This window comes from Perognathus longimembris, chromosome 1, assembly GCF_023159225.1.
Source record: "Perognathus longimembris pacificus isolate PPM17 chromosome 1, ASM2315922v1, whole genome shotgun sequence".
Lineage (NCBI taxonomy): Eukaryota > Metazoa > Chordata > Mammalia > Rodentia > Heteromyidae > Perognathus > Perognathus longimembris.
The window spans coordinates 139896968-139968772 of NC_063161.1; the positions used below are offsets into that span (position 1 = coordinate 139896968).

General features: G+C 45.8%; 1 protein-coding gene and 1 pseudogene across 2 annotated transcripts; both read right to left on the minus strand.

The window, feature by feature from the left end:
• Positions 1–16054: 16054 nt before the first annotated feature.
• Positions 16055–35944, minus strand: LOC125352976 (annotated as a pseudogene).
• Positions 35945–49784: 13840 nt separating this feature from the next.
• On the minus strand, positions 49785–54853 carry Klf4 (Kruppel like factor 4). 2 transcript variants are annotated; one of them, XM_048338608.1, is made up of 6 exons: positions 54291–54852; positions 54042–54162; positions 53218–53338; positions 52300–52947; positions 51979–52143; positions 49785–50920 (listed from the first exon to the last, which is right to left on the minus strand). In XM_048338608.1, the coding sequence occupies exons 1-6, from the start codon at positions 54293–54295 to the stop codon at positions 50745–50747; spliced, it is 1236 nt and encodes a 411-aa protein (XP_048194565.1). In that variant the 5' UTR covers positions 54296–54852; the 3' UTR covers positions 49785–50744. The 2 variants fall into 2 exon arrangements, with proteins under 2 accessions (XP_048194565.1, XP_048194554.1); XM_048338597.1 differs by having other exon boundaries at positions 52300–53338; positions 54291–54853.
• Between the last annotated feature and the right edge of the window lie 16952 nt (positions 54854–71805).

A 71805-nucleotide genomic window follows, 5' to 3' on the forward strand; every position in this document is an offset into this window, starting at 1 on the left:
GCCTGAGCACTGTCCCTGGCTTCTTTTTGCTCAAGGCTAGCACTCTGCCACTTGAGCCACAGAGCCACTTCTGGCCGTTTTCTGTATATGTGGTGCTGGGGCATTGAACCCAGGGCCTCATGTATATGAGGCAAGCACTCTTGCCACTAGGCCATATCCCCAGCCCCAGGGCTTAAATTCTTATCAAGTCAGGAAAGATTATACAAAACAAAACTGTAATGAGGTACTCCTCTTCCCTCCCCTTAGGATATTTGTTATAAAAAAAGAACAATAACAGCAACAACAGACAAACTAACAAAAACACAGAAATGTGTAGGAAGGAATATGAAGATATTAGGATTCTAGGACAAACTACTGGGAATGCAAAATTCTGCCATTGCAATGGAAAATAGTATTGTAGGTCCTCAAAATCTTAAACATTGTTGCATTCCAGTGGCTCATGCCTGTAATCCTAGCTACACAGGAGGCTGAGATCTGAGGATCACAGTTCAAAGCCTTCCCTGGGGAAAAAAGTCACTATCACAGTTCAAAGCCTTCCCTGGGGAAAAAGTCTATGCGACTCTTATTTCTAATTTACCAGCCAAATGCCAGAAGTGGAATAGTGGCTCAAGTGGTAGAGTACCAGCCTTGGAGTGAAAAAGCTTAGAGACAGAGCCCAAGCCCTGAGTTCAAGCCCCATTACAGACACAAAAAATAACTGCTTTTATTTTTTATTTTGCCAGTACTGGGGCTTGAATGTAGGGCCTGGGTGCTGTCCCTGAACCTCTTTATGCTTAAGGCTAGCCCTCTACCTCTTGAGCCACAGGGCCACTTCCGGCTTTTTCTGAGTAGTTTATTGGAGATGAGAGTCTCGGGAACTTTCTTGCCTGGGCTAGCTTCCAGCCATGATCCTCAGATATCAGTTTCCTGAGTAGCTAGGCTTACAAGTGTGAGCCACCAGCTTCCAGCTTAATTTTAATTTTTAAAATGTGTATTATAAAGGTGATATTCAGAGGGGTTAGTTACATAAGTTGGATAATTGAGTACATTTCTTTGTGGACAATGTCATACCTTCCTTCACTTTTCCCTCCCTTCCTCATCAACAAGTTGTATAGTTAATTTTCAGCATAGTGTCTAGTTAAATATAGAATTGCATAAGATCCAGCAATTCTACTTCTGTATGTATTTGCAAAAAATTCAAAAGCACACAGCCAAACAGATATTTGTGCACTGATATTCACAGCAATAACCAAGAAGTAGAAGGAATGCAAATGTCCTTTGGCTGATAGATTAAAATATGTAGGATATACACATAATGAGGTATTACTCTGCATTATAAAAGAATAAAGTTAAGATGGGGATTTAGCTTGGTGGTAGAGTATTTGCCTGGCATGTATGAAGCCCTGGGTTCATAGTACCACACACAAGAAAAGGAACTTACACACACCACCACTACATAGATTAATATTTTATTAATATAGGAGAAGGTAAGATTAAAGAAATACAAAAGGGGCTGAGAATGTGGCTTAGTGGTAGAATGCTTGCCTAGCATGCATGAAACCCTGGGTTCGATTCCTCAGTACTACATAAACAGAAAAGGCCAGAGAGGCACTGTGGCTCGATGGTAGAGTGCTAGCCTTGAGCAAAAGCAGCTCAGGGACAGTGCCCAGGCCCTGAGTTCAAGCCCCAGGACTGGCAAAATAAAATGAAATATAAAAATAAATTGCGAGAATGTCAGGACTCTATTAAAAGTCCAACTTATGAATGATGGGCATAGAGGAAAGCAATAAGTGACGACTGAGGTCCTAGGAAGTAGTCAATAATGACACAGCAAAAATGTCCCCAACTCCTGAAAAAGAAGCCTGCCCACAGACAGGAGACTTTCGAACTCCAAACAGACTAGAACGAAACAGAACCTCCTCATGACATAGTATGGTTAAAACAATATAGCGAACAAAGAAAGAATACCGAATGCTGAAAGAAAAGAGGTAAAACTTATCCAAAGAACAACAGATTTCCCAATAGAAACTGTAAAAGCAAGGAGGGCTTGGAATGGTACATTTCAAGCACTCACAGTTAACAAGTGCCAACTCAGCATCCTCTACTCAGCTATCGTTAGCAACTAAAAGACAAATAAAAACATTCCATGATAAAAACCTAACGCAATCTACGTCCCTCACACCAGGACTAGAGAAGATACTCGAAAGAATCTTTCACACATAAGAGAAAGATAAATGAAAACATGAAAATAGAGGCAAAACAAATTTATTTCCATATCTTGTCCATCTTTTTCAGTTATGAGGTTTCTTTCCCCTCTCTTGATGGCTCCTGAAGTTTTACTTGTTGTTTCTCCCTTGAAATTATTATCCAACAGCTAGAGTTTGGCCATGTTTTGGAGCTTGTTGGTCGTGAACTTAGGATGTCATTCTACCCCAAAACTGGTTGCTTGGTAACTTTAGTTCAGAGCTCACATAGAGGAATTGGCTCAACTAAAGAACAGAATGCACAAGGTGGTACATACCTGGAAGCCTAGCCATTTAGGAGGCTAAGATCCAGAGGATTGAGATTCAAAGAAACTCATGGCAGAAAAGTCTCTGAGACTGTATTTCTAATTAACCAGCCAAAAACACCGGGCTGGAGGCATGGCTCAAGTGGTAGAATACAAGCCTAATGAATGTGAAACCATGAATTCAACCCCCAGCACTGGTAAGAAAGAAAAGAAAAGAAAGAAAGATAGATAGACAGGAAGGAAGGAAGGAAGGAAAGAAAGAAGGATGGAAGGAAAGAAGGAAGGAAGGAAGGAAGAAAATAGGCTCACTGCTGCATTAGTGCCATGACCTGACCATGACCTGAAGAGTCATTAAAGTGCTCTTCTAGTCTTCCTTAGTGTGTGGGATACCAGACAGCAGAGGGGCTGGTGAGGAGGTGACGTGTGGGGTAGCATAAACTGAGGAAGAAGCTTTGTAGAGTGCCAAGAGCTGCCAAAGGGGATTTGAACAAGAGCAGAAATAACTCAGCTATTGAAATGACTTTACAGTTCACATATCCTAATTTGACCTTGCATGATCTAGTAATCTGTGTATTATGAGATCCTTTTACACATAAAAAATTTAGAAGTACAGATGTTGCTCAAGTGGTAGAGTGCCAGCCTTGAGAAAAAGAGCCAAAGGAGAGCATGGGGCCCTAAGTTCAAGCTCTAGCCAGCACAAAATATAATTAAAAAAGAAAAGCAACAAGGAAAAGTGGTAGAGCCAGGAATTTCTTATCCTCTAAAGACATTCACATAAAGTGGAGCCTAATGTATTGACAAGTTTACCTAGGGAATCCAGACATCCCCTTTCCTGTTATCCAATACTAGAACTTTCCACTAGTCCAACCATCTATACATGTATCCATCTACCCATCCATCTAATGTATCCATCCATCCATCCATCCACCCATCCATCCATTTATCCACCCACTCATTGATCCATTATATCCACTCACCACCCACCTATCCACCTACCCACCCATCTAACCATCAAGCTATCCTATCCACTCACCACCCATCCATCATCCATTTGTCATTCTTTCCCTTGGCCATCCATCAGCTGTTACATGACTCCAGGCATGCAGTCAAATGCTGAGGACTCAGCCTTGGTCTTCAGGGTATCAGTGCCAGTGAGGAGACTGAAGTGGGGTAAACCATACTGATGTGAGGCTTTCTGCATGGTCTCCTCAAGGATGTGAGCAAAGGGCATTGGATACAGGGGTTCCAACTGGACATCAGAGAGGACATCTCAGAGGAAGTGGCTCCTGAGATGCCAAATGCAGGATTCATAAGCATTGACCAGACAAGGTGAAGTGGGCAAGGGACAAAAGGGAAATGGAAAAACAGAAGCTGAAGAGCCGAGGAACAACAGGTGCAAAATACTGAGATCTGGGGGAAAGTGCAGCCTGTGTAGGAATGTGAAGTGTTACAGGGGAGTGTGAAGGGCAGGAAGATCTCACACCTTGGAGCCCCAGGCACTGTTAGTTTTCTGAAGTGCCACGCCATTATGTTAGGCACATTAATACCAACCCACATTAAATATATGTGTGTGACAATTGCAAAAACAATTGACATAAATATCTTTTGTAGCTATACATTTTGTATATACATTTATGGATTTCAAATTGGCAACTTTGAAAATAGTTTTTGCTTTGTTTTGTTTTTTTGGCCAGTCCTAGGCCGTGAACTCAGGGCCTGAGCACTGTCCCTGGCTTCTTTTTTGCTCAAGGCTAGCACTCTGCCACTTGAGCCACAGCGCCACTTCTGGCCATTTTCTGTATACATGGTGCTGAGGAATCGAACCCAGGGCCTCATGTATACGATACAAGCACTCTTGCCACTAGGCCATATTCCCAGCCCCTGAAAAATAGTTTTTGGAAAATACACATACATATACAAAAAGAGGCTCTGGAATAAATCTTTTTGAAGCTATACGTGCAATGTTTAATAGATAAACTAGCTCAGGAGTGGGGGGGGGGCAGGGCACAGCAGGAAATGAGTCTAGAGTGGTCTATGAGGGACCTCCCAGAGGATCTGAGTATCCCACAGGGAGAGGCTGGAGCAGGTGGCTTATGGAAGCATGGATGGGAGAAATATGGAGGTAGGGAGGCTGGAGAGGAGGCCTATGAAGGCCTTGAGGAAGTACTCATTTGCCTTTGCATGCATTTGCAAGCTCAATGCTTTTCTGGTTCTTTAAGGGTGGCTGGAGTCAGTCCCTAGTGCCCAGGACTACAGCCTGAACATCTGGCCTCCAAGGAAAGAAGCCATGATTCCTCTAGAGGGCGTCGCAGGACAGCTTTTCCCAGGCAGAGGTCCGTCTGCGGAGGCAGCAAAGGGATGCTCTGGTTGGTTGACAACATTTACTGGGCTGGGCCTGAAGCCAGCACCTAGGGAGGTCCCTGGAAGGGGCCAACTGGGCCAGGAGAGAAGGCGGCTCTGGCCTTCCAGAGCCAACTTGAGACCCAAGATCCATAGCGGAAGAGACCCCCCAGACATCTAGACAACCCAGTGGCTCCTAAACTCTGCATGCAAATAAGGACTTCGACAGACCGCGTCACTTTCCCAAGAGGAAGTGGTGGAGTGGGCCTATGGCCTCCACATGTGTTAGAAGCAGGCCGCAACCAGAAACCAGCTCGGTCCCTCCTGTAAGTAGATAAGTGGCTCAGTCATGTTGCTGTGGAGACAGTAGTAATAAATCCAGGGTACTTGTTACATGCCAGGCACAGTGGTAAGCACTTTACACACCTCATTTCTCTTCATCTCACAACTTCCTCAGAATGGAGGGGGGGGGTCTTATCCCCACCCTTACCTCCCAACAAAACATATACACCGTAGGCTAAGGCCATGCCTTGCCTAAAGTCACACAGCTGTGTTTCACAGCTTTGGGAATCCTCAAAGGTCTCTTTGACAGAGCCCCAGGGCTCAGTTTTAATTTGGGGAGGGAAATAACAAAGTCACTTTAGTATCTTTTCTAAGAATGTGTCATTTTGTTCACTCAAGTAGCTTTCTAGAGCTGGAAAAAAATACTGGATTTATTTACTATTTATATTTTCAATAAGGATCCTCTGGTTGGTTGATCCTTAGCCAGGAATTTAAATTAACCAGGACACCTCTTGCCCCAAGCAGACTGGCTGGGTAAGATTAATGGGAGACGTTGAGATGACAATGATGTGAGACTGGAGTGCAGAGAAAGCAGTTGCTCCTAAGAGGGCCCAAGTCCCCAAATGCTCACATTTGGGCAGAAAGAGCCCTTGGAGGTCAATCCTCAGGGGACCCCCGGGCTTTGAGAGGAAGTCACCTAATCAAGATATGGACCAGAACTCTGACTAAAGCCCCTTCTTGCTGAAACTCAGGTGCAAACCAACCAAACGGTGTTACAGCCAATCACTTGCTGCACTTGCTTCTCTATCTCTTCTTATTCCCTACAGCCTCCCCCTCCCCCCACGCATGCACGCACGCATGCACGCAACGCCAAACAAAGCATCCAGAAGAATGTCTACCTGAGGGACATAGGCTAGAATTTTGCCTTTGCCACAAACAAAGGCACATGAAGGAGTCACCCCTATGAGGAGTCTTCCACCATTCATTCAACAAATACTTACTCTGAGCCTTGGGGAATGTCTTGGGAATGTCCAGGACCACAATGCACAAGCACTCATTGCTTGGGGGAGCCCGAGACAAGAAATACAGAATGAGTGCCAAAGGCTAGAAAGAAAGGATGATAAGAGAGATGGAGAGGGACTGTTTAGGAACTAGTCAGGTATGAGAAATTTGAGGGAGCTGGGAATAGGCCTAGTGGTAAAGTGCTTGTTTCACATTCATCAAGCCCTGGGTTTGATTCCTCAGCACCACATAAGTCAGAAGTGGCGCTGTAGCTCAAGCGGCAGAGCCTTGAGCAAAAAGAAGACAGGGGCAGTGCTCACACCGAGTCCTGATGGGGGGGAGGGGGAGGGGGAGGGGGAGAGAGAAGAGGAGAGAGAGAGGGAGAGGGAGAGAGGGGGGAGGGAGGGAGGGAGAGAGAGGGAGAGAGGGAGGGAGAGGGAGAGAGGGAGGGAGAGGGAGAAAGGGAGAGAGGGCGAGAGGGAGAGGGGGAGGGGGGAGAGAGGGAGAGAGGGAGAGGGAGATTTGAGTTGCTTCTGACTGTCAAGGAAGGAGGAAGTCTTGCCAGGAAAAAAATCTAGGCAGAGAAAAGAACAAATACAAAGGTCCTGGGGTATCCTGGAAACTTGGCACATTGGAAAAAATGTAGGGGAAGAGACTTGTCTAATTGAAATACATGAATCATTTGAAGTTTTCAGATAGCATTCGTTAAAAAGCAATAAGTGAAATTAATTTGGTTAATTAATTTGGAAAATAAAACAAGACACTTTTACTCTCGTTCTGATTCTTCATATCATGGTGTGGATGAGGAGGACCTTTTGTTAGTACCGGAGGCCCGTGTAGGTGGTTCATGCCAGAGACTACAACCTGTAGAAACTAAACATTTAGGTTGGGCACTGGCGGCTCATGCCTATAATCCTAGCCTCTTCTGAGGCTGAGATCTGAGGATTGCAGTTCAAAACCAGCCCAGGCAGGAAAAGTCTGGGAGACTCTTATCTCCATGTAACCACAAAGAGCTCAGGAACAGTGCCCAGGCCCTGAGTTCAAGCCCCAGTGTTTGAACAAAACAAAACAAAAGCATAAAGATCCAGAATACAAGGGCTGGCCCTGAGAATCCCAGCTTTTAAAGCCTCAACTTGGGCTCTCTGGGCAGCACAGGTGGATAAACACAGAGAAGCAGGTCCCCCCAGTTATCCTCCCCCCAGAAGAGGCCTTTCCCGGCTTCCCCAGCCTGGTTCCAAGGAAGCCCACACGCGCACACACTTGGGAAAGCAGCGTGCTGGCCCCAAGCCTGCAGCTGCCGCCTCCAGTGCCCACTCTGCCAGGCCCCATTCCACAGGCCGTGGCCGCCCAGGTGAGGTGGGGCCTCTCTGCCTGCCGCCGGGCCCCGCCCCTTGGACCGGGTTTTGGTTTTCGGGTGCAGACAGGTCCACATTCCTCTGAAGAGGCCCCAGCTCGGCCCCATCAAAGCCTGCAATATATGTAGAGATACACACACCACACACACACACACACACACACACACACACACACACACACACACACACACACACACACACACACACACACACACACATCCCGATTTCGTCCTGCAGTTCCGCACAGCGCCACCAGGGGCGCAAGCAAGGCGAGCCAGGCTGGCTGCCACCAGGACCCCAGGATGGAGGTCCCCGGGCCTTGCCACCCCCAGGCTGGCTGGTGCAACTCGGCTCCTCCTCCCATTGCCACGGTCCCGCCACCAGCATCACCCAGCCCGACCCGTGCTCCCAGAGGCTGCCTAGCTAGGCTCCCTGGTTTCCTAGGCCTTGGGCACCCGCCAGGATGGCGAGGAGGATGCCAAGCTGCGGAGAAGCAGGCGGGAGTGAGCGCCCCTCGCGCGCGCGTTGGAGGCCCATCTGTTCCGGGTGCCTGGGGGGTGGAGACAACGGTGTATCCAGAGTCTGCATTCCGAGACGGGAGCCAGGAACAAGGGAAAATACAAAAAAAAAAAAAAAAAAAAAAAGATTCCACTGTTCAGATGTTTTCACCACTGGGCCTGAAATAACAAGCGAGGCCTCACTACCCACGTGCTGTCTGTGGCCTGCCCAGGGCCCACATAATAATGGCTTAGATCGGGGAAGGACTTTTCCCATTCCATGATGCAGTATCGTCCCTAAGAGCAACAACAATGCTGTGGCTGGCTGACGTCGGCATACAATGGGCTCTTGGCCTCGGCCCTCCCTCCCCACACTGCTCTGTCTGGCAAGGACTAGGGGCAGACCTACCCGGACCTGCAGTGGGTTGATCCCCGACGGGAGCAAGAGATAGACCCAGCTGTTTATCATTTCTTCTCGTTGGCCAGAGAGGGCTGTGTGGGTGGGCTCTCTTGTAGCGACATGATCACACTTGGCTTTCTAGAACTTTCCCCGGCTGGTGTGTGACCACGCTTTTGCAAGAAAAACACTCAACTTCAGGAATGGCTTACCTCAAGCAGTCCTAATAAAATGGCCCAGGCCAGGTTACCAAGAAACATAGGGTTACCAGCCAGGACACCCACAATGGGCTCTGACCTCAGTTCTAATGGTAATGCCGCTGTTACTAATAGTAAGTAGGTGATTCAAAGCTACAAGACCAAGTGCAAATGACTGCTTATCTGGAAAGACTCCAGTTATTTGGGAGGGTATGAAGAAATCCAGTCTGGGACTAGGACAAACACAATGAGAAGGTGGATGATAAACAGGAAAGTCAGAGACAATGACCTGGCATGGGCCTAGGAAAAGGGTAGGATTTGGGAAGAGATGGGAGAAGGGAAGATCTACCTCATATTAAGTGCCTATGTGTCTCAAGCAGCCATAGCTTGCACTAGAAGTCCTTGCATGGCCTCGAGTATATTTAATCCTTGCAGGAACCCTGGGAAGCAATGGAAATCCAAAGTCCCTACATGAAGGCCACATACCTGCATGTGAAAAAATTGAAACCACTTTTTACATTTATGTGGTTGTAAAAGCCAATCTGACACAACACGAGAGTGTATTTATCTCACTGAGGGTGAATATTCTAACCTTTGTTGCAAAGAATAGTAGATTTGAGGTGCTGTCCCAGACTCCACTGAGGTGTGTTGGAATTTCTAGTAAGTGAACCTTATCTTACTAAACTCTGAAACGGTGTGAATTCTAACATGGATTTGGCTTGGCAAAGTTTAAGGGATTGTGGACCTGTATGTTCCCACTTGACAGGTGAGAACGCTAAGGCCTAGCAAGGGAAACAGGCATGGTAGGCCATAGAGGGGCCAGACATCTCATTGTGGACTCTACCCTTAGTTCTGTTGGAAATAAGACCCTGTGTTTCCATGTGGCAGGGCACAGGATGACCTTGCTGAGGCCTAATGGGGAGAAGGTAGCGTGGCCCACTGATAACACTCAGAGGCAAAGGCTATCTGTGAACGGAGTCAGAAGACAAAGGAACTGCTGTATTAAGAGATGCAGGTGGGGGCTGGGGATATAGCCTAGTGGCAAGAGTGCCTGCCTCGGATACACGAGGCCCTAGGTTCGATTCCCCAGCACCACATATACAGAAAACGGCCAGAAGCGGCGCTGTGGCTCAAGTGACAGAGTGCTAGCCTTGAGCGGGAAGAAGCCAGGGACAGTGCTCAGGCCCTGAGTCCAAGGCTCAGGACTGGCCAAAAAAAAAAAAAAAGAGATGCAGGTGTCTCCAAGCTCGGAGCCTTCTCAGAAGCTTCAGCACTAAGGCTCTAAGGTCGAATCCAGAGGTGTGTGGCTCAGGAGCGAGGGATTCTATTTCTCTTGGCGTGTCATTTTCTTTCACAATGTGGAGATAGTAATAATATTGATGTCCAAGAGGTGATGTCAGTATTAAATGAGATACATTTGTAAACACTTAGCATAATACATGGGATCTAGTTGGCATTCAGTAAGTATCAGCTGTGACTGTTACACTGGTCCCTCCTCATCAATGGGGGATTGGCTACGATACTCCCTGTGGATGCCTGGACCATGGACAGTGCAGAACCACATCTGGGCAGATTTTCAGAGGTGGACCCTTAGAGAGGTCCAAACCTCAGAATAGATATAATGATTTTTTTTTTTTTTTGCTAGTGCTGGGGCTTGAACTCAGGGCTTGGGCACTGTCCCTGAGCTTTTTGCTCAAGGCTAGCACTCGACCACTTGAGCTTCTGGCTTCTGACCACTTCTGGCTTTGTCTGTGTATGTGGTGCTGAGGAATTGAACCCAGGGCATCATGCATGGTAGGCGAGCACTCTACTGCTAGGCCACATTCCCAGCCCCATGGTGAATATTCTTGCACTGCCAATCTTAGTTGTTTTCCAGTGGTTTTAATCATTATTTTTCCCCTACTAAAACTGGTACAGGAGGAATATGCTTAACACAATTGAGCTTAAAATAGTTAAGATGATAAACTGGGTGTTCTTGGCTCATGCCAACAGAATAGAATGCAAAACGACATGAATGAAATGTATGAGATTCAGGGAATTTCTAGCCTAGAGATTGGGGAGAAAACATGAATTGAATTTGGGGGAAGGACAGAGGCAGAGCTGATGAATAAACTCTTCCAGAGGCTTTGTCTGCCCACATTCCTGTCCTTGCTCCAGGGTTCTAGGATTTGATGAGCTTTGTAAACTCAAAGCTCTACAGTTGTCAGAACGGTAGTGTTGATGGACACATTTGTCACATTTCTAGCTCTGTCCTGGGTATTGGAGCAGAGGTAGACCTAAATGTGGCAGGCTTTCTCTGGCGAAGGGAGAGAGGAATCATAAAAGTAGCAACAAGGGGCTGGGAATGTGACTTAGTGGTGGAGTGCTTGCCTAACACACATCAAGCCCCGGGTTGAATTCCTCAGTACTACATACACAGAAAAGGCCAGAGTGGCACTGTGGCTTGATGGTAGAGTACTAGCCTTGAGCAAAAGAAGCTCAGGCCTTGAGTTCAAGCCCCCGGACTGCCCCCCTGCAAAAATAGTAGCAACAAGATCAATAGGATGTGTTGAGCTTTGTGCACAGTTGTCAGAGTCCTATGAACACTGAGGGCTTCCAACAAAGGGAGCAGCTACAAAGGGCTGTTGGGAGCTGGGATGAACTAGCAACCAAGCCCTTGACCTTGACTGAGAGTGCCCTCACCAGACAGAGGTTCTGCAACTCCAGCATGCACCAGAACCACCTAGATGACCTAAGAAAACACAGATGGTCCCTCCCAGTGCCCAGTGTCTCAGACTCTGGGGATCCTAAGAATTTGCATTCCTTAGCTCCCTGGTGATGCTGGTGCTCAGACCCAGGGACCACACACTGAAGACCACTGAGCCAGATGACCGAGGAGAAGGGGCATCCCAGGAGGCAGGAGGGACAAGAATGCTGAGACACTGAGCAGCGGTCAGAGCAACAAGCCAATGAGTGAGGATTGAGCACGTGGCCCACCAGCTCCCAGGATGAAGGGCTCATGTACCAAGTTGAGGAGTTTGGATTTGATCCTGGAGGAGAAGGGCAGCCAAAGGAGCGTCTTGAGGAGGGAAGACAGAGAGCAGATCGGCAGTTCAGCAAGATCCTTTTGGAGGGCAGAGTGGAGTGGGAGGAGAGAATGTCATGTTTCATTGCCTTCATTTTATTGCTACCCAGAGCCTAGCAGTGGGAGTGACCAGAAATCCCAGCATGCATCGGTTCCTACAAAAATTGACAACCTAGATGGGCGCCGGTGGCTCACACCTATAATCCTAGCTACTCAAGAGGCTGTGATCTGAGGATCGCAGTTCCAAGCCAGCTCAGGCAGAAAAGTACAGGAGACTCTTATCTCTAATAAACTACTGAGAAAAAGCAGGAAGTGGCACTGTGGCTCAAGTGGTAGAGTGCTAGCCCTGAGCACAAACAGGCTCAGGGACAGTGCCTAGGCCCTGAGTTCAAACCCTAGAACTGGAAAAAAAAAATGACAACCTAGACAAGAAGTCATCTACGCAAAACACCTTGATGAATACCACCAACAGCCTTGGTTCAGATGTTGACACTGAAATGCTTATTATAATCATTAGTGCTGATATACATATAATATATATAAACAATATACATAATTACTATTTGTGCTTGAACTTGGGGCTTGTGTTCTGCCTGGGCTGGCTTCAAAACTTTGATCCTGCGATCTCAGCTTCCTGAGTAGCTAGGGTTACAGGTGTGAGATACCAGTGTCGGACTGGCATGGACACAACAGGTGTGAAAACCTGAGCAAGGGCAGGACCGAGGCAGCTCCAAACCCACATTCCATAGCTTGGCTATTCTTTAGGAAGTTGTCTCCTTCTTTCAGGGACTTTGTGGCTCACGCCCATAATCCTAGCTACTCAGGAGGCAGAGTGTGCAGCATGTGTTGATGTGTACACGTTTTCAGGGTGTATATGTGTGTATCGGTGGTGGGTTGTGGGTGCTCTGAGTGTCTGTGTTGGGCACTGAATGCTGTTACAGTTCCCTGCCCCCATTACTCTCCTGTCCCATTATCACTGACTGTATAAGAATCTGCATGGAAATCTTCCTGGGGCCAGGAAGGAGGGAAGTCAGCAGGTCTTTCCCCTCTCGGAACAACAGATCTGCTGTGGGATAGGGATATCACCCAGTCCACCACAGCTCTCTTAACACAAATTTGAATGATGTGCAAACACACAGTTCAGTGAGAGAGGACAAAGGCTGCCTTCTAAGAATCCCAGGGATCTGGAAGCCTTGGCCGACTGTATCTTACTTGCTAGGAAGACAATGGTGTGTGTGTGTGTGTGTGTGTGTGTGTGTGTGTGTGTGTGTGTGTGTGTGTGCGCGCGCGCATGCGCGCACATGCATGCGTGCATGTACACGCGCACCCTTAACTTTTTCACTCAAGGCTGGCACTCTACCACTTGAACCACAGGTCCACTTCTCTTTGGTAGTTAATTGGAGATAAGAGTCTCACAACTTCCCTACTCAGGCTGGCTTCCAAATTCGATCCTCAGATCTCACCCTCCTGAGTAACTAGAATTCTAAGTGTGAGCCACTGGTGCCCAACTAAAACAAGATTTTTCTCAATGAGCTTAGTCAAGTCTCAGGAAGCAGTTACCAAGGTGTGGAGGAATGAAGGAAGGAAGAGAAAAGGAGAGGAGAAAGGAAGGGAAGGAAGAACTCATTGACTGGAGCTCAGAATCACTGGGTCCTGGGTGTCCAGCAGCTACTTGCTAAGGTGTGATTTTGGATAAATTCCTTCCTTTCTCTGACTGTCAATTTCCTCTACTGGTAAAACTGGAAGCTCCCTTCCAGCTTTGCTAGTCTAGGTTTTTCCTTTTACATGTACCTGAGTGTCACTTTTCCAGGAAAATGTCAGGCATTTCAAAGGACCAGCTTCTATGCCAGCCTGCTCTTATTTGCCACTCTTCACTAGTCTTGTCTGCATTCATGTTCAGGGGATTTTCTGTGACATACGCATTTTCTCCTTTCTCCAGCTATATTTCCTTGTTTGCCCTGTTGCAGAAACAGGGCGCTGTTGTTTGAGGCAAATATGCATTCTATGCCAACAGGAATTTTATCCTGTTGTCAGCAGCCTTCTCTTACAAGGTACCAGCTGTTTGATGGCATTTGTAGTATGGTTCCATTAGAATGGTCTCCTGATAAGCAATTACATTTTCTAGTAACTTCATATTCTCAAATGTTATCATATCGAGCTCCTTGACAAGTAAATATCCAGTCATTACCACATGCACCTGGTTCTGCTTTACTTCTTCTTCTTTTTTTTTTCTTTCTTTTTTTTGTTAGTTGTGGGGCTTGAACTCAGTGCCTGGGGCTGTCCCCGAGCCTCTTTGTGCTCAAGGCTAGTGTTCTACCACTTGAGCCACAGCGCCACTTCCAGTTTTCTGGTAGTTCATGGGCAATAAGTGTCTCACAGACTTTCCTGCTCTGGCTGGCTTGGAACCACCATCTCCAGATCTCAGCTTCCTGAATAGCTAGGATTACAAGTGTGAGCTACCAGTGCCTGGCTCTGGTTCTGCTTCCTATAGCCGTGTTCTGGGGTTGCTTTAACAAAATTCTGCAAACAGCACCTTAAACAACAGAAAGGTATTATCACGTAGTTCTGGAGTTTACACATTCTAAAGCAAGGGTCAAGAGTCAGGGTCTAAGGGTTAGTTTCTTCTAAGGGCTGTGAGGAAATCTGTGCTGCACCTTTCTTCAGCTGTAGGAGGTTTGCTGAAGATCCTCCGTCTTCTTAGGTTTCAAGAAGTGTTATCCCAGAAACTCCCTTGTCTTCTCAGGGTTTTCTTCCTGTGTGTCTTACCTAGTTTAACCTTCTTCCTTTTTCCTGGGATTTGAACTAGGGCCTCATGCATGCCAGGCAAAGTAACACTTGAACACCAACCTCAAGCTATTTGTGTTTTGTTTTTGAGACAAGACCTCACTAACTTGGCCCAAGCTGCCTCAAACTTAAACTTATAATCTTCCTTTTAAGTAGCTGGAATTATGGGTGTGCACCACTACGCCTCTCCCCCCCCCCTTTTTTTGGTGCCAGTACTGAGGCTTGAACTCAGGGCCTCACTCTCTCATTTGGCTTTTTTGATCAAGGCTAGAACGCTAACACTTGGGCCATTCTGGCTTTTTTTCTTTCTGGTTAATTGGAGATAAGAATCTCTTGGATTTGTCTGCCTGGGCTGGATTCAGACTGCAATACTTAGATCTCAGCCTCCTGGGAAGCTAGGATTATTGGCATGAGCCACCTATGCCCAGCTCAGTTCTGGCTTTTTGCTGGAGACAAGAGTCTCCTTGATTTGTCCGGATATGCGGATTTTAGCCTCCTGAGTAGCTAGAATTATGATGTGAAATATTTAGCGATTAAAAAAACTTTTATGAATATATGTTAATTATACAAGAGAGTTTCATTATGCTATTTCCACACACAAACATAATCTACATTGACCAAATTCATCCCATCTACTGCTCCTTCTTAAGCTACCGCTGTCCTTCTCTCCTCCCACCTCCATATTTCTGAGCAAGGTTGTTAACTAGGTAGATAGAATGTAGCCTGTTGCTAACCCACCTTCTTGAATAGTCATGTGATACTTTCAGGAGGCATTGGAAAGCTGAAAATACATTTTTTTGTTTCATTAATCACTTCTGGGCACCTACTCACTACCTTTCAGATCTTTGCTACCCACAGAAGGAATGAGTCCACAACACCTGAAAAAGTCCAAGGACTAAACACGGGAGTGGAAGACGTGAGGACTCACAGACTTCCAACTATCAACAGAGTAAGGGACCATAGGAAATTCAGTGGCTCTGAGCCCCACCCCTGTGTTATCATAGCCACACAATCTACATGGTGAATACTGGTAACACAGTGAGATGAGAGACAGAGACAGAGAGACAGAGAGAAAGAGACAGAGAGAGAGACAGAGAGAGACAAAGACACACAGAGAGACACACAGAGAAAGACAGAGAGACAGAGACGGAGAGAGACAGAGAGAGACAGATACACAGAGAGAGACAGAGACAGAGAGGGGAAGAGGAAGGGAGAGGAATGAGAGGGGGGAGGAGGGAGCGGGAGGGAGGGAGAAAAGGAGAGAGTGAGGGAGGTGGGGAGGGGGGAAATTTTGACCATTTCAGTTGACCTAGAGGACAAAGTTCTGGTGGTGATGGTTATGCAATACAGTTAATATACTTAATGTCACAGGATTTTTTTTAATACAAAAGGATTTATTAAAAAACCAGTAAGACTCTACTACATCATAACACTGTCACACTGGGCTTTTAACACAAGACTTGCTCTACAATACTGGGGGGAGGGAGGGCATGAACACAAATTGATTCTGAATCATAGCAATTAAAAAATAAAACAATGAAAGCAAACTTCCTTTCATGAGAACTCAGAATTAAACTTCAGAGGGATCCAACATCATACTTCTGTCCTGGGACTTGATACAAAAAATTTAGTTTGTGAACTACTATTAGCAGGTGGCAGGAGCCACCTTTAAATGAATCTTCAAATTGGAAAATGCTGCTTCACCACTTGTTGGGGATGAGTTGCAAATGGAATAATTTAGTATGGTTTGTAGCTATTTTGATGACCACTTCACCTGGATACTTTTGCATAACTATTGTGGGTCACCACCTTTTCCAGGAGCTCGTCCTGCAAATCCTCCTCTAGATCCCCAGGGTTGCTGTTGATGATATTGTCCCTTGGAGATGGCGACTTCTATTTTACATTTACTAAGACCAACATTGTGGTATTTCTTTTCCATTATCTTTTTCACTGGTTCTTCTTCCTTAAAGGTAATAAAGCAGAATTCATGCCTCTTATTGGTCTTGTTGTCCATGGAGAGCTCTATTGATTCCACCTCACCAAAGCCACCAAAGTACTCCCTTATTTTCTCTTCAGGTGTATCTGCAAAAAGTCCACCACCAAAAGTTTTTTTAACAGGCTCTTTTGTTTTCATGGCTTTGGCCTTTTTAGCATCAATCACCTTCCCATTCAACTTATGTTCTTTCGGATCCATGACCTAATCTACACTCTTGGATTCTTTAAATGGCACAAAGCCAAAACCCCTTGATTGCCCTGTGACAGGACCTAAGGTCACAGAATTTTATGCTTAAAAATAATTAAGATGGGGGCTGCAGCAGGAGGATGCTACGGGCTACATAGTGTAAACTTAACTCAAAACAAACATACAAATAATAAAACTACTGCCTATTGGAGAGCAGCCAACTTGGAGGTTGAGAACCAAGAGGCAATACGGCTGGTACAGACATCCCTTGAACTGCAACACTCCCAGTCTGCACTTCCTGAGTATCTAGGATTATAGGTGTAAGCTACTATATTGGTTCATATTGGCTTTGTTTTGTTTGTTTTAGATAGGGGCTCACTTTGCCTGGGCTGGCCTAAATCTCTACTAGCTACATGACAGGCATGTGCCACCATGCCCCACTATTTGAATCATTTAAATACTTCTTTTGCCACACCCTATTAAACCATGAAGGTAGTAAATGTTACATGCACAAATAGCCAAGCTTTTCCCAGTGGAAAAGCTTCTCCTTGTTCTTAAAGAGATGCAAGGCTGGGCACCAGAGGCTCACACCTGTAATCCTAGCTACCCAAGAGAGTGAGAGCTCGGAATTATGACTCAAAGCCAGCCTGAGCAGGAAACTCTGTGAAAATCTCATCTCCAATTAACCATCAACAAATGCCAAAAGTGGAGCTGTGGCTCAAGTGGGATAGAGATTGCCTAGAGCATAAAAGCTCAAGGGCAGTACCTAGGCTTTGAGCTCAAGCCCCAAGACTGGCATGTGTGAGAGAGAGAGAGAGAGAGAGAGTGAGAGAGAGAGAGAGAGAGAGAGAGAGAATATCAGACACATGTCAAGGTGATTTGACCAAATACTCAATAGATAAAGAATGAAAAAATTCTTTCAGGTTTCAGATCTCTCTCTCTGTCTCTCTGTCTCTCTCTCTGTCTCTCTGTCTCTCTCTGTCTCTGTCTCTCTCTCTCTCCTCTCATCTTTAAATTGAGTAACAGAGAAATAGGCTGGAGCTGGAGCTTGCCAAGAAACCAGGTTCAAATCCCAGCTTGATCATATACCGTAGGCAAGTCACATAATTATCCTGGGCCTTGGTTTCTTTACCTATAAATTGAAGGCAAAAGCAACAACTCTTGTATAAGGGCGTGGATATTATACCAGCTAGAAATCACATTTTCTATGGGTAGACATTGTGCTAAGGCTCTTAAAGACATTGACTCATGTAATCCTCAAGCCCAAGATGATCTCATTCCAAAGCATATGATTCTAACCACATTGTGATATTGCATTTTATTAATTGAAGAATGCTTGCAAAAAGAGGTAAGCCTGGCCTCAGTAAACATCCAGTAAGTCAGAGCACTTCTTGCTTTTATAGATGTAGACCTGTATGCAGCTCAGGAAGATAAAAAATTTCCAAATCACAATGTGGAGATGCTAGACCTGGGCTCAGCACGTATCTTTGCTGTCTAAATCCAAACAAGAATCCTAGCTATGGGCTGAGAATGTGGCTTAATGGTAGAGTACTTGCCTAGCATGTATGAAGCCCTGGGTTCGATTCCTTAGCACCACATACACAGAAAAAGCCGGAAGTGTCGTTGTGGCTCAAGTGGTAGGGTGGCTAGCCTTGAGCAATAGAAACTCAGGGACTTTGTCCAGGCCCTGAGTTCAAGCCCCAGGACTGGCAAAAAAAAAAAAAAAAAAAAGAATTCTAGCTATAAGCTCACACCTGTCGTCTCTAGCTACTCAGGAGGCTAAGATCTGAGGATGGCTGTTCAAAGCTAGCCCAGGCAGGTAAGTCTGTGATATATTTATCTCTAATTAACTGCCAAAACCCAGAATTAGAGGTGTAGTTCAAGTGGTAGAAGTGCCAGCCCTGAGTGCAAAAAGTAAAAGACAGCTCCAAGGCCATGAGTTCAAACCCCAGTACTGGAACAATGATGATGATGATGATGATGATGTTGATGATGATGATGCAGCAAGGATGCAGAAGAAACTGGCTGTTAGGCTTTGAGCAAGAAGCAAGGAGGGGGAAACACTGCAAGCTAGGGACCAGCATGGGCAAAGTTCTAGAGATGAGGTATAGAATGAGTCTGTGCTCTAGGAATAGTACATGGGGATGGCTTGGCTGGAGATCAGGGGCACAAGGCTGGAGAGTGTTTGGGGCCATATCCCAGATGGTAATGAACTCAATCCAAGAATATACTTTAGCCTGTCAACATTCACCCCCCTTACAACCCAGAAACAAACTTCCTGATACATACCAAAGTATATATACACAAAGCATGTCTACCACAGCATTGTAGATAATGGTGAGAAACTGGAAATAAGCATAATGCCTTTGCTAAGTAACTACAGGATAATTATGGCTTAGCCATACAATGGAACACTATACAGAGGTGAACAGGAATGAAAGAAAGCTACATACAATAACATAGAATTCATGGATAAAGAAAACAAGCTGCATACAATGGATTATTACTCAGCCTTATTAAAGAAATCTTACCATTTGTGACATGGGTAAACAGTGAAGACATTGTTAAATATAAAATAGACACAGAAAGACAAATACTGCATGACTCCACTTCAGTGAATACAAAGTCAAAGTTGGCTGGGAGGTAGCTCAGTGGGTAGAGTCTAGCCTAGCATGCCCAAAGGCCTGGATTCAATCGACAGTATTGTAATTTTAATAAGAATTTGAAAATAGAAGAAAACAGTCAAACTCATAAAAAAAACCAGAGTTAGAATGATGATGACAGGGGTTGGAGAGGAAGTAGGAATGTAAGATTGAGTATATTGAGTGTATATTGAGTGCCTTGACATTCACAATAGGATATTGTGCCCTCAAATTCAGGTTAAGAGGGCTTTGGGTCCCATATCCATCCCTTTCTCCCCTTTGCTTTGCCATTCTTGGCTCAGGGCTCTAACATGTTTCCGAGCTGCTGTGTGTGCTGGATCTCAAAGCATCTCAAAGGCACATTGTAGAGTCAGGGCGCATGTGTGTGCGTGCGCACATGCACGTGTGTGTGCGTGTGTGGATGTACCCCATGCAATCTGGTTATTCTGGTTACACAGCATCGCATTGAAAACCCCAGAGCACCAGGCTGCCCTCATTTAGAAGTTTAAAAACAACAAGCCCTTCCACTCATTCAGAAGTGCTTGCTGGCTTACAAAACACGACCATAGCCATTCATGGGGACTGAAACTCCCCGTACCATGGGAGCTGAGCATTGTTCCCCCTTTCCCGCCTTATGGATGGAGAAACGGATGCTCAGACAAGGAACCCTGATCAGACCAAACTCAAACAGACTCAAGTCTGCCCAAAGGCAGAGACTTTCTGGCACCTGGCAGCAGGTTGGTGCACAGGCTGTGCGGGGCCTGATGCCTGGCAGGGGGAGGGGAGAGATTCAGGTGAGTTGGCTGTCATGCCCTGACTTGTTTCTCCCTCACACTCTGTGCTGGTCAGAAACGTGTTCCCTAGGATGGGCTGTACAGAAAACAAGAACTTCACCCCGCCCCCCAAAAGCTGGGCCTGACTTGTAGATTCAGCAACCTCAGTTCCTCAAAGCCTCCACTGAGTCTATCCCCATGCTAGGTGCTTTCACTCCAGGGTTAGCTTAGCTCTCTGATTTGCCTCCAGGAAGTCACAGAAGGAAGATACTTGGTTGAATTTGGACTGCAAGTGGAGATGTGGGTGAGAGAAATGATGAAGGGCTGAGCTGGAGCGTCAAGTAGGAAAGGGCATTGGCTGGGCTAGGGGCTTGGTGAGTAAAGAGATAGAGGTTAGGAAAGGAGGAAGAAGGTAGGCCCAAGAAAGAACACACACATACTTCATGTCTACACACCTCACCCCCATGATTTTTACTATGTAAGACTACATCTGCATAGTAATTACATCACCTTTTATTGGACTATTGGTAAGATTTAAATATATTGATTTAAAAGGGACAGTCTGTGTCACGAGATTGCTTGCTAGTTTCTCTGAAGAATGATTATCCCTTTGTCTCTGTAAGACCCACTGATACATCTGGGTTCCACATTCGGGAGCCAGTGAGCAAAGTTAGGAGGAGGAGGAAGAGCAGGGGGCAGCCGGAGAATGCTGCTGGAAGAGAAAGCGGGAGGCAGATGGGGTGGGGGGGGGGGGGTTGGGAAAAATGAGGCCTGGACTTGAAAGGCCTTGTGTGGTGGTTCAGGATTCTGGCTGGGATCATCGTGGAGTGAGAAATGGAGAGTGACAGACAGGCTATCTATGAGTAACTGGAGAAGTCAGGGGAAGGTTTTACCATACAGGGGCAAGAGTGTGGCTAGAGAGGGAGCACTTGTCTGGCATTCTCAAAACTCTAGGTTCAATCCTGAGCATGGCGAATCCATCCTCATCATCTTGAAAAATCAAAGTAACTATGGACCTTGATTCTCAGGACATCTTGAACAGGCAGATCTCCAACAGAGAAGGAGCCGTAGAGTCAGAAAGCCATCTACCTAATTCCTAAATGCTTTTGGACAGGTTGAATAAGCTCTCCTTGCCTCCAGCTTTGTGTTTGTGACTGGACATATGCCAAGGCATGCTAGGTAACACCAGGAGGTTGATGATCACAAGTATCTTTGCCCACTTTCCTCTAGATCACTGACACAATTGATTTTTTTTTTCTGTGGGTCACTGTGGGTCACTTTCCTGCATGATGTCATATATTTAGTATATCCCTGGCCTCTGCCCAATAGATGCCAATAACATCCTCCCAGTTATGACAACCAAAACTATCTCTAGACATTGCCCCATGTCCCCTACAGGATGTCTTTGAAGAAGGTGGAATAAGCCCCAGTGACCTCATCTGTTTAGGCTAAAGCTGGATAGCAATGACTCCTGATTTTAGAACCCCAGATGAGAAAAGAAATTGTTTTTGTCATTGCCTTGATCCCTGGTGGGCTACTCACTGTTTGCCTTACACTATTGCCTTAACTATTGGTTTACTTACTGATGTCCCAAGAAGAATACACATAAAGATGGTCACATGCTCCAGCACTCAAGGTATGACTTCATGCCTCTCTGCTTGGGCCTGTCTTCCATGAGAGGCAGCCAGCAGGAGGAGAAAAGGCCTTTGTTTTGGTCTTAAGAGCAACTATGGGAACCTACAGGACGATTGCCCAGCATGGCGGCAGATTTGCACACACTTTCCAGATCCTAGAACCTGGCCAACCTGTTCTTTGACTCATACAAATAATTATAGGAAAGCATCACTGAGCACCTACTGTGTACCACTGCTCACACGTATCTATCTAATCCTCACAACAATCCATTATCCATTTTATTACATGAGGAAATTGTAATCCTGTGAGACCAGGCAACTTGCGTGATATTGCCTAGCCATTAAGTTGAAACCAAACAGTGTAGAAGATGGCAGGTGCTGATGCAAGCCCACCAGACTCTAAGTCCTTTGCTTTTTCCTCTTAGGTCAGGTGGCATTTTCTCTTTCGGGTGGTTTTGTGAGGAGGGAAGATGGTCACAAAAAAATGCCAGGACTCTGAAGCACCATTGTCACTGGATCCTCAAGTGCTGGTTTGGGTGCCAAACCTTCAACCACAGGCACATAAAACTGGAGAATGCTACCTCTGACATGCGTAACCTTGTAAAACTCAAGTCCGGAAACAGAAAACCACACAAATGGATAGCTTAGTGGATTATTATGAGGCACACAACCTTTTAACTATCCAAGTCTAGAACTTTACCAGCTATTCTAGAAGCCATCCACAGTCCTTAACCCAGTGATGAGCCCAACCCTTCCTCCAAGAGCACCCACAATTCTCACATAGACTACACTACTTGATTTTTTAAAACTCTTTCGGTTGTACAAAAGAGCTTCACCTCAGATCAGTACTTGATTTCTTATGATCAGCATCTAACAAGGCATACTGAAACATTATCATATACAGGAGATTTAGCTCAACCTCTTGTCTATTTAGTGGGTAGTTTCCCCACATCCCTTTGCTTTCCTTTATTTTACATTTTAATTGAATATAGTTAAGGTAGATAATGTGACTTTTGGTACACACATACATAATGAAATGATTATTACAGCCAAAATTATTTTATTTTCATCTTCCATAATGAGAGAGAGAGAGAGAGTTGGGTACACTGGGGCTTGAACTCTTGCTTAGCTTTCTTTCTCAGGGCTGGTGTTCTACCACTTAAGCCTCAACTTGATGTCCAGCTTTTTTCTAGTTAATTGGAGATAAGAGACTCTCAGATTGGGGATATGACCTAGTGGCAAGAGTACATGTCTCATATACATGAAGCCCTGGGTTCAGTTCCCCAGCACCACATACACAGAAAACGGCCAGAAGTGGTACTGTGACTCAAGTGGCAGAGTGCTAGCCGTGAGTAAAAAGAAGCCAGGGACCGTGCTTAGGCCCTGAGTCCAAGCCCAGGACTGGCAAAAAAAAAAAAAAAAAAAAGAGAGAGAGAGAGACTCTCAGACTTTCCTACCTGGGCTAGCTTCAAAGCTTGATCCTCACATCTCAGCTTCTTGAATAGCTAAGGTTACAGGCTTAAGCCACTGACACTTGGCTATATTTTATTTACTCTTTCTGTATATAATAAGAACACATAATATTTACTCTTAGAAATTTTTCAATGTATAATAAAATATTGTTAATTATAGCTCTCATGTTCTACATCCATCACCTCTCACAAATTTGTTTTTCTTAATGTCAGTTCCGAGGCTTGAACTCAGGGCTTGGGCACAGTCCCTGAGCTCTTTTGCTCAAGGCTAATGATCTACTACTTGGAACCACAGTACCACTTCTGGTTAATTGGAGATAAGAGTCTCACAAAGTTTCCTGCCCAGGCTAGCTTTGAACTGCGATTCTCAGATCTCAGCCTCCAGAGATTACAGACATGAACCACCAACAACCCTGGGTTTCTTTAGTTCAAGGCACTACCACTTGAACCAGGGCTCCACTTCTGGCTTTATTGGGGTGGTTAAATTGGAGATAAGAGTCCCACAGACTTCCCTGCCCAGGCTAGCCTCAAATTTCAGTCCTTAGATCTCAGCCTCCTGAGTAACTACAATTGCAAGCATTTGCCATCAACGTCTAGCTCTTACAAACTATTTTACCCTCCATATCTTCTAGTGTATATTCTTTGGCTTCCTTCTCCACTTTCCTTCCTGCCTCTGTAACCACTGCTCTACCCTATTTCTATGCACTGACTTTTTAGATCCCATATAGAAGTGAGATCATGCCACCTTGTTTTCTTGCAGGGCTTGGCTACAGTCATTCAACCTTTGTCTTTCTGTGGCTAGTTTATGTTGCCTGCATATCCTCCAAGTAGACGCTCTGCTGGTATATGCACAAAAGACACACAAGCAGCCTGTCATGTAGATAGTAGCATGTTGATTGTAGCATATTCACAATAGCCACAATCTGGAAACAATTGGTGCCATTGGTAAAATACCTGGAGAAATGATAGGTATACAAGGAAAGATCATGTAGCTACTTGTCCTGATGCGAAGTATCAGCCATTATCTCTATACATTATGCCTCCAACTTCTGCAAGTTGACCTTGTAAAAATCACAGTGACATAGAGAGATTACAGTCCCACAATCCCCTTCAAGAACAAACCCCTACACCCCAAAGAACTTCCCACCACTTCCCAGTAGCCCCACTCTATGGGGACCAAGTTTTCTACTCATGAACATTTCAGGTGCCATTTAAGATTCAAATTACAGCAAAAAAATCAATATTTTTAAATCAGCCAGTTCCATATTTTATAAGTCCATTATGTCATGGAATAATTGTCAATACCAAGGTGTATTGCCTGTTAGCTAGAACTCAGCAACAGTCACCTCATCTGTTAGGTGGTTCGCCAGTGGTATAGTTCACCTATCAATTCTGGCCTTGAAGGGGAAGAAGGTAAACTTTTATATAAAAGATTGTCTTATCTTAGTCCTCATATTTTGTGGTTGTTGTTAGTCATGGTGCTTGAACTCTGGGCCTGAGTGCTGTCCCTGAGCTCTTCAGCTCAAGGCTAGCTCTACCACTTGAGCCACAGTGCCACTTCCAGTTTTCTGGTGGTTAATTGGAGATAAGAGTCTCATGGACTTTCCTGCCCAGGCTGCCTTTGAACCACGATCCTCAAATCTCAGCCTCCTGAGTAGCTAGGATTATAGGCGTGAGCCACTGGCACCTGGCTTAGTCCCATAGTTTATATAAGAGATTGTTTTATCTTTGTCCTCACATTTTATATACGCAATTATAATTTTAGTCCTCATATTTTTCCAGCTCCCCCCACTTTCTTTTTGTTATGTCTTCAGGTTCAACTCTGTCCATTAGATCATTACTCCAGAACCTCATGTATTACTTTACAGTATTTATGTTAGCCAAGAAAGAATTCACAGGGCTGGGAATGTGTCTAAGTGGTAGGGTGCTTGCCTAGCATGCATGAAGTTCTGGGTTTGATTCCTCAGTACCACATACACAGAAAAAGCTGAAAGTGGTGCTGTGGCTCAAGTGGTAGAGTGCTAACCTTGAGCAAAAGAAGCTCAGGGACAGTGCCCAGGCCTTGAGTTAAAGCCCCAATACTGGCAAAAAAAAAAATCACAAAGAAATTTTGAGCTCTTTGTGTTAGTTTTTTAAAAAATATTTACTTGGGTGCTGGGATGTAGCTCAATTGCAAAGCCTTTGCCTAGCAAGTGCAATGTCCTGGGTTTAATCCCCACTACCAAAAAAGAAAAGACAAAATGAAAACTATTTCCAACTTACAAGAAACTTGCAAAAGTAAAATTATTATGTTTTTCCATACATTTACCCAGATTTACCTGTTACTAGAGTTTTATTCTGTTTGAAGCTAGATTATGTGCCTCATGGCCTTTACCCCTTAACACTTGAGTGTGTCAGGATATTCAGCCAAATATCGTGGCTCAACCTTGTAATACCAGCTACTAGGAAGGAATCACATTTTAAGGCCAACCCAGGAGCTGGCCCCTACCAAAATCTCAACCAGTGGCTGGGCATGATGATGCATATCTCTTATCCCAGCAATAAGGGGAAGCACAAATAGAAGCACAAATAGGCTAGCCTTGGCACAAAGCAAGGCCCTATCTCAAAAAATAATCAATCAGAAAAAGGCTGGAATCGTGGCCCAAGTGGTAGGAAACTGACTAGTAAGTGTGAGGTCCTGAGTTCAATCCCTAGTATCAACAACAGTAACAAAAAAAGAAACATAGGGGCTGGGGATATAGTCTAGTGGCAAGAGTGCCTGCCTCGGATACACGAGGCCCTAGGTTCGATTCCCCAGCACCACATATACAGAAAACGGCCAGAAGCGGCGCTGTGGCTCAAGTGGCAGAGTGCTAGCCTTGAGCGGGAAGAAGCCAGGGACAGTGCTCAGGCCCTGAGTCCAAGGCCCAGGACTGGCCAAAAAAAAAAAAAGAAACATAAAAAAATAAATAAAAATTAAAAAAAGAAACATCCAATCCTATTCCACTGTGCCAATTAATTTTATTTGCATTGATACAGGACTTTGTCAGTGCATATTCCAAGTTTGTTGGTCAATTTATACTAGATTTTGACTACAAAAACTTGTCTCAAGAGACAGCCCTGGCAATTTTCAACATATAGCTATGGTAAGAAAAATTAATTTCTCTCCTGCCTTCAGGCCAACAAAGTAGAAATAGAAAACAAATGAAGAATTATACAATGACTGCATCCTGCAAGTTATAGCAAAGAAAATGCTCAGTGTTCTTACAAACCTAGAGCAAGTCCTTTATGTGACCAGTTGAGGGAGGAACTCAGGCCTGAAGGGAGAGAAAGGTATAGCTTATACTCCCAAATCAGGAACTAGTGAGCAGATGAGCTAGATTTGGAGACCATGAGATAGCCCAGAGGTCCATCTGCATCATCTTTTTATAGAAGTGCAACATCAGCATTACTTAGGAACTCTACCCTGACATTCCTTTCACCTATAGACAGAGAATTTGACCTAGATATAATAATAATAGTCAAGCATGGTAGTATATATCTATAATCCCAGACCTTTGGAGGCAGGGGCAGAAGGCTCACATGTTTGAAACCAGCCTGAGCTATACAGTAAGACTGTATCTGAGATGATAGATAGATTGACACATACATACATATATACATAATCTGGTTTATTCAAAGGCCAGTGGCTCATACCTGTAACATTAACTACTCAGGAAGCTGAGATCTGGAGGATTGCAGTTCAAAGCCAGCCTGGGCAGTAAAGTCTCAAGGCTTCATCTTCAATTAACCTGCAAAATGCTGGACTGGAGGCATTGCTCAAGTGTTAGAATGCCAACCACTAGCAAAAAAGCCAAGTGAGTGAGCTCAAGGCCCTGAGTTCAAGCTTCTGTATTGGCAGGCACACACACAGACACACACACACACACACACACACACACACACAGAGCTGTTTTATGGAATACTTGCTATGAGGCAAACACTGTGTAAGACACTATCCCATTTAATTTACAATCTTACTTTTAACAAGCCCATTGTTCTCACCATTTTACAGGTGATGAAACCCAGGATCTGCTGAGTAAAGTAACCTGCCTCAGTAAGGTAGGTCCCACCCTAAGAAAACAGACCCAGCAGCACAGGAGTCCCGGCCTCCAGCACGAAATCTCTCCAACCACAGCACTGTGAGGAAGGCAAAGAACACCACGGGCTTTGAGGGCTCACACTGGGGAGGAGCTGGGCAAGGTCAAGCGGGACTTTAAAACTCATATTCCGAGTAGCCAGGTGTGAACTAGGGGTGTAACCTAATGGCAGAGCTCTTACCTAACAATTGAAAGGCCCAGGGTTTAATTCCCAGTACCATTCACACAGACAGACAGACACACACACCCTACTCATACACATACCACTCACATAATCATTAGGTGTACACACACTTCTCATCAATTGTTTCCAAAAGGAAACTGGCTGTCCATTTCAAGGGGATAAACAAGGTTCAAAGTACTTCAACTTCCACAAGTTTTCCAAGATATTCTGTGACAGAGGGGGAGACTTGACCCAATTCTACCATTTTCTCTCCCTTCCTTCCTTCCTTCCTTCCTTCCTTCCTTCCTTCCTTCCTTCCTTCCTTCCTTCCTTCCTTCCTTCCTCCCTCCCTCCCTTCCTCCCTCCCTCCCTTCCTCCCTTCCTCCTTCCCTCCCTTCCTCCTTCCCTCCCTTTCTCCCTCCCTCCCTCCCTCCCTTTCTCCCTCCTTCCCTCCCTCCCTTTCTCCCTCCCTCCCTCCCTCCCTTTCTTCCTCCCTCCCTTTCTCTTTCTTCCTTTTTGTCAGTTGTGGGGCTTGAACTCAGGGCCTGAGTACTGTTCTTAAGCCTCTTTGTGCTCAAGGTAGCACTCTACCACTTGAGCCATAGTGCCACTTCCGGTTTTTGAGTGATGAATTGGAGATAATAGAGTCTCACAGGGACTTTTCTGCTCAATCTAGCATCACATCAGATCTCAGCCTCCAGAGTAGCTAGAATTACAGATGTGAGCCACCAGTGCCCAGCTTCAGTTCTACCATTTTTTAATTCCACTGGCCAAGCCAAAAGATGGTATGTGATCAATGATGGGATTATATGCTTGAGGTTGAGTCTCTCAAACTCTTCTAGAAAATAGAGGATTTTCCATGTGAATTATTCCCCATTCACTTCATGAAACCAGCATTATCCCAAAGTAAACACCAAATCATTTCAAAACACACGATTACAAACCAATATCCTTAATGGACATAGAGGCAAAAACCCTCACAAAATATCAGCAAACAAAATTGAACAGCACATTAAAAAGATCATGACCAGATGGAATTTATCCCAGGATGCAATGATAGTTCAGCAAAAGAAAATTAATAAATGTGATATACCACATGAACAAAATAAAACGTGGAAAGCATATGACCATCTCAATAAAAATAGAAAAGCATTTGACAAAACTGGATACCCTTTTATAATAATAAAAAAATCTTAACACACTCTTACTGAAGAAATGTGTATCAACAAAAGAAAGGTCACATGTGACAAGCCCACAGCCAACATCATAATCCATGGGGGAAAAAAAAGAAAGTAGCCAGGTGCTGGTGGCTCAAGTCTGTAATTGTAGCTATTCAGCAGGCTGAGATCTGAGGATGTGGTTTGAAACCAGCTGGGATAGGAAAGCCCATGAGACTCTCATCTTCAATAAACCATTCAGAAAAAGCTGGAAGTGATGCTGTGGCTCAAGTGACAGAGTGCTATCCTTGAGCAAAGGAAGCTCAGGAACAGCACCCAGGTTCAGAGTTCAAGTCCCAGCACCAGAAAAAAAATTAAAACTTTAAAGCATGTCCTCCATGATCAGAAGCAAAACAAAATGTCCACTCCCGCAACAATTCTACATAGTCCTGGGAGTTCTAACCAGAGCAATATCACAATAAAAAGAAATAAATGGTGTCCAAATCAGAAAGGATAAAGGGAAACTGTCTTTATTGGCTAATGACATGATTTTACATATGATAAACCCTAAAGATCACACACACACACACACACACACACACACACACACACACACTACTCAATTCTCCTTGGTATATATATATATGAAGGAATCTGAACATAGCATACAATAGAGATGATTGTACATCCATGCTGATAACATCTCCATTTGCAGTAGTCATGGCCTGGAGTCAGCCTAGGTGCCCATCAACAGATGAATGGATAAAATCAAATGTGGTAAAAAGATTGGGGGTATGGCTCAAGTGGTAGAGGGCTTGAATAGCATGCATGAGGCCCACAGTTAAAACCACCGTATTACCATGAATGGATTAGCTAAAGTGTGACACATATATTCAGTCCTAAAGAATACAGTTGGTTGTGCATGCTATTATATTCCTATAGTTTCAGTACGAAGGAAGCTGAGGCAGGACATTCTCAAGTCTGAAGACAGCCTAAGGCTGCATAGTAAGTTTGAGGCCATCCTGGGCTAAAGAGTCTCAAAAAAAAAATCAAAATTTGTGAGAAAACAGATGGTATTAAATCATCATGCTAAGCAATATAAGCCAGACTGAGAAAGACAAATATTGCCATGGTTTCTCTTATACGCTGAAAGACTTCGCTTAAAGGGTGTGAAAGTAGAAGAGGGACTATGAAAAGTAGAAGGGAACCAATGTGTATGGAGGGTGGGGGGAAGACTAGACAAGAGTGGGTAATGGGGAATAAAGATAATCCAAGTACATGTATATAACGTCATGGTAAGATCTATTAATATTGTACAAAAAGCTTGTTAGAACAGCTGCATGAATTTGAAAAAGATGCTGGACACAAATGAGCACACAAAAAAATTTTGTTGTGTTTCTATACACAGACAAACACCTATCTCAAAGACAAGGTGTGTGGTTCAAAGTAATAGAGTACTTTCCTACCAAGAGAGATCTTGATGCTCAGACCTGTAATCCTAGCTACTCAGGAGGTGGAGATCTGAGGATCACAGTTTGAAACAAGCCCTGGCAGAGAAGTCCATGAAACTCTTACCTCTAGTTAACCACAAAAAAAAGCCAGAAGTGGAGCTGTGGCTTAAGTGGTAAAGCACGAGCCTTGAGCCCAAAAGCTTAGGGACCGTGCCCAGGCTGGAGTTCAAGGCCCAGAACCAGCAAAAGAAAAAGAAAGAAGAAGAAAAGGAAGAAAAAGAGAGAGGTATTAAGCCCAGTTTTCCAATACTGCAAAACAAACACATTATTGCAAAGTGAAGTTAAGAAAATGATCCCATTTAATGGACTCTATGGTTTCCCTCATAGGGAATAATTAGCACAGGTTAGGCTAGTCATAGCACAGGATCACAATAGCCCAATAGCTATGCCTTTATGAACACATAAGATGATGCTAAGTGAAATGAACTCCACGTTATGTAAACAAGTATCATATTATTGTTGTAATTATCTCAACATACTATGTGAAACCATACCCTGTTTTGTTTCCCTCATATTCCCTTACTGTGGTTGTACCCCTGCTATCACTGTATCTCATCTGAGTACCCTGGATACTGTATATACGTGTATTAGAACTAAGGAAGGGAAAGGGAATATCAAAATCGAAAGACAAAGGATAAAAAGACAAATGATACCAAAAGCAATACATACAAATCCATTTGGTATAAACCCACTGTACAACTCAGGGGGCAGGGGAAAGGGGGAAAAGGGGGAAATAAGGAAGGAAGTAACAAGTTGAACAAGAAATGTACTCACTGTCTTACATATGAAACTGTAACCCCTCTATACTTCACTTTGACAATAAAGGGAGGGGGAGAAAATGATACCATTTAAAATAGCATCAGAATGTAACAAAATAACTTACAAAGTTCTCAATGTTTTACAGCAAAAAAAAAACCCAGAAGACATTAATGAAGAAATTGTGAAGGACTTAAATAAATGGAAAGGCATCATGTGTTCGTCAGTTGTTCCATTTGTTATAGATGGGGGCTGGGGATATGGCCTAGTGGCAAGAGTGCTTGCTTCGTATACATGAGGCCCTGGGTTCAATTCCCCAGCACCACATATATAGAAAATGGCCAGAAGTGGCGCTGTGGCTCAAGTGGCAGAGTGCTAGCCTTGAGCAAAAGGAAGCCAGGAACAGTGCTCAGGCCCTGAGTCCAAACCCTAAGACTGGCAAAAAAAAACCACCCCCAAAAAACCATTTGTTATTGATGAAATGTCTATGCTTGGGCTTGAGGTGTGGCTCAAAAGTACTTGGCTGCCTAGCAAGCTGGAGACCCTGAGTTCAAACCCCAGTACTTCCAATGTACTAGTAAAATATCCATACTACCTGATATTATTCACAGATTCAATGCTACCCCACTCAATGAGGAATACAGATAGCCTACCTAGTTCTACTCCTGTATACCAGGAAATACACACAGGCACTTTCATAGCTGCTTTGTAAATGAATAATGGTACCTAGAAGTAAGTATACTAACAACTTAACCACCAAAGAGCCAGGAGTGGAAGTATGGTTAAGTGATAGGGGTCTACCCTAGAGAGCATAAAGCTCTTAGTTCAAGACCCAATAGTGGCACAAAAATAAAACCTCCTCCCTTCCAGAGTCTCAGTTTCTTCATGGAAATGTGACCAATGCAGCCTATTTCTGTGAGCAGCAGGTTTGCACCAGGCTTCCCACAGGCAGTTCTACGTGTATCTGTACTGGAACATAGCTGACTACTGGAGCCCAAATGGGTGTGTTTCTCCTGCCACACTGTGAACCACTGGACAGCAGATTGGATGATAACCTGGACATTTTTCTTGTAAGCCTAGCTAGTCAGGAGGCTGAGATCTGAGGATCTCAGTTTGCAACCAATCTGGGCAGGAGAGTCCATGACACTCTTATCTCCAAAATCATCAAAAAAAGCCACAAGTGGATCCTTGGCCCAAGTGTACTAGCGTTAGCCTTGAGCAAAAGAGCTCAGAGATAGCAACTAGGACCTGAGTTCAAACCCCAGGCCCTAGGCTAGGAATGTGGCTTAGTGGTGGAGTGCTTGCCTAGCATGCATGAAGCCCTGGGTTCAAGTCCTCAGCACCACGTATACAGAAAAAGCCAGAAGTGGCGCTATGGCTCAAGTGGTAGAGTGCTACCCTTGAGCAAAAAGAAGCCAGGGATAGTGCTCAGGACCTGAGTTCAAGCCCCAGGACTGGCAGGAAACAACAACAAACAACAATAACACCAAAAAAAAACAAAAAACCAAACCCAGGCCACACACACACACACACACACACACACACACACACACACACACACACACACACACACCCCTTTCCCATGTTTCCAAGCACAGAAATTGGCATATGTAACTATTCAACAAATGCTTGTTGAATACATTTTTTTCCTTGTTGTAGGAGGCACAAACCACATATACACAGCACTTAAATTTTTTACAGCTTGGTACTTCCTAGTTTGAAAGTTGTAGCCAACTACCCTCCACCCTAAGCTGACAGACCTCCTCATGTTTAGTTCAGCTTCTAAGTATGGTCATCACCTGGTAGTAACTTCTCTTTGCTTCCTGTGAGTCAGAGAGCAAGAGACACTGTCTCCAAGCCACCAGTGCAACTTTTCAACAAACGGCCCCATAATGAATAGTTTGGGTTGAAGTAACAGCTGTCCCATCCCTTGTCATAATCTGTGAAAGCTCTCTAATTTGTTCAGTGCTCTGTATTAATAAAGTCCATGTCCTGTCATTTCTAAAGCGTCTCTAAGGATGCTTGCTCAGATGGGAAGTGACAAGTCCCATGTCACAGCCTGAAAGAACAGAATCTTTTCCTAATAGCACGGAGATCAGGCGGGATGCTGAGTGATGTCTGCTCTGGGGGCTTTAGCATTGGGTCTCAAGTCCCTCAATCATTCTGAGGTTCATCTGGAAAATGGGTTGTACACGACAGGTAAATGGACAAGTGCACTGTGACAGACTCATAATCTCAGACATTTTATGGTGTGCGTGTGTGTGTGTGTGCGTGTGTGTGTGTGTGTGTTTGGTACTAGGCTTGAACTCAGGACCTGAGCACTGTCCCTTAGGTTTTTCATTTAATACTGGCATTTTACCACTTGAGCCATAGCTCCAGTTTTGGTACTTAACTGGAGATAAGAGTGTCCCAGAATTTCTTGCCTGGGCTGGCTTCTCTAACTTGTTCAAGTGCTCTGTATTAATGAACTCCTAAGACCTCAGCCTCCTGAGAAGCTAGGATTACAGCCATGGACCACAGGTACTCCACCTATGGGACATTTTGTCCCTCCCTCTCCCAACATTTGGACAAAGCTGCTGAAGCCTCATCACACATCTACAAAACATATCATGTTATCATATCATGTTTATACATATATGTTCATTTCAGAATTACTTATTTTATTTGTTTTTGCTGATACCAGAGTTTGATCACATGCCTCCAGTCAGGCTTTCTGCTGGCTATTTTTTAGGAGTCTTGTGGACTTTTCTTGCCAGGATCAACTTTGAACTACCATCCTCTGATCTCAGCCTCCTGAGTATCTAGGATGACAGATGTGAGCCACCTGCACCCAGCTACTCCAGGATTACTTAAAAATAGTGCCATACCCCTGCTTTCTTCCCCGCACCCCCATTCCCATTCAAAAGGCACAGAACCTTGGATGTGAGGGTGATAAGGCTGCAACACCTATCACCCCTTTGATTACTGGGGTTGGCTCAATGGAGCTGGCTGGATGGCTGGGTGCCCTTCTTTCTCTCTCCTGGCTCCATGTGTATCTCTCTCAAACTGCACCCTCCATCAAACATAATAACCTTCCCCAAAGAGAAGAACTATTCTTTCATCAAGGGTATGCAAGTAGTTAGAACCTGCTAAAACCTCAAAACAAGCCCTCAAAAGGCATACGTGGCTCATGCCTGTAATCCTAGCTATGCAGGAGGATGAGATCTGAGGATCATGGTTCGAAGCCAGCCCTGGCTAAAAAATGTGGCACTGTACTTTCAGTGACAGAGTGCTCCCCTGGAGCCAAACAAGCTCAGGGACAGCACCCAGGCCCCTAGTTCAAGCTCCAGGACACACACACACACACACACACACACACACACACACACACACACACACACTGAACCCTTAGAAACAAAGGAAAACAGAAGCCAAGCGGGGTGGGTCACACCTGGAATCCTAGATGCTCAGGAGGCTGAGATCTGAGGACCAATTATCTCCAAAAAGGAGAAGTATCATTGTAGCTCAAAGTGATAGATCCCTAGCCTTGAGCAGAAAAAGAAAGAGACAGCACCCAGGCCCTGAATTCAAGCCCCATGACCTGAGGGGAAAAAAGCACAAGAGCAGTAACAGAATACATTACCATGCTGACTTATCAACAGCTCTAGGAATATCCATTGCTCCTTCTCCAGGCAACATGCCAACCTGTAGAGAGAGAGAGGAGGTAGGTTATAAGATATGACCTTTGACAAGGTCAAGGTCATGGTCTACTAGGAAGCCTTCCCAGGTGTGAAATGTAGTGAAAATGAAGCCCCATTCAATCTAACAAATACTAATTGCACATCTGTTTTGCGTGAAAAACAATATTAAGTTAATATTAGCCAGGAGTGCAACAGCAGCTCATGTCTATAATCCCAGCTACTCAGGAGACTGAGATCTGAGGATCAAAGTTCAAAGCCAGCTTGGGCAGACAAATCCTGAAGGCTCTTATCTCCAATTAGCCAGCAAGAAGCTGGAAGTGAGCAGGGTGCCAGTGGCTCACACCTGTAATCCTAGCTACCTCAGGAGGCTGAGATCTGAGGATCGAAGTTCAAAGCCAGCCTGGGCAGGAAAGTCCACTCTTCAATTACCCACCAGAAAACCAAAAGTGGCACTGCGGGTCAAGTAGTAGAGCACTAGCCTTGAGCTGAAGAATTCAGGGACAGTGATTAGGCCCAGAGTTCAAGCCCCACAATAAACAAAAAAAAGAAAAGAGCTGGAAGTGGAGGTGTGGCTTAAGTGGTAGAGCCTTGAGCAAAAAAAGCTGTGTGCCAGTTGATGCCCACACGTCCATTCCTTCTCATAGTGGTCTATGCAGGCCTTACTACCTCACATTTGAAGGACATGGTTACTGGGGTTCAGAGAGGTCAGGATAAAGACAGCCATGAAAGCCAGATTTTGGTGTAAGGCTAGCCTGGGCAAGAAGTTCACAATACTCCATTTCAACCAATAAAAAGCTGAGCACAGTAGTACATGTCTGTCATATCAGCTACTAGAGAAGTACAAATAAAATGATCACTGCCCAGATTGGCATGGGCAAAAATAGTGATCCTATTCAAAGAGAAAGAAGAGCTAGAATGAGCAAGTGAGCGAGTGAGTGAGAGTGAACAAGGGAGAAAGAGAGAAAGAGAGAGAGAGGGAGGAGAGGGAGGAAGACAGGTTGGGGGAAGAGCAGGAAAAGGGAGAGGAGAGAGAGGAAGAGGGGAGAGAGGGAGAAGGGGGAAAGGAAGGAAGGAGGGAAGGAGACAGAGAGAGAGAGAGAGAGAGAGAGAGAGAGAGAGAGAGAGAGAGAGAGAGAGAAAGGATCAGAGGCCTCGGTGGGAGGTGTTGAGGATTGCTGAGTTAGAAAGACCACAGCAGCTAAAGTTTCCCTCCTCCCAATCTAGTTGGTCACCGACAAAGCCACCGGCGGCTCCCAGAGTCCGCCGGCTTCAGGTGGACGAGCCCGGCTTGCACTGAGCACGCACTCCGCACCCCGTGTTGAAAGCAAAGGGCCGCTGTGGCCTGCGGGCTGCTTGCAGGACACAGTTTGGGGCAGCCTCTACCCCATCGCGAGAAGCGCTGGTCTGGACATGACTGCAGGAAGCTTGAGGCTTTCTTCTCCTCCGCCATTTCCCCCCTAGTCTGCAATGAAGTTCAAACAAGAGACAGCTGGGAAGAGCAGAAGCCCGCGCCCGGTGGTTGGAGGCCCGGACCCCAGCTTTGCACTCAGGCTTCCCTCTTCCAGAAGGCAGGGGCGAAGCCTGTGGTTTTGGATTCGAACCCTAGGACCGAAAACAAATCTAAAGAAAGCCAGGACTGAGTCTCCCGCTGAAACCCACCCCTAATTATCAGCTTATGTGGGGGGGGGGGAGTAATGATTGCGTCCGTTTTTTGTTGAGCGGTCGGGACAGAGCAGGCACTTCCATCCATGTTCTCGATGATTACAATCAAGTGGCTTTTCCTATTTATTCGACAGTAAACCTTTTGTTTCCTATTCAAAAAAAAAGAAAGAGAGAGGGGTGGGAGGAGGGGGAGGGAGATGGTGTTGGGGGGGGAGGGGAGGGAGAGGGGGAGAAGAGGGAAGGAGGGAAGAAGGGCACTAAGTGGCTAATATGCCAATCAGGCAAAGAGGGGCGGCAGGTCCAGTCAGTGACCCAGCCCACGTTTACTTTCCCAGCAACAGGTCAGGCTCTGGGGGGGGGGGGGGCGGGGGGGAAGAGGGGAGGGGGGAGGGGGGCGGGGCGAAGGCCCCGCTGTCCCCGGCCGTTCTGTGCCCCGCCGCCCAGCCGGAGGCGCTGCAGACTGCCGCGCGGCGCCCGCCTCCAGCCTCCGGCCCGGGCACGGCCGCGCCTCCGGCCTCGCCCCGCCGCGGCCCCCGCCGGGGCTGGGAACTCGGGCTGGGGAACCTCCCCGCCCCTGCTCCCGGAGACTGGAGCGAGACGCGGCCGCGGCCCGCCAGCTCTGCGCGCTCATCTCCCTCGCCGCGCCCCGCGCGCTCCCACTGACACCTCCGTCGGGGCCCGCAGGGGCTCGGGGCCTTCGTTTTGGCGGGGGCGGGCGGGAGGGGGAAGGAAGTCCCGGAGGACCTGGGAATCCCGACTCGGATCCAGCCAAGTGAAAGTTGGTGTCAGAGCCTGGACTCTCTGGGGGCGATCCCCGACTCCCGGGAGAACCCCAGTTCCTAAGACTTTCCCAGTGCGTCTCTGAGTGTGCGTCTGCTGCCACCGGCCCCTCCTCCCCGCGGTCTCCACACCCCACCCAGACCTCTCCCCTCTCCCATACTGACTCTGAACTCCAAAGCGGGAGGCGTGCTGGAGGGGGGAGGGCTGTAAAGCCTGAGAGTGCTGTACCCGAGAGCCCTGGACCTTCTCCCCCATCACCTGGGACCCGGGGATATATATTACATATACGTAATATATAATACACATGGAAGGCAGTTCCACAGGGTGTACAAGTGAAAACAGCCTAGCGCCCCTTAGTTAGAAGGAGGGACTTCATGGATAGATCACTCTGATGGAATTGTGTTAGCAGCTGACCTTCCTTTCTTCCTCCCTCCCTCCTTCCTTCCCTCCGCCCTCCCTTTCTTCCTTCGTTTGTTCCTAACTTCCTTCCGTCCTTCCTTCCTTTCTTCTTCTTCCATTCTCTTCTTTTTTGCTTTATTTATTTGTTTTTGCCAGTCCTGGGGCTTGGACTCAGGGTGTGAGCATTGTCCCTGAGCTGCTTTTTGCTCAAGGCTAGCACTCTGCCACTTGAGCCACAGGGCTACTTTCAGCTTTTTCTGTTTATGTGGTGCTGAGGAATAGAACGTAGGGCTTCTCACATGCTAGGCAAGCACTGTACCTACCACTAAGCCACATTCCCAGCCCTTTTCTTTCTTTCTTTCTTTCTTTCTTTCTTTCTTTCTTTCTTTCTTTCTTTCTTTCTTTCTTTCTTTCTTTCTTTCTTTCTTTTCCTTCCTTCCTTCCTTCCTTCCTTCCTTCCTTCCTTCCTTCCTTCCTTCCTTCCTTCTTTTGGTTGGTTTTTGTGCAAGTATTGCCTTCTTTGCCATTCATCCTGTCCATTCATGAGTACAATGCATCTTTATCAATAGTACTCCTTTCATCATTCTCCCCCATCCCTCCAAACCCCACCCATCAGTTCAAATTTCCCAGTTTCATAAGAAATGCATTGAATAGTATGACTGCATTCCCCCCACTTGTGACTTTTGGATGTTTAATTGGAGGTGAGTCGCATGGACTTTTCTGCCAGGGATGGCTTAGAACCAGTATCCTCAGGGCTGGGGATATGGCCTAGTGGCAAGAGTGCCTGCCTCATATACATGAGGCCCTGGGTTCGATTCCCCAGCACCACATATACAGAAAACGGCCAGAAGTGGCGCTGTGGCTCAAGTGGCAGAGTGCTAGCCTTGAGCAAAATGAAGCCAGGGACAGTGCTCAGGCCCTGAGTCCAAGGCCCAGGACTGGCAAAAAAAAAAAAAAAAAAAGAACCAGTATCCTCAGATCTCAGCCTCCTGAGTGAATCCACACGTCCAGCTAGCAGCTGACTTCTGAATGTTAATTGGTCATAATTACCTTGTTAAAAGACTGCAGGCCATTCCAAACTCCAAGAAGACTAGAGGAAGAATGTTTCTGAGACTCATCCCCACTGGGAGGGCACCAGCTTGTTATTGTCTGTGTTAGATTATACATTAGCACACTTGTTGAATTTTCCGCTTTCACTTTTCAGTATCTTTCCAATTCCCAGCTACTCTGGAAAGTTAGAGAAGGATGGTGGGAGGGTGAGTGGTGTGTGTGACACAGATGGAGATGGAAAAACTGCCCAGAACATATTGACATTTATTTAAAAAAAATAAAAAAGCTAACATCCCCACGCAGTTTAAAGCTATGATGTTAGAAACAGCATATAATGGCAAAAGTTACTTGTAAAACATCTGTTTCTTCCAATGGGAGGATGACTTTGCTGCCAAGAATGTATGAATTTTATATAGGAGCTTGTTTCTGTTTGGGGAAAGGAGAAGGAAGCTCGCCAAAGCAGACCCTTGGCTTGGAGGAATGCAGATACTTTTGCTCTGTGTGTGTGTGTGTGTGTGTGTGTGTGTGTGTAATAGAGAGAGGGAGGGAGAGCTTGCACACCCACCCACTTGCACGTGCAGGTCCTGGAACTTGAACTCCCCTTTATGCTCTTGCTTTTCTTTTTAGTTTAGGGCTCTAACACTTGAGCCACACCTCCACTTCCAGTTTTTAGCTGGTTCACTGGTGATAAGAGTCTCCAGACGTTTCTTCCCTAAGCTAGTTTTGAATTGGGATCCTCAGATCTCAGCCTCCTGAGTAGCTAAGAGTACAGGCATGAGCCAGCAGCAGCTGCTAATAGTTTTGCTTCTGACTTTCAGAGGCTGCTCACCTTTCAGAAAGAATGGAGGGAGACCCAGAAAAATCTCCAACATCCAGGATGAGTGAGACTAGAATAGAGCAAAGCAAGGTCTTTGCCATTGGTTTTGAAGTGGTTGACTTCCTTCTGAGATGTCATGTTTATAAAGAAGCTGGAGTGAGTGACTTCGGGCCCCTGCACTCTGCTCACTTCAATGAATGCTCCATTCATATCCACACTGGCCCGATAGGAGATGACTCGGTCTACTCAAAACCTTCCCTAGATCTCTACATCTACACTCAGTCATCTACCCTGTGCTTTGTGGAGCCCAGTGCCTGGAAGGTTTCTATTGTGAAGTCTATCTGGAGGCTGCTTGAAAGGATCACCAGAGAATATGACTCAAAGTGGACTAGTAGTGAAAACAAACATTCATGGTTGTCTTTTGATTCAAACCAAGTTTATCTAAGCAGGTTTCCAATCATCTTCTCCAGCAACTGCAAGAGCTTTCTGCTCTAGAGAAAGTATTGTGTTCAGGAATGAGATTCCCTTTTGGAATTTGATTTTTCATTAGCATGTATGCATTGTATCAAGGGATTTTGTATGTGTGTACATGTATACCAGTACTGGGGCAGGAATTCACATTCAGCTTTATTTTTCCCCCACTCACTACCACCTGATCCATGCCTCCAGTTCCATGTACCAAGAATGTGCTTTGATCAAATTCACATCCTTTATTACTCTCTTATTTCTCTCCTCCTCTAAAGATATCCTTTAGGAAGGATAGCTCCTTTATGCATTTGAAAGTGGACCTTTTTAGCTTCTTGATTCTTAATTGGAAATGCTTTCTTGTTTGTTTCTTTTTTAGGGTTTCAGATGAAAAATAAAATATATTCTATCTAAGTATCAACAGTCTAAATTGTCCACATGCCAGCAGTTCACGCCTGTAATCCTAGCTACTCAGGAGGCTGAGGTCTGAGGATCACAGTTCAAAGCCAGCCCTGGCAAACATCCATGAGACTTTTATCTCCAATTAAGCACCCAAAAACCCAGAAGTAGAGCTATGGCTGAAGTTGCAGAGTGCTGGCCTTGAGCAAAATAACTCAGAGGCAGCACTCAGGCCTTGAGTGAGTGACATGAAAGAAAGGAAGGAAGGAAGGAAGGAAGGAGGGAAGGAAGGAAGGAAGGAAGGAAGGGAGAAAGAAAGGAAGGAAGGAAGGAAGGAAGAAAAGAAGGAAGGAAGGAAAGAAGGAAGGAAAACTAAGGGTAAAGGCTTGGAACATTCTTTCAGGGCAACACATGTTTATTGAGCACCTACTACGTGCCATGCACATTTCCTTAGGCATTGCACTGAGCCTTGTTGTGGAAAAATACACAGATGCAGCAAGCATCTAGCTTTAGGCAGTTTAAAGACATAAATAACCACAGGGTAGGATGGGAGAGCTTTTTTAGTGTAGCCAGGGAAGGCTGCCCCAAGAAGTGACATTGAACAACCCTTCCCAATATATGTATATGGCCTATTTTATCAAATTGGATCCTACTATATCTCAATTCCTCCTCTCCCCACCCCCCAAGTTAACTTGTGAACATTCTTCTGCAAACAAAGTGCATATGACTCAAGATAATCTTAGCTATTCAGGAAGCTGTGATCTGGGGATCACAGTTTGAAGCCAACTCAAGCAGGAAGGTCGGTCTGTTAGACTCTTAGCTCTAGCTGACCACCAAAAATCAGGAAGTGGCACAGTGGCTCAATTAATAGTGTGCCAGCCTTGATCAAAAAAAGGTAAGGGACATGGCCCAGGCCCTGAGTTCAAGCCTCAGTACCAGCACATAGACAGATGATAGATGATTAGATAGATAAATTATAGATAAAGAGTGCATGGGTCTGCTGGTGGAGTTCGATTTAAATCACCCATTTATGAATTATTTTTCACTTCTTTTTATTGATATTTTATCTGTCAGATTATGACATATGCTCCTTGTTAAAAATATTACTGCTTAACTCAGGGTTATCATGGAGGATTAATGAGAAGAATGCTAAATTATAGGAAAGGTATGGAGTAGATATTAACAATTATTAGCCTTTATTTGATTATTTACTAGGTAATGGTACGGGAGCATAATAGTCCATTCCAGGATACATCAGAAGGAATTAGATCTAAAACCAATGGATGGTATGAGTAAGCTAAAGGAAAAAAGTAAACACCCCAACCAATTAAACCTCTCTGAAGACAGTATCCCAAATCACCATGGGTTCCAAGACAGATTTACTCTTCTGCCTTCCTGTTACTCAATACACACACTCATAAACACCCATGAACTTACCTAGCATGCGTGTGTGTTAGTGAGGAGACCTCCGGGCATGCTTGGTCACTTGCCCTAATGCCTCCTGTGCAGGCCAAGGGTGACAGTCAGGGGAGCCTTAGGCTACAATGGAGATATGGGACATAATTCTTGACCCACCATTCTGGGAGATGTGGGCCCTCCATCCACTTCCCCATTTATACACAGATGGCTTTGGGTTGGAATTCTTTGGAATGTCTTGTGGCCCTGCCATTCATCTGTTCCCCTGCTCAGCAGAGCCTTCCTGGCTTCTGTGATCTGAAATGGCTCTCTGAGTCATTTGTTCATGCCTGGTGGCACATCCCCAGATCTATTTTAGGTAGAGATCCTGGTTAGGGGAAAAGGGATTATCTTTAGCTATTGGGAGCATTAGAAGAATGTTGGCAAATGGTATTGGAAGATGAGCAAGAGCCAAGAGTGTTTCCTATGGGCTCAAACTGTAACATCAAAACGAGCAAGCTCTAGTGTATAATGTCTAGCAACTAACTCCTTCATTCTTCATTGAAGGGGGATTGGGTTTTTCCCTCTTCCTTTCTTCCTTCCCTCCCTCCCTTCCTTCCTTCTTTCCTTCCTTCCTTCCATTCTTGTTTCCATTGTTGCTCCAGAGTCTCACTATAAAGCCCAGATTGTCCTGGTGCTCAGGACCCTCCTGCCTCAGTCTCTCAGGCACTGGGATTACAGGTGTACACCAGCATGCCACATGAAGATGTTTTCTTAAGTTCATTTCCCACTGGAAACTCTAACTATAAACAGAACTGCTAGTTCTTGTTCCAGACTGCTGAATGCTCATGCAACATGCTTTTCACTCTGAATGAAATACCCGGCAAGAAAGGACATGGTTTATTTGGGGCGATTTGGTAGTGATTGTGGGGTATAATGATGTAGGTAAGAGAGGGCTGCCTATTCTGAGGTCATTATCTAAATTTGAGCCTAAAAGAATGTGGGTTATTTTTAAGAGAATGACAGATAAGATTGCTTTTCTCTATTAGAAAAAAGGATGGGTGAGGCCAATCTTCCCCATACAGCTGTGTGCACCGAGTGTTACCTTGTGAGGATTAAGAAGCCAGTTCTTGTTCCTAGGGTATGAGGAACACACTTTATCTCAGAGGCCTGGGATGCAGCAGTAAGAGTTTGGGCTTCAGAGGCAAACCTGGGTCAACAAATACTTGGGGAAGTAATTGACTCCTCTCAGCTTTAGTCTTCACTGCAAGAAGGCAACAACAAAACCTGAAGCAAAGTTTTTTGGCATCAACCAGATGACAGTGAGCTACAGCACTGAGCCACTCAGGGGGCTGAGGATCCCAATTGGTAGCTACCCAGGGCAGAAAAATCCATGAGGCTCTTATCTCCAAGTAACCAGCAAAAAAGCAGAGGTGGGGACTGAGAATGTGGCCTAGTGGTAGAGTGCTTGCCTAGCATGCATGAAGCCCTGGGTTCCATTCCTCGGCATCACATACACAGAAAAAGCCAGATGTGGTGCTGTGGCTCAAGTGGTAGAGCACCAGCCTTGAAAGGAACAGCTAAGAGACAGCACCCAGGCCCAGAGTTTGAGCCTAGTACCCAAGTGTGTGCATGCTCCACAAGCATATGAGCCCCCTCCCCAAATAAAAGGTCTATAGGTGCTCAATGAATACGAATTCTCCTTTTACCTCCAGCTTATTCAAAAAGCAACTCCAAATCCAAGGGAGAAAAAAACAAAAACCCAAAACGTTTTCTTGTGGTCAGTGACAAAGATAAAAGAGAGAAACAGAAGAGTTAAAAAGAAACCAAACAAACAAATAAACCACATAGTCTAAACCCACAATCAGTGAAATTATCCCTCCTCACTAAATTTCTATTCCAGGCTTTATGTTGCCAATCTGGGAACACTGTCAAAGCAAATGTTAGTTAAAAATTGTTTACCAAAGGACAGGTAGTTAAACATCATGTAGAGATGAGAGTATTGTTAGGGAAAACCTAAAATAATTTTTCTCAGACCTTTATTTATAAAGGAAGACATAGAACCAAAGTGTTCAAATATGTCCTGAGGTGATCAGAGGATTTTTTTCCCCTCCTCTCAGTTCCTTCTTCAAATCCACTGTCTGACCATATTTCTTTAGTGCTTTCTTTCTGTAACAATGGGCCATGTATTCTCATTAAGGAAATCAATGAAAAGTACAGACCTCCCTATGAATTATTTGTCAGTTGCCAAATTGATTACCAGCTCCACAGTGCTAGAGCCCAGAAAGACCTAACAGAGAGAAAAACAACCTAACCTACTTTCTTCATCAGAGTAAACATTTGGCCAAGGACCTTTATCCATTTTTTTAACATACAATATCAACTGGGTCTCAGGACAAGAGAATGAAAAGAGAAACATCCCCAGAACAGGTCACATGTTTCCCAATGCAAATTGAGACCCGAACATTAAACAATAGGAATCGTCTAGTCCTTTTATAAAGGCACAAATTGCAAATCAGACTTCCATGCTGAGTGGCTTTGCCTAACAAAGTCTTCAATGCAAAGAATCCTCTAAGCAAAGCCTGCTGAGTCTTTTTCTTTTGCAGACTTTGGCATCTAGCAACTCATTTCTACTTCTTGTGCTCACAACAAAATCAGTTTGAGTCAGGTGCCAGAGGTTCACACTTATAATCCTAGATATTAAGGAGGATGTGATCTGAGGATCACAGCTCAAAGAACAGAAGTCTGTGAGCTGCTTATCTCTAATTGACCAGCAAAAAGGCAGAAGTGTAGCTGTGGCTCAAGTGACAGAACACTAGCCTTTGGGTGAAAAAAGCTAAGGGATAATGCCAGGTCCTGATCTCAAGCCCCAGTACTGGCACAAAAAAGACAGGGAGGGAGGAGGGAAAGAAGAAAGAAAGGAAGATGAAGAAATAGAAGGAGGGAGGAAGGGAGGGAGGGAGGGAAGGAGAAAAGTTGTTTCCATGGTGTAGATATACAAGCTCCAAACTATGAAATCACAAGGTCTTTTTTGGGTTAAACACTCCAAAACTGTTCCGTGTTGCCTCAATCATTAGTTCCAAAAAGAGTTGATCATATTTTGTTGAATAAGGCCAATACTTTCATGTTGAACTTGACTATCAGGTTTTTAACATGACTTAACATGCACCTGATAAACAAGTTGGATTTATGTAAAATAACAAGCAATCAAGAAAATTGTAGAAGGAAAATGGTACATGGTGGTTGAGACTCTCAAAAAAGAATCAGATCACATACCAAAGAGGAAAATATTTGTAATGGGGCTGAGCTGCTGATTTTCGTTGCACACTTGTGCTCTTTATGTAGCAGTTGCAGGCAAGAATATTTGTTGATTTGTAACTTGCCTTATTTTTATTTCTCTCTGGTTCTCCTTCCTCTGCACAGACATGAGTGAGGCATGCCCTTGAGCACATTACCTAGGTTGGAGTTGCATGAAAGAGAAAGCTGCACTGAGCCAGAATACTATTGTCTCTCTCTCTCTCTCTCTCTCTCATACTAGTCCTGGGTTTAAACTCAGGACCTGGGCACAGTCTCTAAGCACTTTTTACTCAAGGCCAGTACTTTACCATTTGAGCCACAGCCCCTCTGGCCTGTTCAATGCTTAATTGGAGATAAGAGTCTCAGACTTTTCTACTCAGGCTGGCTTCGAACCATGATCCTCAGATTTCAGCCTCCTGAGTAGCTAGGACTATAGGCATGTGCTACCAGCACCAGGCTGCTCTCTCTCTCTCTCTCTCTCTCTCTCTCTCTCTCTCTCTCTCTCTCTCTCTCTCTGGTACCAGTTGTGGGCTTGAACTTAGGGCCTTGTGTTCTTGAGCCAGCAATATATCCACGATCTGAGTCATGGTTCAAAGCCAATACAGGCAGAAAAGTCTGTGAGATTCAAATCTCCAGTTAACCACCAAAAATCCAGAAGTAGGGGGCAGCTCAAGTGGTGCAGCTCAAAGCACCTGCTTTGAGCAAAAAAAAAAAAAGAGCTGAGGGACAGTGCCTAGACCTTGAGTTGAAATGTGTGCATGCACGCACACGCGCACACATACACACGCACACGGCACAGAGTTGCAGGAAACTGGCTTTTCCCAAGTCACTGAACAAAAGAAATATCGCACTGATTGGGAGATTGAAAGTTTTTAAATTCTCAACTCGTTTACTGAACTTGATTAGCAAATCCTTCAGAATTGGGTATACCTGATTTGTCTATAGTCCTATTACCCAGCCAACTGCAGCCAAAAATATTAGAAATGCTCTTGTTATGTCTGCAAGAATGAGAGAAGAAAGCAAGATGCTAACTTTTACATAAAGGGGATCTCCATTTTGTCATCTGTTTGTGGGGACAGAGGGAAATTCCATCTCTGCCTCTTATTAAAAGGATTCATTGAGGTAACAGATGGTGTGAACAGTTCATAAAGCTTACAGACCTGTACAGAGGTGAAGAATTAATATACACTAGCAAGAAATGACCTGGACAGAAAGAGGTGTGCTTGTCCCTGTGCAGAGAACCCCTTCCAATTGTGTCCAGGACATTCAGCTGTTGTGGTTTGCTGCTTACTTGAAGCTCAGGGCTTTCAGTCCACATACCTAGGCTTTCCATGGTGTCTCCGTGACATGACCGCCCCCAACCCAGAGGGCTTTTCGGTGGGTTTGCAGATAAAGCCCTGGGTGTGTTGATTTTGTTATCCTTGGGGATCTGGTAACATGTGAGTTTGGACCTAGTGGATGGCAGGTTGGACCTGCTTAGCTCTAGTGAGCTTGTTTTCATAAAGAAGTCTTGTTTTTTCGTCCAAGACCAGGACTCAAGCTCAGTATCTAATGCTTTCAGTCATTAGCTGAGCAACGCCTCCTACCCCCAACATTCTTATTTTTGATAGTTCTTTTGGATTTATAGGCAGAACATTCTGTGACACATTCTACAGCCTTCATTAAATAGATAGATTATGGTGGTTTTATATGAAAGATTATTGAGGGGCTGGGAAGATGGCTTAGAGGTAGAGTGCTTGCCTAGCAAGCATGAATACCTGGGTTTGACTCCTTGGTACCACAAAAACAAAAACAAAAAAGCCATAAGGGGAGCTGTGGCTCAAGTGGTAGAGTGCTAGCCTTGGACACAGAAAGCTTCAGGGACAGAGCCCAGGCCCTGAGTTCAAGCCCCAAGACTGGCAGGGAAAAAAAAAACGATTATTGAATGACTGCCTGTGAACAATGATCTTTTCCAACTTTTAACAGGCAGATACAGCATAGCATCTATTTAACTCTATAAAAACATATCGGTATACAAGTTGGTAGAATGTGCTAAGAAAATACAAAGAACATTAATAAGGATATTTAAAACATAATAATAAATGGAACTATTTAAAAATATACACATACACACAGAATATAGGACTGGATGGTACCTTTGTGTGAGAGGGAGAGGAAGAGAGGAGGGGAGGGAAGTATCTGATCTACAAGTCTATTAACACACATTGTGCTGAGTTCAGTAAGAACTGTCTGTCTCCAATGGCATACCATTGCATATTATTCTAAACATTCCATTTCTTTTTCTTGCCAGCACTGGGGTTTGAACTTGGCCTGGGCACTATCCCTTAGCTTTTTCTACTCAAGGCTTTTTCTGCTCTACCACTTGAGCCATACCTCCATTTCTACTTTTTTGTTCTTTATTTGTAGATCAGTCTCATGGAATTTTCTGCTTTGAACCTTGATCTTCTGCTGTCAGCCTCGTGAGTAGTTACAACTACCAACATCAGCCACTGGTACCAGCTTCAAACAGTTTTTGAAAGCAAAAATTATTCCCTCTGACTCTCTTGAGATGGGGAAGGTATCTGTTTGGGTTTCAGTTTTGCATAAAATAGGGTTGCAAGAGTCAAATACTTTCAAGTAGAAAGACTATTTTGCAAGAAGAGTGGACTGAGCTTGTTGACTGGTAGGCAGCACTACTGTTGATCGTGTGTGTGTGTATACATGCAAGTTAGAATCTAGGACATAAAATTGTCATAAGGACAGTATGATAAGCAGGCATCTCAGTCATTAGGTACTCTTTATTATATAGTGTAAATGGCTCTGGAACGAGGTAATGACCATATCCTTAGGTACACAGGACCCATAGCTATGACAGTAAATAGACTGGCTACTTGTGTATGCTAACTAGTGTTTTTGTCTTGATATATTTTAGAAAAAACTAACATTCATTTTAGATACAAAGGCTTTATCAGGTTAAAAAATGTGAAAGGGTAGTAGTTTCCCTAGGATAATAAAAAAGTTTGGATACATTTGAAATGTCTTGATAGTTTTGTGTGACTTTTTTTCTGATATAAGCACTTAGCAAAAAAGATGTACTTAATCATTCATCAAATCTTTTTTTTTTTTTTAACATAAGATCTCCTATAGCCCAAGCTGGACTTGAACTCAGGATTCTACCTCACTTTCCTGGGAGCTGGGATTACAGGTATGTATTGCTACACTTGGCCCCCCAAATAATTTTATAAACAAACTGTGTGCCAGAAGGCTCTGTACAAGAGTGACCAACAGCAATTGAACATAAAGAAAAAAAATGTCTTGGCATATAAGCCTTTTCTTCACATAATTTTAAAAAAAAATAAAGCCTAAAAAGTTTTACTTGCATTCTTTAAAAAAAGTTTCACCATGTTTATTATTCTAGAAAATTTGGAAACTCAAAAGGAAAATTCAAGCCAAGACTATTATAATATTTTGGCATTTGCTTCCTAAGAGAAAATTAAGTCTTTTAATTTCCTATTGTTTCTTTCTCTCCCTTCTTCCCACACAACGGCACACAGCTAGTCATCGTTTATAGTATATCCTACTTTTTCCATTTAACATACCATGAACATTTTTCCATGTCATTAAGTATGCTTTGAATATGTTCTTGACCGCATAAAATTCCACCCTATTGATGCACCTGTTTTCTTTTAAGCAGACACATGCCATGTTCCAGTCATGCTGGGCTCTTAATTGAAAAGGCAGAGAAAATGTGTTGTGATCCACTATGTTCCTCTTACTGTTTTTAATTCTACTTATAAAAGGTATTGTGGTACAAACACATCTACGGACACTAGATAAAATGGTTAATAAACACGCCAAAGAAAATGTCAGCTAGTTCACATCCCCTTGCTCTCATTGGTCACATACATCACCATGATGAAAGTGTCAACTAGCCTCACAGTTGCTTTTTCCATTTTGGGAGAGCTACAAATAAATTTAATACAATCTCTTTGAGGTTGTGACAGTACAGTTCTAACATTAACATTAAATAAATGCTATGTAAATAGCTATAAACTTCCAGAAATGTAAGTTACACACATATAAAGCCACACCTACCATGTTAAACTTACAAATAGGTTTATGAACTTAGTATTCCCGATGCAGGTGTATTGGGGGAGGGGGGGCAGTTGCTACTGCTCTGGAGGTTTAGTGCATGAATACTCCCAACCATCTCCACCCCAATCTGAGTATTTTAATTTTGTCTGTTTCCCTATCTTCAGGACAGTTGGGAGTTTTCAAATGAATCTGCTACAGTTTTGAACCTCCTTAAGGGAACGAAACAGCATCAATGAAGCCTTTAGTCCTCAGGAGGGCGCTGTGGAACTATATTCCTAGGGTTGCTTTGCCTGGGGAAATTTCTTTTGTTACTTTAATTCCTTGGAGAATGCAAAGCCAGGCCTCCACCACCGAAAACTGTAATTTCATTTACTTTTAAATAAAGACAAGCCATTCCATTTTTTTCAAAGCTGTGAAACAGGAATTGTATGTTTACCGACGGAATACTCTCATTAAAACTGAGCAAATTAAAGAATCGAGGTGTTTTTACCTAGAAAATGACATTCAAGGGAGGAAACTGCATAGCTTTATATTGATTTGTAAACAGTACTCAACTGTGATAGTTCCTGTAAAATAGCATTTTAAAACAAAGTCTTTTATAAATTGTCAAGATACAGTTGGTGTCGGATCTTGGTGGCTAGCCCCTAGCTACTCAGGAGGCTGAGATCTGAGATTGACAGTTTGAAGCCAGCCCAGGTAGGAAAATCCAAGTCTATAAGACACTTATTTCCAATTAACCACCAAAAAGCTAGAAGTAGAGCCTGTAGCTCAAGTGGAGTGCCAACCTTAAGTAAAAAAGGCCCAGGCCCTGACTTCAAGCCCCAGACTAGCCTTTCCCTGAAGTAAGTTAAAAAGTGGGCTTTTTAGTGGACTCCTGTGGCCCTGTACTTACTTTAAACTGAAAATTTTTTACATGCATTTTTAAGATAAAAGTAAAACAATGACATCGTTGTTCAGATAAAATATTATAGGTTTATTTAAAACTTAATTCTCACCTTGAGTATGCAAAATACAAACTCCACAAAATGTTCAATTTTTTTACTTTGTAGTTTACAAATATACAAAATAGAAGTTTGCTTAAATTTATATTACATATTTATTAAGGCAAGGAACTATATAGAAAAAACACATTTGTTCTGCTTAAGGCATACTTGGGAATAAACCATTGTACAAATTATTGCACATCTGAAACCACAGTGCATAACAGACTGTCTGCATAAAAAAATGTTAAAGAAGTAAACCAGGTGTAATTTACCTGACTTAGGTCATACATATAGATCGGAAGACAAAAATAGATTCCTTGTCAAAGTATGCAGCAGTTTGAGAACTTTGGCTTCCTCTTTTGGTACCTTTAGAACCAAGACTCACCAAGCACCATCATTTAGGCTATTAGAACACATATTCTGTACCTGAAATTTCTTCCTCTTCTTCTAACTGAATAATGGCTTTTAGAAGGCAAAGAGAATACAAGGTGATCTTTATATATTTATATTGCATCTGAAACACAATTCAAGGGAATTCTGGTCTTCCCTTCTCCCCCTCCCCCCCAACTGACGGATCTAATTTATACCCTGATATCCACAGCTTCCAGTCACCCCCATTGTGGTGTTTTGTAAGTCCAGGCATATTCAAGTTGATTTAGAATTGGAATGATAGAAGATCCAGTCTCAGACCCCATCTGTTCTTTGATTTTTTTTGTTTTATTTTTAATTTTTTTTTTTTGTCTTTTGGATTCCTCCTTTCTCTTGATTATCCATTCACACAAGCTGACTTGTTGGGAACTTGACCATGATTGTAGTGCTTTGCCAGCTGAGCTCTCCCCACATGGGAAGACAGCGTGAAAGGGTTGGAAAAAAAATACTGAATTCTCTTCTGGCAGTGTGGGTCGTGGTATCTACCCACCGTCTGGGATTTAAAAGTGCCTCTTCATGTGTAAGGCCAGGTGGTCCGACCTGGAAAAGGCCCTGTCGCACTTCTGGCACTGGAAGGGGCGGTGCCCCGTGTGTTTTCGGTAGTGCCTGGTCAGTTCATCAGAGCGGGCAAACTTCCACCCACAGCCCTCCCAGTCACAGTGGTAAGGTTTCTCACCTGTACAGAGAAAAGGGGAAAATAAAAAATGTTGAAGCCACCCACGGCAGGGATAGTAAAAGCCGCTTCCCTCAGTGCACTTCTGTAAAAACCCAAGACTGACTTTTGGCCACCACAAAGGATGGTATTAAATTTCAGATCAACAGGAATAATTGTGTTTTTAATCATTGTGTTTTTAAGTAGTTGCTCATGTTTAGGAGAGCCACACACACCCCTAACCATCTACATTTCAATACAGCCAATCTTTTCATTCCTGGTGTTTTCATTCTTGGTAGCCAAACCACCAACATAGTAAATCACTGGTGACATATAGGCCCCAATCCGGCTGAATATCCTATCCCATTACAATTGGCTCTAAAAGTCCACAGGTGGCTAACATTCCAGCACAACACATTCCACTTCTCATAAACTGCATGTCAAAAACAACTACATGCATCTGCCTACACAATACAGTAACTATGTAACAATCTTTATTTCTTGAGATGAGGGTGGGGCCCGCCTTGTGGCCAAGGCCATCTCTTCTAGGAGGCTCAGGTGAGCGTCTCCCACCCCAGTTTACAGTGATTACCTTAATCCAAAATTTCCCTAGCTATATCACCGTCAGTAAAATAAAAATCTAAGGACTTAAGAAGGGCAGGCTCCTTTTTAAAAGAGAAACGTATATAGTACATAAACGGAACCACCAGTGAAAACAATCCAGAAAGCTAAGAACAAACTGACTTTTTAAAGCCATCGTATTCTTGCACTGCAAAGTATAATTTCTTGATTACCAAGCGAAGAGAGAGGCCCACCTGCGCCGGTAATCTCCCTGCCTTTTAAGGGCCTAACGAAACTGCGCATTTAAGCACAGATACCATCCATCAAGCAAAAGGCTCCTGGGCAAAAAAGCAGGCGCCAGTTTGCTGCCCCCCCCCCCCCCCCCCGTGATCCAGGAGATTAAGGAGATACTCTCAGGAAACGAAGAGTCCAAGGCTACTACTCAGGGCCCAGGAGAGGGGAGGACAACCCGCCCTTCTCCCCGGCCAGCCCTCGTCCTGCCTCTCCACCCCCGCCCCTACCTGTGTGGGTTCGGAGATGCGCCTTGAGATGAGAACTCTTTGTGTAGGTTTTGCCGCAGCCCGCGTAATCGCAAGTGTGGGTGGCCGTCCTTTTCCGGGGCCACGACCTCCTTCCCCTCTTTGGCTTGGGCTCCTCTGGCAGGCAGGACCCGGGAGGCATGAGCTCTGCGAGGGGGTCGAAGAAGGTGGAGGTCAATGTTACTGTCGTGGGCTCGGGGGGGGGGGCAATCTGGCCTGGCGACAGACACGCCGAGGTCCCCAAGTCCCCCCCCCCCCCTTCTCAAGCCCCCTTCTCCTCCACCCCCATCCCCGGTGACTGACCTTGGTAGTGGAGCGGCGGGACCTGTGGCTGCATCTGATCCGGCAGGAAGGGTGGGTAGTTGGGCCCGGGATGGGCATGGAACCCCGGGGGCAGCGGCAGGGCGGGGTGACAGTCCCTGTTGGCCAGCAGTTCCTCGGGACTCAGGGTCGGGGTAGTCCTGCTGGGGAGCTGCCGCCCCAGGGAGAAGTCGTGTGCGCCGGGCCGGTGGCCGTTGCTGAGCGGGGGTCCCGCACCCAAGTGGGCCTCCAGGGGCCGGGCGACGGTGCACGAGGAGACCACGGCCTCCTGCTTGATCTTGGGACACATACGCGGCGGGCCGCCGCTGTAGGGCGCCACCACCACCGGGTGGCTGCCGTCCGGGGTGCCTTTGCTAACACTGATGACCGACGGGCCGCCGTACTCGCTGCCTGGGGCGCTCAGCGACGCCTTCAGCACGAACTTGCCCATCAAGCCGCCACCTGGCGGCGGCGGCGGCGGCTGCTGCGGCGGAATGTACACCGGGTCCAATTCGGGCCGCAGGAGCTCGGCCACGAAGCCGCCCGAGGGGCTCACGTCGTTGATGTCCGCCAGGTTGAAAGGAGCCGTGGGAGGGGGCGCGGGTTCCCGGCCATAGAGGAGGCCGCCGCCGCCGCCACCACCGCCGCCGCCTCCACCGCCGCCGCCGCCCGAGCTGCCCGGCGCCACCCCCGGGTCCCCTCCGGCCCGGAGCGGATAGCTGAAGCTGCAGGTGGAAGGTGCGCTGGGAGGGCCGCTGCTCGACGGGGAGGATGAGGACGAGGCGGACGCTGACGACGACACGGTGGGGGCCACCGCTTCTTGATGGGACAGCGAATTGGAAAGGATAAAGTCTAGGTCCAGGAGATCGTTGAACTCCTCGGTCTCTCTCCGGGGGAGGAGGGCCGGGTTGTTGTTACTGCCGCACGCCGCGCCGGCTCCGCCACTCTCCAGCTCCGTGGCCACGGCGGCCGCCAGGTCGAAGGGGCGGCCGGGAAGCACCGGGGGAAGTCGCTTCATATGGGAGAGCTCCTCCCGCCAGCGCTGCAGAGGGGAGCGGGCGCGAGAGAGGCCGTTAGGCTTAGTCCCCAGCTGCCACCCCGACTGTACGTACCACCGGCTTGGTGGTGGGCCCGGGGGAAAATGCCACCCCAACATCTCCCAGATGTGAGATCGGGGAGGCGGGGGGGGGGGGGTTGGGGAGCGGCGGAGGCGACTACGCTGAGATCTCAGCCAGCACCGGGGTGCCCGGAGTGGGTAGGGCATGTGTTCGCCTAGGTGGGAACGAGCGCCACGGTTCCCCAGCCCATCTCCTCTTTGGCCGGATCCCGGGCACGCTCCAGGCGCCCGCGGAATTGGGGCACCCTCGCCACCCGGCTGCCTACGCCACCCTCAACCCCCCCCCCCCCCCGCCAAGGCTCACCCCAGCCCAACCGGTGGCTCCGGGCTTAGCTGCCTCCCCCGCCCCGGCGGCTCGCACGCGCCCACCCTACCGTCCCCGAGAGAAGTGGGGAACCGCTGTGCGCCTCTGGCGGCACCGCGGCGCCCAGACCACACACGGCACGTTCAATCTACCCCCCCCCCACCCCCCGCCAGCCGGGAAGTCATCCTGAAGCCTGAGCGTCCCTTCCAGGGGTGGTTCTTGGTGACCCCCCCGACACACACACACTTCATCGGGTTCTGCCTAAACTCCACCGCACCCACAGAAACCCACTGGAAGTCTCGGGCCACCCTGGGCGACACTCACGTTATTCGGGGCACCTGCTGGGCGCAGTGTCTTCTCCCTTCCCGCCGGGCCGGGCGCGAACGTGGAGAAGGACGGGAGTAGGGCGTCGCTGACAGCCATGTCAGACTCGCCAGGTGGCTGCCTGCGGACCAGGCGGGCACCGGGAGGCAGGAGTCAGGGGCCGCTCTGGGCCACTGCTCCGGGACACCCCACCGATCCTCACCCCTTCCTTCCTCCCCCCCCCACCCCAATACCCGGCATTTTACCTACCTCATTAATGTGAGGGGGGCCAAGAAGGTCCTCCGGAGTCCGAAGAAGCGGGGATACCCGAACCCCAAGTCAACGAGTATTTAAAAAACAATAATCTAGAAACGAAGCCCCAAGCCAAAAAAAAAAAAAAAAACACACACACAAAAAAACGCAAATTGCCCGAGATTCTTCTTCTTTGGATTAAATAGAAATTGGAGATGTCTTTTCTTAAAAGTTCCTTTGTATACGAAAGTTCTTAGAGAAGTTGTAAACTCTTATATATATAAAAATAAACAATCAGCAAGGCGAGCAAGTAGGTCCGGTGGGCAGGCTGCGCTCGGTCCCGCTCAGCAGTGTCCCCCACCGCGGTCGCGGCCGCTGCGGCTGTCGTCGTCGGCGCTGGGGCTGTGGCCGGGGCGGTGGGCGGGTGGCGCCGCCAGGTGAGAATGGCCGCGGTGGCGCGGAGCTGCGAGCTGGGCGGCGGCGCCGGGCGCGGAGTCCTGGGGGCTGCGCGGGGCGCGCGCGGCCATGGGCGCGGGCCACGGGCGGGTAGGTGGGTGGGGGGCCAGAGGGGCGGGGAGGGGCAATCGGCGGCTCTGGGTGCCGCCGCCGCCCGCCACCGCCTCTGCTCCCCGCGCGCCCGCAGCCGCGCTCGCTCTCTGGGGCCGGGGAACTGCCGGCGGCCGCCGCGCGCTTCTTACTTTATAACTTCTCGGCTAGCTCCTACCCCCGCCTCCTTCCCGCAGCGCGCCCGGGTCCTCCGTCAGGCCCCGCCCCTCGCTTTCTTCTCCCCGCCTTCCCGTGGCCCCCCTCGCGTTGCTATGACAGCTAAATAAACAAACTCCACGCACGTGGGGGCGGGGGAAAAGGAGGGGCGCGGACGGGGCGGAGCCTGGCCGGGCAGGGCCGTGACGCCAGCCGGGCAGCTGGCAGGCTGGAGCCGCGCTGACGCCGGCGGTGGTGGCCGCGGCGTCTCCGGCGTGGGGCGCGCGGGGTGAGGGGTGCGGGGAGCCCGGTACAGGCAGGCTTGATTGCGGCGCGATTGGGACCCTCCACACCTCCGTAGTCGGCCCCGTGGGTTCGAAGCGCGCGCCCGAGATGGCTGTTAGTAACAGAGAGGAGGCAACGAGCCTCGCCTCTGCTTCTGCTCGTGTACGCGCTCGCCGCGTTGTCCGCGCGCCAGAGCAGAGCGCGATTATCCGTGTGACTCACTCCAGCCCGCCCTCCCAGCACACGCACTCAGAAGCCGGGCTCCCGCCCCGCTGCGCCCAGGTCCGGGCAGCGCTCGGATCCTCGCGGGGCACCGATCGGGTGTGGGTGGGGTGAGGTGGGGAGGGGATAGAAAGGAGGCGGGTGCCCAACGCAGGGTGGTGGGGGAAGAAGGAACCTAAAAAAAAAAAAAAAAAGCCGCTGTGTTCCCTTGCTGCCACTGGCGCGGAGAAGCCGGGTTGGGGGAAAAGGAGTTCAGGTTTAGCGACGGAAAGGATCGGGGACGAGGTTTAAGGTTTATTTGGGGACCTGAGGCGCGTAGACACCTTTCAACCTGGCATCTCAAAGCACTTTACAAGCTACGCACCCTCCTGTCCACTTTATGGATGAGAAAACTGAGTCATAACGAGGTGAAAAGGCGAGGGAAAGGTCAAGCGACGACTGGCTCGCTTCTGCTGCAGAGGCTCCGGGGGCAGCTCGAACCCACCGACGTGTGGGAGTGGAGGTAGTGGTGGTGGTGGTGGTGGAGGGAGAACTTGGCTGGGAAGTGGCTCCGCGCCGGGAAGGGGAGCGGCTGGGGGGTGGGGGTGGGGATAGCCCACCTCAAATGCCCACGAGCCCCGCCCCCGCTGCCCCGGCCGGGCCCCCCCTCCCCCCGCCCCCGAGGAAAGCCGAAAGCATCGTTCTTTCAGCCCCGGGACGCTGCTTCCCCGCCCCCACCCCTCGTAGTTTGGGATCAGTAATTTTCCAGCCGGGAAATGTTTTCGCCCTCATCTCTGCACACAGTACTGTTTCTTTTTTCTTTCTTTTTTTTTTTTAAACGTGAGTGTGGTATTCAGTATCATTAGCTAAACGTAGGCTTGCGAGGTGTTTATTTTGGATTCGGGCGTTCAGAGCTGGGTTCCACCCGCCCTCTCCGCCGAGCCCCCCCCCCCCCCCCGTCGGCCAAGTCAGTCTAGGGGGAATCAGAACTGGAGAGGGCGCGCGCGGGAGGCCGTGGGGGGGGAGGGGGGGAACTGGGAAGAGAGGACGGTGCCGGAGCACCCAGCGGCGGGCGTGCGCGCCCACGTCCCCTGCAGCGCCAGGTGCCACGTAACGATCCTGTCGTTGTCACCTGTGTGAATCTCGCGATTTTGGTACCTACTAGTGCTTTCTTTCTTTTAAAAAAAAAATTCAGAATATGTGTTATCCCAGATTTTTCCACTCCTCTCCGACCACAGAAGCATTTTTGGAATGCATGTCGTCCCGAGACAGCGCACTCTGCTTTGGCAGGAATCCCTCTAGGATCCACAAAGCCGGTCGCTCAGAAGGTTGACTTGTGTCCTCCACTTTGACTGTGGCTGTGAGCTTCGAGGGCTCGCTGTTGGGGTGAGGGGCATGCCTTGGCGGGACGGGGTGGGGGGGTGGGGAGGAAGGAAGGGTGAGATCCTACCTCCAGCAGCCGGGAGGGCTTCAGCCCCCTCCCCAGTACAAGGTTAGTCACTTCATGGAGGGAGCCAAGAAAGAAAAACATCAGCCCCCACCCCACCCCTTTCTTTCATTGTGATGGCAAAGCCCCCACTGGTGGGCTACAGGGAAAAGCCACTTTTTTTTTTTTTTTTTATTAAGGTCCGGGGATCCCTAAACCCCAGTGGGTTGGAGGAGCTTTTGATTGGCAGCCATCACCCTTGGGATTTAAACATGTTTCAAGTCAGGATTTGGAGACTTGGGCTTGGGTGAGCCATTTACCAGATTCATTTTGCTTGGCTTTTATTTACCTAAGGCAGTAACCCTTCCCCCTCACCAAAACTAATGTGCAACCACCACAGTGGAAAACACACACACACACACACACACACACACACACACACACTAGAAACAACCAACAGTTCACAGATGAATTGGAAAGCCATTATTGTTATGTCATCACATCAAGACAAAATTCTGAAACTCAATTAAAAAAGATGAACTTTCCCAACAGCCTTCTCAATGATAAAAGCCAGTGCCTCTTAGGTGGCAGGCAACTATCAGGTTCTTCTTCTGATTGCATCATAAAAGGAAATCTGTATTCACCCCAGATTTCTAAAAGAGGTAAGGACTCCTAATTCACAAATCATCTCTTTGCAAAGCAGGTACCTGCTGTGACAACAGGGTTATGACCCTCCCTCTTTTCAGAACAGGTAGGGCCAGAGGAGTTAAATCCCTGCCCTATATAATTTATAAACATGAGGCTGAGTAAACCTTTGATGACTAAATTGCACTCTAAAATAATAATAATAGAAGACACCCTTTAAAGAAGAATTAAATACTGGTGACTTTTAGTTCAGCAAACTGATATTACAAGTTTTGTGGTATGGAAGTTAATTATTAATACCTTTGTGTTGTAAAATACTTTTTTTCTTCCAGCAAATTGCAATAGTTGGCAGAGTAGAATGACAGAAGCCATTGGTGCTGGGGAGGGGGTAAAGAGACATTCTGTCTCAGGAGCAGAACTCGGGCGAAGGAAGGGATAGCATTGCCCAAAAAGGAATATATTCATTACCTGACTTATAACATTGTAACCCCTCTGCACATCATCTTTCTAATAACAATACTATTTTAAAAAACACACAGAACTTAGAACTGCAGTTAGAACTTAGAAATGCAGTTGGGCATGGGTCTAGACATAATGGACACTTGGGGGTGGCTGGGGGGGGGGGGGGCGGTGGCGCGGGAGGGGAGAAGCAGGTCCTGGCCTGCACCCTGACTTGTGGCCTCAGGATTCAGGGATAAGATACAAAAGCAAAGGATGATTTTCTGTACCGGAATGGCTTTGAAATGAAATCCTTACTAATAATGCTAAGAGGGGCTTGCAACTTTCACAAGGGGAGCCAAGGTGTTCTTAGCTTCCACATCCGTCTCCCTGTAAAGGAGCCTCCTTTTAACTTTAGTGGTTTTTGTTGTTTTGTTTTGAGACAGGTTTTGCTGTCCTTATCATTCCTTCACCTCCTGGGTAACTGGGGTTACAGGCAGGGTGCTACCATACTTGACTTTCACCTCGGTCTTCTCGTACAGGTTTAAGAAAGTGGGCTTCAGAAGCCAGGTGTGGCAGTGCACACACCTGTATGCTAGTACTTGGCAGGTTGAGTGGAAGGATCAACACTTTAGGCTACAGAGTAAGACCTTGACAGAGAAAAGAAAGTGGAAAGAAAAAAGGTAGGCTTTGATACTGTATTTCCTCATCTGACTCTACTGCTTGCTAATTGGGTAAGTAACTGACTGTACGTTCCTGGTTCCTTGTCTATAAAATGGGGATACCTATGTTTTGGAGTGACAAGGATCTAATTAGATCATCTAAAGTATTGAATACAGGCCTGGCCACTCCATACATAGTAGCTTTTAATATCACATAAATAAAGGCTGGAAGGAGAGGCTCTATTGTTTTAGACAAGTCCCAATTTAGTGCCCGCCTGGTACACGGTCATGCTCTGTAAGTATTTGTTGAATGAATGAGTAATGTACTTTTCCTTTTTGAACAGTCCCTTGGCAGGAAGAGCTCTCCACTATAAACTCATTAATCCAGTTTCTTACCAGAACCACAATTGACCCAAGACTCTTACAATTTCATCACTTCCTCAGCTTCCTGAACTAGAAACATCGATTTCCCTCAATTCCTACCTACTTTTCTTTGGGCACCCTGGCATCCACTGATTTATTCATTTCCATTGCTAAGCACCCCCACTAACTTCCCACTTCCAGGGCTCCTTTGTAGCTTGCTGTTAAGGCTGTAGCTCCCAACTCTTCTCCTGGTTTTCCTCTGTCCCAGGAAAAACATGTCGGCTTATGCTTACCCAACAGCATCGCTGAAGGCTTCTCGGGCCCTCCAAATTCTTTCCAGAATCTTCTCTAGAGACAGACTCCACCCTCCTTAAACTTTTCACTGGATGTTCCTGCAAATCCCTGAATACATGGTGTGCCCTTTTATCGGTTGTTTTTCTGTCTGAAAAGAAGGACCCTCATCGTACCCAAACTCCAAAGGCCCTTTGAGCTTTGTGCACTTGCTTAGCTTTGACACAAAGCTCTTGCTTTGCTCCAGGTTAGCATTCTACCACTTGAACCACACTCCCACCTCTGGGGTTTTTTTTTTGTTGTTGTTGTTGTTTGGTGGTTAATTGTATCCAACAGCCTCCCAGGCTTTGTTGCCTGGGGCTAGCTTCAAACCACAATCATCAGAGTTCAGCCTGAGTAGCTAGGATTATAGACATGAGCTACCAATGCCTAGCCAAAGCCCCTTTCGATTGTCACTTGGTCTTTGAGCCCCCTTTGAGGTAGTCCTCACTTCTCTGAGATCTAATGAAGTGGAGTGGTGCCTGCTTTGACACTTGGAAGAGTTGCTGCTACCTCTTACAAGACTGTTGCAAAATGAATGAAGTGAGCAGAATGGATGGGGTGCAATTGAGGGGAGCCTTATCTGGACGTATCTCTAAAAGAAGGCTCATAAGCACGGGACTTCATTTTTCACCCCTCTTTAGAAAACACTATTCAAAAAAAAAAACACACACACAAAAAACCAAACCCTCTCAACTCTGTTCCTTAAAACAAAACAAAAAAAACCTATTGGACAAAGTGAGTGAACAGTCCTGGCTCAGGCATTGTAATTAAAAAACTTGAAAACGCAAACAAAAATAACCAAAACCAAAACCAAATGGAGAGAGGCAACTCTTCTGCAGCCAAATTCATTTGCCTTTCAAAACCCAAACGTGGGGTATTGAAGTTTTTAGAGCAGAAAATGAATTACAGACATTTAAAAAATCAATTTCTCAGAAATTTAATTAAAATCTTGTTCGTGAACTCTTAGGTTGGATCACTTCAGTCATATCCTTAACACAAAAATGTAGGCTCAACACATCCTTGAAGCTACTTAAAAAGAAACTCTAAAATTAATGGGATTACCTTAGTGACTTGAGCTCTTCTGGAAAGCAATATGTTAAATTCAGCATTTTAGTGTTGGAAACTTCTTTTTAAAGGTTAAATAGATATTAAGAAAAAATTTCTTGTTGAAAATGAACTATACAACTTCTGTGTGGGGACAGGAGGGAAAATCTGGGAGACAGCCAAGGAAGGGGTGGCATTGTCCAAAAAGAAACACACTCATCCCCTGACTTATAAACCTCTAACCCTAATGCTGGTCCTGGGGCTTGAACTCGGGGCCTACACGCTGTCCATAAGCCTCTTTGTGCTCAAGGCTAGGGCTCTGGAGCCACTTGAGCCATAGCACCACTTCTAGCTTTAAAAAAACAAAATTTTAATATATTTTTTCCAGTCCTGGGGCTTGAACTCTGGGCCTGAGCATTGTCCCTGGTTTCTTTTTGCTCAACCCATTAGTAACACTCTACCATTAGAGCCACAGGACCACTTCCAGCCTTTTCTATTCAAGTGGTGCTAAGGAATCAAACTCAGGGCGTTATGCATGCTAGGTAAGCACTCTACCACTAAGCCACATTCCCAGCACCTATATCATCTTTATAATAACAAAGAAAAGACTTGGATGCTGGTGGCTCATGCCTGAAATCCTATCTATTCAGGAGGCTCAGCTCAGAGGATCCGGGTTCAAAGCCAGCTGGGCAGGAAAGTCCATGAGAGTCTTACCTAAAGTTAACCTCCAAAAGCCACAAGTGGAACTGTGGCTCAAATGGGAGAATGCCAGCCTTGAGTGAAAAAAGCTGGGGACAGTACCCAGGCCTTGAGTTCAAGCCCTAGCATCGGCAAAAGACAAAAGGAAAAAAAAAGTTGCTTATTCTTAAAGTATAGGATAATTTCTTTTAAGAGTAAAGTACTTGGCAGCAAATTTCTTCGGTAAAGACATTGAGGCTAAAATTAGCCATCTTCCATCTGCCTGATTTCATTGTTAAGATCACTAGAAGAACCTTCTTGATACTATGGGCACTGGAACTTAGATTTAAAAGTAAATGAGATAGCTGCCCAGCATGGTGATACACCTGCCATCCCAACACTTAGGACACGGAGGAAGGATGGAGACATCTAGACCAGCCTGAGCGACATAGGAAACTTGTCTAAAAAGTCATCAATCCTAGAAAAATTGAAAGTATTTAAATATTAAATTTAAGCAAATTAACAAAACAAACAGGCCAGGAAAACTTGTTGCTTGTTCTGGTTTACCACATTTTGCTGTTGCTGTGAAGATGAGACTTAATCCTAAAAGAAAACTGACATTATTCTCAAAATTTGTACTTCATGTAAAAGCCTTTGTGCTTTGAATTCTTAGACTAGGACAATGTCTTCCTTTGGGCTAAAGGTAAAATGGTTTTGCATTATGGAAAGTTGCTTATTATCCTGTACTTTGACATTTAAGAATAAGCAACTCTTAAAAATGAATGCTTCACACCCTGAGAAATGCAAACAAGAAGCAAGCAATTCTGTGTTTAATTTTCTTCTCAGTTTGTAGGCTGCACAAGAAGGTAGCTTATTTTTTTTTAACCAATGTGACATTATGTACATTGAGTGAGCCAGAGAAATGAATCTAAAAATTTAACATTGTATTTGATTAACCTATGCTTCCTTTTCACATTGTGTTTGTTAATCGATTTAAATGTTCTTCCAGATCAGAAGAGTGCCCTGCAGGTGGCTAGTACCAAAGTTCAAAAAGAGAAAAAGCCCAGGCCCTGAGTTCAAGCCCTAGGTTCCGCTAGGATCAGCATGAAAGGAAGAAGGAGGTGGAGGAGGAGGAAGAGGAGGAGGAGGAAGAAGAGGAGGAGGAGGAAGAGGAGGAGGAGGAGGAGGAGGAGGGGGAGAAGGAGGAGGAGGAGGGGGAGAAGGAGGAGGGGGAGAAGGAAGAGGGGGAGGAGGAGGAAGAGGGGGAGAAGGAGGAGGACAAGGAGGAGGAGGGGGAGAAGGAGGAGGAGGGGGAGAAGGAGGAGGAGAAGGAGAAGGGGAAGGAGGAGGAGGAGGAAGAGGGGGAGAAGGAGGAAGAGGGGGAGAAGGAGGACAAGGAGGAGGAGGAGGAGGAGGAGGAGAAGAAGAAGAAGAAGAAGAAGAAGAAGAAGAAGAAGAAGAAGAAGAAGAAGAAGAAGAAGAAGAAGAAGAAGTCCACCACAAGTATCAGAGTACTTGCCTAGCAAGCACAAGGCCCTGAATTCAAGCCCCACTACTACCAAAAAAAAAAGAAGAAGAAGAAGAAAAGTTCTGATAGCACCCAAATACCTCATTTTGTGTTCAGTTAATTCAAATCTAGACACACCCTTCTCATATCTCCTGAATGAGAGAGGAAAACCTATGGAAGTTAATCTTAGAGAGATTCCAGACATTATAATAGACGTTCAAGAGGGTCATCTGTTCAGAATTAGGTAAATCTGTTCAGAATTTAGGGTTTGTTGATGTAGTCATTTACTGATGATGATGATGATGATGTGTGTGTGTGTGTGTGCCCGCGTGTTGCTCTTGAGGCTTGAACTCAGGACCTGGGTGCTGTCTGTCCCTGAATCTTTTTGCTCAAGGCTATCACTCTACTACTAGAGTCACAGCTCCACTTCTGGCTTATTTTGATGGTTAATTGGAGATAAGAGTCTTATGGACTTCCTTCTTGGGCTGGCTTTGAACCTCAGTTCTCAATCTCAGCTTCTTGAGTAGCTAGGATCACAGGTGTGAACCATGGGCAACAAGCAGATGCATTTTCCTAGTGGCTAAATTTAACCAAGTTCTTGTGGGAAAACACTGGACTTCAGAACTGCTGTGTTCTGATATTTCATTCAGTTAAGTTTCCCATTGTCATAAAACTCACTGTGACTCCTTCAAGGACACAGCAAGATCTTTGGCTTATCTGAATGTAGCCCAGAGGTATCATTATCTGAGTTTAACTTTTTGAGTCATCTTGCTATAGTTCTATTTAGGAGTTGTACTTCCCAGAACTTTCTGGTTTATGCGAGATGAAGGGGTAGAAGGAATAAAAGCGCGCTTAAGACTGTAGTAGAAGCTGGGTGCTAGTGGCTTGTGTCTGTAATCCTAGCTATTCAAGAGGCTGAGATCTGAGGGCCCCAATCCCTGGAAAATCCCTGAGACCCTTCTCTCCAATAAGCCACTCAGAAAAAGCCAGAAGTGGAGCAGTGGTTCAGATGGTAGAGCATTAGCCTTGAGCAAAAGCAGCTTAGGCTGTGGGTTCAAGCCCCAGGACCAGCTTTGAAAAAAAAACACAACAGTATTGGAGACATAGCTCCTGACACCCAAAGATTTGGAATCCTGGCCCTGTGTTGCCTCTTTCTAGCCCTGTGACCTTAAGCACATTACACATCTCCCCTCGTTGTTACTAGTCCCACAGGTAACCTATGAGCAGTGACAGATGTGAAAGGTAGCACTGATGTTACTTTCTCCCCTCAATCAGTAAGACTGAACATAACTTGAAATTGTTTCTGCAATAACCACTGTAGGAATAGGATGCAATATTTTGGATTTGAAGACTGAAATGATTTGTCATAGTTATGTGTGTGTGTGTGTGTGTGTGTGTGTGCGCGCGCGCGCCACAGGACTGAAGCTTTGCCTTCTTCCTTGGCTTTTTCCTTCCAGGTGAGCGCACTTCTATTTCCTTCCTTCCTTCCTTCCTTCCTTCCTTCCTTCCTTCCTTCCTTCCTCCCTTCCTTCCTTCCTCCCTCCCTCCCTCCCTCCCTCCCTCCCTGCCTCCCTTCCTTCCTTCCTTCCCTTCCCCTCCCTCCCTCCCCCCCCTCATTGGTTGTGGGGCTTGAACTCAGTGGCTGATTGCTGCCCCTGAGCTCTTTTACTCTACCACTTTGAGCCACAGCTCCTCTTACAGTTTTTTGGTGGCTAATTGGGGATAAAAGTCTCACAGACGGCCAGGTTTCACTTTTACTCAGAATCCTCAGATCTCAGCCTCTTGAGTAGTTAGGATTCCAAGTGTAAGCCACTAGTGCCCAGCTGTCATGGGAGTTCTTCATCCCAAATCAACCAATGTCAATTAAGATCCAATAGTCAAGAACCAGATTCCCCCTGAAACATCATACCCTTCTCTCTCTCTCTCTCTCTCTCTCTCTCTCTCTCTCTCTCTCTGCCAGTCCTGGGGCTTGAACTCAGGGTCTGGGCACTGTTCCTGAGCTGCTTTTGCTCAAGGCTAGCATGCTACCATTTATTTGAGCCACAGTGCTACTTCTGGCTTTTTCTGTTTATGTGGTACTGAGGAATTGAACCCAGGGCTTCATGCATGCTAGGCAAGCACTCTACCACTAAGCCACATTCCCAGCCCCCTTCTTCCTCTTTTAAGTAAGGCCAAGTACAAATCAGGAATCACATTTCCTTGAGTTCATGTCATGGCTTGCAAAGGCTGTTTTTTGTTTTGTGCTGATCCTGCAGCTTGAACTCAAGGTCTGGGTGCTGTCCCTGAGCTTTTTTTTTTTTTTTAAATTAAATTTTATTGAGAAGGTGATGTACAGAGTGGGTACAGTTACATAATAAGGTGGTGAGTACATTTCTTGTCTTATTTGTTACACCCTCCCTCATTTCTCTTTCCCTTCCCTAGTTCAGATACGCAATATACAATATCCAGTATACCAAAATCATATACAGTGACAACAGGGGGTATGCCAAAGGAAATTCACCTAGTACATTAAACATAATGACAACAATAAAATCCTCCTATTTCCATCTCTTGGAGTTCATTTTGCTTAGCCTCATCTTATATAATCATATGTATATAGCTGTTGAGCTATTGTGGTCATCTGATAGGTCTATCCTAGACCTTTTTATGTTTATTTAGACATTGTTTGGGTTTAGAGACATACTGTAAAGTCGCTGTCCCTGAGCTTTTGTGCTCAAGGTTAGTGCTCTACCACTTGAGCCACAGCTCCACTTCCAGCTTTTGGTGGTTAATTAGAGAAGAGTCTTATGGAAATTCCTGCCCGAGCTGGCTTAGAATTGTGTGATCCTCAAATCTTAGCCTCCTCAAGTACCTGGGATTACGGATGTGAGCCACTGGCACCTGTCTGCAAAGGCTGTTTTTTGGTATTATAAAATCCAGAAAGAAAGAGTTTAGCAGGGCAGTAGGGAGTTTCAAAACCCAAGTTCACTGTGGAAACATTCTATCCTCCTTGATAATGTCTTTCCTAGAAAGAAGAATGGAAGGATCTGTTGTGTTCTCCGTCCAGAGATCACAGGTGCAGGGACATTCCAGTTCTAATTAATGTTGCTGGCTTCAGAGGAGCTGACAGGTGCTGTGCTGAGCTCTTTATGTGACTTGGTCTACCCCACCTTCTGAAATCATGCCTCCATTGAGGTACTGGGGTCCCGGCTACAAGGTGCAGAGACCTCTCCCAATTACTCATTCCAGAATGTAATATAGACATAGTAAATTCCTAGTACAAACTTGTTTAACAAGTGATTCCTACTTTAGGGCTTTAAAAAACTATAGTATGGGTCCGGGCGCCAGTGGCTCATGCATATAATCCTAGGTACTTTGGAGGATGAGACCTGAGCATCTCGGTTCAAAGCCAGCTTGGGCAGGAAAGTCTGTGAGAATCTTTATCTCCAATTAACCACCAGAAAACCGGAAGTGGCACTGTGGCCCAAGTGGTAGAGTGCTAGCCTTGAGCTGAAGAGCTCAGGGACAAAGGAAGGAAGGAAGGAAGGAAAGAAAGAAAAGAAAACTATAGTATGGGAATTGGGCTATCAGTGACTCACAGCTGTAATCATAGCTAATCAGGAGGCTGAGATCTCAGGATTAAGATTTGAGGCCAGCCTGGACAGGAAAATCTATGAGACTCTTATCTCTAAGTAACCACCAAAAAGCCAGAAGTAGAGCTGTAGCTCAGGTGGCAGAGCACTAGCCTTGTCTGGAATCCATGATTCTCTTGTTTCAGCTTCCCAAGTGTGATGATTACAGGTGTGTGTGTTATCACACCCATTTTTGATTTCCTCTTTTTCAACTTCAGCAAAGCCTGGGGTTGAGCCAGGGTCTTACATATGTCAAACAAGCATTCTATCACTAAGTTACATCCAAGCCCAAGGTATTGTACTCTTTCTTTTTTTCTGCCAGTCCTGAGGCTTGAACTCAGGGCCTGGGTCCTGTCCCTGAGCTTCTTTTGCTAAAGGCTAGCACTCTTTCACTTGAGCCACAGCACCAGGTCAAGCCTTTCTGAGTAGTTTATTGGAGATGAGAGTCTCACAGAGTTTCCTGCCCAGGCTGGTTTTGAACCTGGATCCTCAGATCTCAGAGTCCTGAGTAGCTAGGGTTACAGGTATGAACCACCAGCGCCCAGCAGTATTGTACTCTACATACTGCCCAGCATTGACTATTTTGACCTCCTCCTCTTCCTCATCTTCCCTCCTTTTTTTCCCTTCCCTCTCCCCCTCCTTCTCCTTCCTTTACTTCTTTAAATATACACCCACATGTATATCTATCAGTGTTTGGGCAAGTCAAACTTTTATGGCAGTAAATTTGGACTTACTCCAAATTGTGAAGATATGGCAACTGTACAATGTTAGAATGTAATTAGAGACCCCCACATACACACATAGAGAAACAGAGGCCTGGGCAGGAGGTGGGGGTAACTTGCCCATGCTACACGTTGGCAGAGTCACATGAGAAAACAGATGTCTTGACTCCCATCCAGGTGTAAGCTTCTTCTAAGCACTGACACCAAAGCCCATAGCCTACACTTCTGTGGGTCCCTTTCCCTTCTACTCCAGAAGCAGACACCTCACTCAGCAAGGTGTATAAATACCCTGTGGGCTCAGAACCTTCCACAGGTCTCAATAATAGTGTGGGGACTTGGCCTGCATTGTACCCACAATAGTCTTGTACAGTGGCTATTGATAACTCTGTCATAGGGAAATTAAATGGGAAACTAGGAGAGGGGGCCTTCTCCCATTTGGATATTGGGGCTAGAAGAGTGATATTGGCATGATTGATCTTCCCTGCACAGATAATGAGATTTTGTGGGAAGACTGAAGAATGGTCCCTTCTCCCCTAACCCTAAATTGGGCATAAGACTCATCATAAGCAACCCTGTCCAGCTACAACAGGATTCTGAGGTGGCTCATGCTGGAGCCAAAGTACAACACAATTCTTGCTGGCGGAACCCCTGTTCTGGAATGACTGAGCTGTTCAGCATGAGCAGTGTGTAAATGTCAAGTAAACACCAAATTCAAGTGCAATCTCACTATTGTGCTGAGACTGTTTGCTTTAGATATAATAGCAGGAAGAGAGAAGGAGAGGGCAGAGGGAAATGGATGTCACTCCAATAGGCAAAGTACGAACATGGTGAGCTCTCCCTTGGCCAGTGTATCCAAAAGACCAACGTCAATGAAATAAAAAAGCCTACACTCCAGGGCTGCAAAAATAAGTGTGTCCCTTTGCTTGAAAAAAAAAATTGAGATGAGAGAACATTTTCCAGTCAATCACACTCAGCAAAGTCATCCTGTTGAATTTGTGACTCACAGGCCCTCTGTGTCAATAGAAAAAGTAAGCCCAACATTCTGACTTCACTGGGAGATGAAGTAGCGTTGGGATGAGGCAGGGCCAACTTGAAAACAGGCTCTGAGCTCTGACAATAATAGCAAAGGAAACACTGACCACGGACAGGCTGGGTGATTGCATCCGTTGTTCCTTTTCCTTTATTTCTTGCTTGTCTGCTAGAAAGGAACTAATCTAAACCTAACTTCATTCTTTTGTGGCATAAACATCGATGGAGGATACAGTCCTTCAAAGATGTCTTTGCTTGTCTGCTGTACCTACTATTCTCTTATTTTAGATTCTACAAGCTAGTGGATATTTGTATTACTTATTGTTCACTGGTACTAAACTCTACTACTTGAGCCATGTGTACACTTTCAGCTTTTTGGTGGTTCATTGGAGTCTGTTGCCTGGGCTGGCTTTGCACTTCAATCCTCAGATCTCAGCTTCGTGAGTAGCTAGCACTATAGGCATGAGCCTCCCCTTCTTCATCCTGTGCTGGGAATGGAACCCAAGGACTTCACATATGCTAGGCCAGCACATAGTTGCTGAAGGACATACCCCAGCCCTTTGTATTATTATTCTTTTTTGGAAGGTAGGTAAATGGGTTGTTTTTTTTTCCCCTACAGGAAAAAGACAAATCCCTAAGCTCTGATCTATGTAAGACTGGAATCAACTCATGACTAGGTTGGAATGTCTGGAAGTGTCTCTGTATTAGTCTGGACTTGGATCACACCTCTGTGTTTTAAGTAGGTATACTGAAAGCTCATAGAAGTTGAGTAACTTCTATTATTCCAATCCACTTTTCTCTGGCTTCTGTTTGAATAAAGTTCTATGGGATCTTCAGACAGCATCTTTTTTTGCTCATCTACTGTGAGCCAGAGATTGGCCTTACCCCTGGAGTCTCTCAGATGAAGACTGTAGTTCCTTTCCTCATGGAGCTCAGGAACCAAGCGAAACATGCTTATCTAGGCCACAGTGATAGGATCAACTTAGATCACCTACAAACCAGTTGAGGTTTATGAGGAAAAATAGCACCAAGGAGACTCCTCACTTGATTCCCAAGTGGATTCTATCTGCAGGTAAGTCAGGATTGCCTCTAGGGCTAGAAAACCATGAAGAGATAATTGACCATAGACCTGGGTACTGGGAGCAAAACCAGCTGATCTGAAAACAAAGCTGGCAGCCAGACTGGGAATGTGGCTTAGTGGTAGAGTGCTTGCCTTGCATGCAGGAAGCCCTGGGTTCAATTCCTCAGCACCACACAAACAGAAAAGGCCAGAAGTGGTGCTGTAGCTCAAGTGGTAGAGTGTTAGCCTTGAGCAAAAAGAAGCCAGGGACAGTACTCTGAGCCCAAGTCCCAAGACTGGCAAAAACAAAACAAAACAAAACAAACAAACAAAAAAGACAAAACAAAACAAAAAGGTGGAAGCCAATCAGCTTTGCTTGGCTCACTGGGTGGGGAGGGGGCGGGGGCAGTAAAGGATCAGTGTTTGGTCTTGTCTAGCCACAGAGCAGACACCAGGGGCAGGGCTGGGCTGTAGCATTAGAAAGCTTAGGCTCTAGGCTCGCCTCTAGTCTGAGTTCACCACACATGAACTTGGGTCAGTCCCTGTGCTGTCTGCTTGGGGCGGGGGAGGGAGAGCATCTGGAACTCAGAGGAGGGAGCAGAGACAATTCTTCTGCAGATCAAAAATTTCTCTGGATAATTAGATCAGTGCTTGGTTTTGTTTGGATGGCTGTAGCCTTGATACTCTCAATAAATAAAATCAAGCAAAGATTGTTGGGGTTAATACTTTTAAAGATTTCAACCAGGTCACTTGGCCCATTTGCTTTGGGCCAAGCAAGGTAGTACATCATAACAGGTGTATGTCCCAACTTCAAAGAGACAGGAAAAGGAAGCAAGCACAGGGATTCCAGTATGCACTCAAAGGACACACCCCCAATGACTGAAAACCTCCCACTAGGCTCCTCCTCTTAAAGGTTCCACTATCTCCCAGGGGCACCAGGGCTTGGGACCCAAGCCTTTAATACAGGGGGCTTTGGGAGACACCTATTTGAATGACAGCATATATTTGATGCCTAAGAATTACAGTAAGGAATCAGTGGTATTGTATTCTTTTTTTTTTTTTTTTTTTTTGCCAGTTCTGGGGCTTGAACTCAGGGCCTGGACACCATCCTTAAGCTACTTTTGCTCAAGGCTAGCACTCTACCACTTGAGCCACAGTACCACTTCTGGCTTTTTCTACATATGTGGTACTGAGGAATCAAACCCAGGGCTTCATGCATGCAAGGCAAGCACTCTACCATTTGGCCATTTCAAACCCTCGTACTCTATTTTGATAGGAGTGGTTCTACAACTTCAGGGCCATTTAGCTATGTTTAATTTTTGCCAGTCCTGGGGCTTGAACTCAGGGCCTGAGCACTGTCCCTGGCTTCTTTTTGCTCAAGGCTAGCACTCTGCCACTTGAGCCACAGCACCACTTCTGGCCTTTTCTATATATGTGGTGCTAAGGAATTGAACCCAGGGCTTCATGTATGAGAGGTGAGCCCTTTACCACTAGGCCATACTCCTAGCCCTGCCATTTAGGTATGAAAAGCCAAAAGTCTAAGATGACTTCCGTCTTATATGTGCTCCAGCTGGACAGCTTGTGGGTCACTTGCCCTGGTGACACATTTACGTTGCCGTGTGAATTTATTACCACCATTGCCATGAATATCCAAAAGGGAAGGTAATTTCCAATATTATGTATCTTATCTCTGAATTAATCCTCAAAACAAACCTAAAAACTGTGGTAAAAGACTGGAAATAGGGACTGGGAATATGGCCTAGTGGTAAGAGTGCTTGCCTCTCATACATGAAGCCCTGGGTTCGATTCCTCAGCACCACATATATAGAAAAAACCAGAAGTGAAGCTGTAGCTCAAGTGGTTTAGTGCTAGCCTTGAGCAAAAAGAAGCCAGGGACAGTGCTCAGGCCCTGAGTTCAAGGCCCAGGACTGGTAAAAAACAAAACCAAAAACAAAAAGCCAGATGTGGCTCTGTAGCTCATGTGGTAGAGTGCTAAAATTGAACAAAAAGTAGCTCAGGGGCAGTGCCCAGGTCCTGAGTTCAAGTCCCAGGACTGGCTAAACAAAAATAAAATACTGGTAAAAGCTCCATTTTAAGTTAGGTGCTGGTAGCTCATGCCTATAATCCTAGCTCAGCAGGCTGAGATCTGAGGATCTATGTCTTAAGCCAGCCCAGGCAGGAAAGTCCTTGAGACTTTTATGTCCAACAAACTACTCAGAAAAAGCCAGAAGTGGCACTGTGGCTCAAGTGGTAGATCACTAATTTTGAGCATCAAGAGTCACTGGGACAGGGTCTAGGCCTAGAGTTCCAGCACCAGGACAGACAAAAAAAGACAAAAACTCCATTTTACGCTCTTGGGTTACATAGAGAAATCTCTGCATGTTTCCAGTCAAAGTTGGGCTTTGAGCCTAGGGTTCTCTGGTTTAAGGCTTAGAATTTTCTTTTTGATCTTTGTTCTTTGCTTTTCTCTTCTCTTCTGTCTTTTAGTGCCAGTAAGTGGGCTTGAGTTTAGAGCCTCACATTCTTGCTTGACTCTTTTGTTCACAGCTGGGCTTTTAACATTTGAGCCATGCCTCCAGCTCAGGCTCTCTGCTGTCTAACTAGAGGTTAAGAGTCTCAGGTTTGTCTGCCCTGGCAGGTTTTGAATTATGAGCCTTAAATATCAGCCTCTTGAATAACGACTAGGATTTTAGGCTTAAGCCACTATGTATATCCAGCTCTTTTTGACTTTTAATTGTATTCCTGGAGTAACTTTGCTCTATGCACAGCACAAGCTATTATTGAATGCCTGTTCTGTAGAAGATGCTCTGCTATATGATGAGAGACT

Coding starts and splice junctions, on each gene's coding strand:
- Klf4 (XM_048338597.1), bottom strand. Junction 53,339..54,041: donor CAGCAGGTGCCCCGAATAAC/GTGAGTGTCGCC, acceptor TCCCCTCTGCAG/CGCTGGCGGGAGGAGCTCTC. Junction 52,144..52,299: donor CCCGCCGCTCCACTACCAAG/GTCAGTCACCGG, acceptor ACCCCCTCGCAG/AGCTCATGCCTCCCGGGTCC.